Genomic DNA, 72,089 nt, shown 5'->3' with positions numbered 1-72,089 from the left:
GGGCTAACGTTCCCAGAATATCCTGTTTACAGTTTTAAGTCTTAGCATGATTGGAACTTAACTAATAATAATGTTTAATTTCTGATGAGTGGCGTGATAGAGATGCTTATATTTGTGTTATGCATGATTAGTGTTGTACAAATGTGTGATTTTAAAATCTGTATGGAATGGAAATTATTTTGAGATTGTTTATGCTTGTATGAGGTAAATCAATGGAAAATATTTTGAGATTGTTTATGCTTGTATGAGGTACATTTTTGATACACTGTTGAATTAATGTTGCTGCAAGTCTTTAGATCATGGGGGTGATCATTTTATGATGTAGGCTTGTTGGCATATTATTTGGTTGCATTGCTATGTTAAAATACTGTTTAGCTTGTTTTAGATTGTTAAATCTTTAAGGCCATTGGATTACATAGGCTGATGTTTTATATTAAGATTGATTGCAGGTCCTTGGGTCACAATAGGATAATTTAGTGATGGGGGATTTGTTTAGATGCTGCTTTGATGTAAGATTGTGTTTTTGCAGTTATTATAAATGATTTGTGTGTGATGGTTAACCCTTTGTTGAATTACAGGAGGGTCATGGGGTAAAGCAATTTAGGAAAGGTCACAGGGCTCACAGGAGAGACCCAGGCTATCTTTACTAAGCAATTTAGGAACGGCCCAAGGGGGGTCAAGAAGGGGCAGCAGATTAGATGCAACAGGAGAGAGGTCACAGCTGGTGGAGATAGGGAGCGAGGGTCAGAGAGTGATAACAGATGCAGCTATTTTTACAATAGGAAGACAGGTCAGAGGTGAAGATTGCAGAAAACAGTTGCAAAGTGAGATAACAGTTGACAGTTATATTTACAACAGGAGGTGACTGGAAGGTGAGACAGGAAGCGGCTAATTTAGGAAGAGAAGGTAGGAGTAGGTTGAATAGGGGCCAAGTCAGATGCGGTTATTTACATTGATTAGGGCGGCCTATTTGATTGGAGGAATAACCTGGTGTTATCACGGTTCTAGCAGGCTGGGGTGACTTCAGGTTGAAAAAGGGGTTCTGCTAGACCCTTTGAGTGCAGATGTAAGTGTAGATTGTGTTAGCCTGAAATGAGTGTAGACTGAGTTAGAGGTAGGAGAGGGAGAAACAACTAACCATGGTTTGTCTGTATGTTGGGTGATTAACAAGTGTGGGAGCAGGTTGAGAGTGTTTGTTTATAATAAGAGTGATGTATGTTGGAGAGGACAAGGTTGGAATGATCAGAGTGGCTGTGAATGATTGAGAGAGTGTTGGTTATTTTGTGTGTTTGAGAGATTATGTTGTATGAAAGGGGTTTGATGCAGGAGTGAAGCAGAGCGTGAATGTTTTTTTCTTTGTGAGGATTTCAATGAAGTAGAACAGTGGATGATTGTGATGCTGTTGGGTTTGGCTGTGTCATTTTGATTTCAGTTCATATCATTTGAATGAAAGAGTTCTTTTTTTTTTAGGTTAACAGACACTGTGGTATGCTCAGAATGTATGGATGATGTTGAATTGTGATGTTTAATTGGGTTTTGTTTTTCTTTCTTTTCTGAGGACTCTGATGTTCAGGATTGAATGTGTTGTGAAACTGTGAGATATTGGATGAAAGGAGTTTTATTTTATTACCTTCATTTGATATTGTTTTTTTTAAGAATGGTTTGTCAGTACAGATGTCTATTTTAATTTTTGATTGCGTGGACTGAATGGGTTTGAATGGAGCCTGTAGGGGAGACTGTGCTAACATAGACGTGTCAAGGCACATGTGCTAACATAGATGTGTCAAGGCACAAAGACGTGTTTGAATGGAAGAGTTGTGTGAGGAGGGAGTGTTTGGTGTATTTTTGGTTTTTCTTTCCTTTCTAATAACCGTTGATGTGAAGTTTGGAGCTTGTTGTTTTTATTGATTTACTGTTTTAGGTATGAATGGTAATTTCACGTGTAGGAGGTGCAGAATGTGGTCTATTGAGATATTTTTTTTTATTATTTGCCTTTTGTTTTTATTTCTCATCTGCTTTTTATGGTCTGGGTGTGAGTGGAGAGAGCTGGTGGCTGTAGGAAGTGGCGCAGGGCAGAATGTCAACAAAAGCTAAGTGGCCTATCACGTTTGCATATGATTAACAGTGGCTTCTCTTGAAAGTATTTGACATATTATGTGATAAGGATTTGATTTGTGTTTTTTCCCTCACAGATTCAGTCGAGGGGGGGAAGCGGACCGTCACGTGTAGAGGAGTCATAGATGATGGGTATGAATACATTTCATTAGATTACGACACAGAGGAGTGAACCTGTTCAGTTGTCTCCTGTGGGAAATTATTAGGTTGTGAAAAGAGGTCGCTCGTGGACGCTAGCCCCTCCTTCATCATAGCCCCGAGGACAGAGGCCAAAACAGACGCAGGTTTGGGAAAACGTCCAGACTGAGAGAGCCGTCTGTAAATCCAAGGAAGGGCGGTCATAGGTCAGAATATGACTGGATCACAGGCCTACAAACAGTGGCTACAGCTGAAGCTGGCTAGCATGCATGGGGGGAAGGGGGAGGCTAGGCCGGTCGGGAACTGTGCAGGATAAGTGAGCAAGGGCCTCTGTGGAATGTGGAATTTGATTGGTGTGGAGGACGGGAGGTAACTGAACGGTAGCAACTGATATAGATTATGACACAACGCAGGGTATAGACGCATTCACATAGGTAGAATATTAGATATAGGTTATGGCCAAAGTGAGGTGGTGACATTTTGTTCTCCTTGAGTGATTCTCCGCCTTCCCTGCCCGACTGTGCTGTGACGACGAGGTGGTGGATAGATGAGAAGACCAATTGAAGGATTATGCAGATGTGATTGTGCTGTCTTAGAAAAGGAATTAACAGGAGAAAAAACAATTTAATGTAAAAATGAATACTAATGCATGTTGTCTCCCCCAGATCTTATAAAAGAATGTGGAACCAAACGTTCTGTAACTTAAGAAAATTGTGTTTTTAAAAATTGTGTTTTATTTTAAGGTATAATGTTTAGATTGAATTGTTTTATTGTTTTCAACAAACCCAAAAGTTGTTGTTTAAAAGGTGGGCCTCTGGCTAATGAGCCTTAAGAAGAAAAAACTCATTGATGATATGTACCAAAGAATAATGGAAAAAGAAATGTGAGAAAAAAGAAAAAATTTAGAAATTTGAAAAAATGATTTTTATTATTATATTATATTAGTATGTATAGAAAATCAAGTCAATATACAGTATATGACAATGTGAATTGTCAAAGTGGGGAAATGTGGTAAATATTGACCTTGAATTCCATAACTAATATGTGTGAATAAAAGAAATGAATCCATAATGTAAAAACAGGGCTTAGCCAAAAGTGCAGTCCAAACAACCCCCCGATCAGGGGGAAGACTGGAGTGGAGAGAACGACAGTTGCCGGTCATAAAAGGCCACAGGGGAAGTCACACCCCACAGTAAACAGGCTCACTTTAAATAGCAGAGGAACAAGTGGTATTACACTCTTCCCAGATAGCAAAAGACATTAATTAAATGTTGGATTTTGGTCAGATTGGTTATTTTTGGTTGAGGTTGAAAAAGCTATGTTTATTCAATATCTAAATTACAGACACCATTTCAACATTTGAAAAACTGTTGTTAAATCGATTTAGTATAGATGCTTGTTTTTCAATGTTGAAATGCCCAACAATGAAATTACATGGTTACAACGTAGTGCTGATAATCCCCCCTCCCCTCCCCCCTCCCCTTCGAGGGGGTAGGTCGTAAGCAACTCGCGAGGCCAGCTAGAAGATCTCACGGGACTTGAGGCATTAAAAGAAAAACTTGGCGCCATGGTGTCTTCATTCAGCGTGACTAGTCAAGTGCGCACACGTCTTTGGTAAGTCCTTGACAATATAATGTATTATGCTATTCACATTAGGCATGTGCCGGTAACCGGTTTCACGGTTTGAAAATGTCAAAACCCCCGGCCTGGAAAGTAGCGTTAACTTATAACAGCGCAAGCTAACGTACGTCAGCTATACGTCAGCTCAACCATGCGAGTCTGCTAGCTTAGCCAGCTAACGTCAGCTCGACCATGCGAGTCTGCTAGCTTTAGCCTACACAGACCATGCGAATCTGATAGCTTAGCAAGCTAACGTCAGCTCGACCATGCAAGTCTGCTAGCTTTAGCCTACACAGACCATGCGAATCTGATAGCTTAGCAAGCTAACGTCAGCTCGACCATGCGAATCTGCTAGCTTTAGCCAGCTACACAGACCATGCGAATCTGATAGCTTAGCAAGCTAACGTTAGCTCGACCATGCGAGTCTGCTAGCTTTAACCAGCTACACGGACCATGCGAATCTGATAGCTTAGCAAGCTAATGTCAGCTCGACCATGCGAGTCTGCTAGCTTTAGCCAGCTACACAGACCATGCGAATCTGATAGCTTAGCAAGCTAACGTCAGCTCGACCATGCGAGTCTGCTAGCTTTAGCCAGCTATACAGACCATGCGAATCTGATAGCTTAGCAAGCTAACGTCAGCTACACTCTGACGTCACGAGAACGGCGCCATCTTTGTATGGGGGAAACAAATGGATTTCTACTGATCAAATGTCTGCGTTGAGCTCTGTTTTTATTACATATTTTACCACATTCTTGTTGATTTCATAACCTTTTCATATAATTTGTTTTGAAAATATTGAGGCCAACATGGCATTTCACTATTTCGAAAGCCTTTCTGGTGATTCTAAAGTGTATGTTTCCCCCCCAAGCCATAGACATGCACTTAGACAGAAAGTTAAACAGAAAGGAAGTTGACTTTGAGAATGATTCCAATAACTGCTATTATTCGAGATCATTCTACCACAAAAGGTAACTTTTATGACAAATATTGAAACATAGTTAGTTTATCTTCCCTATTGTTAGCATTCAGCAACAATTAGATTTGAAAAGTTTCAAAATGGTGCCACCTTGATAAAATAAAAAAGCTACTGTACATTACAGTAGATTTCATTATCTGTTCTCATGCACGCTGGTGATACTAAATCCAAATTGAACTCGGGCATTTGAAAGATAATATATGTATATATATAAATGTGCGAATTGGCTATAATAAGGTAATTTATGAGCCTGCTATTGTATATTCTATGATAATATTTCAAATTACATTGGTCCGGATGGGAGAATTCAGTACAGTATCTACAGAACCTTCTGTTTAATAATCTTCCCTTTATTTATTTTACACTCAAGAAGGTATTGAACAAGATCAGTGGCAGTTTTTAATGTTTGGTCATTATTAGCATGGTGTTATTCACTGTCAAAGATGCAAAGAAAAATCATAATTAATATTCTCCTTTGTTTCATCACAATTTAAGCAAGCCTAGTAATAGACACAATATTTCTGACACTGTGAATATACATTAGATAGATAGATGACGCTATACAAGAATATGCAAATGGCCCTTGTAGAAGTGGAGCAATATTCCATTTACCTAGGTATATATTTTAGGCGGATTTTCAGAAAATAGGCTCCGGGTGGAAGAGGTTAAATATTTTAAAATATGTTGGAAGGACCTGATAAATTAATAATTTGGCTGATATATATATTTGTTTTATGCATATATTATTTTAATAATTTTTTCCCCTCTATTTTCAGGGTTGTGCTACAAGAGAAGAGGACTGGAGGGTTCACTGCAAAAAAAAGGCCAAGTAATAACAAAAAAATTATAATCAGCACCACCTCTTTTCTATTTAGACCTGTTGTAACCTATACGTTATTATATACCTTTCAATCCGGGAGTTAATGGGTTAAGATGGCTTCTTATGAATCGTATTGGGCTAAAAGACGTAGAGTCATTCGAACTGTAAGGGGCATAGAGAAAGATATCCTTAAGGAATATGAGGAATCTCTGCATAATCAAAGAGAAAATATTTACCCCTGTGTGAATAGGGAACCTGCCTTCACAAGCTCACACTTTTCCCAACTAGATGCACTACCAGCTTCACATGTAGACATAGAAAATTGTCATATAGATGGCAGTGTAGCTGGCAATGATGAAGTTGAGTCCGATGTGCAAATGAAAAATGATCATTCTGATGGTAGTGCAGTAGCTCGAAATGAAGTTGATCATGTGCAAATGGAAAATGATGATATAGACGATGAACCTGGCAATGATGAAGATGAATCAGATTCTCACTATGAGAGCGATGAGGAGCAGCCGCCTAGTCAGGATCTGCTTATAAGGAGCCTAAGATATTGGGCAACATCCTACTCCATTAGTCTTGTTGCTTTGTCTGCTCTGCTGTCCATCTTAAAGCTATTTCACCCTAAGCTCCCTAAAGATGGAAGGACTCTGCTTGGAACACAATCTCATGTTGCAACCACTCAAATGCAAGGTGGCGAGTACTATCATTTTGGATTGGTGCGAGGAATACTTTCACGATTAAAATGTTTAAGTTTACCAGTGAACCTCACAACTCTTACTTTACAGTTCAATATAGATGGTCTCCCCCTCTTTAGGAGTTCAAGACTTCAATTCTGGCCTATACTTGCAATCCTGAATTGTGATTACACTAAGTCCCCATTTATTGTCGGTATATTTAGTGGTTTAAGCAAGCCAAAGTGTGTTGTTGAGTATCTGCAGAAATTTGTTAGCAACCTTAAAAATGTGCTGGCTAATGGCATTGTTCATAATGGTAAGAAATTGAATGTACAGGTTTCCTCATTTGTGTGTGATGCTCCTGCTAGGGCCTACGTTAAGAATATTAAGTCACATAATGGTTATTCAGGGTGTGACAAGTGTGACCAAGAGGGTGTGTGGAGGAACAAAATGACGTATCCAGAAACAAATGTCAGGCTCAGGACGGATTCGAGTTATTGTGATATGATTGATGAGGAACACCACTTGAAACAGAAACTCAGTCCTTTAACAGGGATAGTAAAGATGGTTTCTTCATTCCCAATAGATTATATGCACCTCTGTTGTCTTGGGTTGATGAGAAAACTGTTGCATATGTGGTTAAAGGGCAATCTAGCCACTAGGCTTCCTTCACAAACAGTTAACAGTATATCAAGCAAACTGCTGGTGTTACATTCCCACACCCCTGTTGAATTCAATCGCAAGCCAAGAGGTTTGAATGAGCTTGATCGTTGGAAAGCTACTGAGCTCCGATCCTTCATGTTATACTGGGGTCCTGTAGTTCTGAAGGATTGCCTTCCCAGTGAGTTTTATGACAACTTCATGTTGTTTTCAGTGGCCATGTATTTGTTTTTGTCTCCTGGAACTTCTGGCCAAATGGTTGAATTTGCACATAGATTAATGATATCCTTTGTGGGCCACTTTGGACAGTTGTATGGTACGGGTGAGATTGTGTTCAGTGTCCACCAGCTTATACATTTAGCAGATGAATACAAACAATTTGGACCTTTAGATAATGTTTCAGGGTTCCCTTTTGAGAATTATCTTGGCCAAATAAAGTATCTTTTACGCAAGCCACACCAACCTCTACAACAGGTAGTCAAAAGGCTGTCAGAAATGCCACATGTTGAGGTTCCATTAGCAACAGATCAACCAGTTTTAAAGCACATTCATACTGATGGTCCACTTCCTCAACATTTCAGTGTTGCTCTACAGTACACAAAGGTCTCCAGTTGTCGTTTTACCTTGTCTACAAAGCAGGGGGATAATTGTATTCAGGTGGGAGATACAATTGCAGTAGTGCAGAATATAGTCCAGGAAGAAGGTGAGGTCTATGTGATCTACAGAAAGTTCAGACACCAAGAATTATATTACACTTATCCCTGCGAGTCCTCCCTCATAGGTACATACAAGGTTAGAGAGTTGTGTGATGAGATCGGGGTTGGTAAAATTAGCTTTATTAAACGTAAATGTGTTCTGTATCCAGAGGGAAATAGCCTCATAGCTATTCCAATAGCTCATCTGCAGTAGACATCTTATGATTCATGTTTTTGTCATTATAATTTTTTTATCATTAATATTCTAATTTAATTTATTGTACACAGAATGGAAAGTGAGGTGGTGCTCTGGGGCATTGTACTGTTTCCAAATGGCGGAACTGCAACAGTTCTTTCCAGCTGGTTCAATCCAACGGAAGGTACATTATTATGGCCCCCAAAAAACACAAATTATTCAAAGGCCCTTAAAGAAAACATGATGCCCTGTGAAGGATGGACCACATATGACAAAATTCGGCTCTTAATTACTTGTGGTAAGTATAGTCACTGCTATTGTCTGATGTGAATTGTTCCTCATACTTCTTATTAATGTCATGCTGTATTTTCTGCTTGTTCTTTTACAGACTCATTTCTAAAGGCCAAGCAACATGAAGACAAGTACGTGACTACTGGATGTCTAACCACTGATTTGGAATCTGAAGAGGAAGCAGATGTACGTCGGAAAAGAAGAGCAAGGTACAGTTGAATTCCTCGTGATAGTTTTTGGTTAAACAGAAATGGGCCATGGGCTGGCTCCTGAACAGTGTCTCAAGGATTGCTCAATTAATTGAATTATCCTGGTAGCCTGGGAATGTTAAATGTTTTTTTTTTTAGGACAAATCATATGCACGCAGTGGAGTCAGATGAAGAGCCAGACAGCAGGGTGACGCGACGATATGCCAAGCCACCTGATGTTCATTTCCCAGGTATAGTGGTGACACTTGTCAGTTATGACACTAACTGCTACACCTACTTTAAGTATTGCCATGTATAATTCCATTTATTTATTAATACAGTGCAGCCAGAATCCAGCCAGTACCCCTCGGTGCCAACATCAAATGCAAGCAGTGGTATGTCATTATTTACTAACATAGCAGAACAAAATGTAGTTGCATGAGAGCTTTACAAGCATTTAGTTCCTCTGTCAATACATCCAAACATATCAGTCAGGTTATGTGTTCAAAAGTTACAGTGTCCACTATTCATGTCTTGTGTTCCCTTCTTTTAGTCTCTGGAGGAAGCTGCTCGGTCTCTGGAGGAAGCTGCTCGGAGAATAACCAGCCTAATAATGGTAAGTGAATCACTTCACACTACTAAGTCAGGGTGGAGCCGGTGGACAGATTGTAAATGTGCTTTTGATAGCATTCATTGTTCATGTTTTGTTGTGTTCTCTCATTTTAGGCTTTGGTGGAAGCTTCTTGGCACAGTTGGAGTCAATGGACCACTGCAATGATGGTAAGTAGATTAATAAACTAGATATAGCTATGTGATTCTCTCAGCCACTCTTGTGTCTCCAGTCTGTTTCAATAGGTGGCGGTTGGATTACTAGTCCTGCCTTACTGGATACCTTACTGACTGGAAATGTTAGTTAAATGGGTGGAAATGTAAAGTTGAGTGCATATATGAGTAGCTTATTCAGTGTCTCACTATTTTGCAATGAGCTGTTAATGTTGGCATGATATTATATGAGAACTTGTATTTTACAGTGACTAATTACGGTTATTTTAATCCATTTCAGGAGGGAACCACACTGGACAAGTAAGGAATGGTATGTCTTTTGCTTGCTACTGTATATGGTGCTCATTGATACTTTGATGGTGCTTACCTTATTTTGTTAATTCTGTCGCTCTTTCTCTAGGAAAGCCAATGTATAACTCCAGCCCCTACCACACTGTGCCATCAGAGCGAGCAAGGAATGGTATGCATTTCTCATCTTAAATGTTGTTTTTTTGGGTAAAATTCCATAATTCGTGTTCAATGTAAACAATGATGTGTGTCCTTTATTCTCTTTCTATTAGACTTCAATGCCAACTATAGCCGTGGCTCCAGATCAGCTGACTTCAACTCACGTCGCCTGGGTAAAGATGCCTATATTCCACTTTACCCCCCGCCTCCCCCATACACAATTACCTAATGTGCAATGCTGATGCCATGTTGATTTCTTCAGCTTCAGCTCCTGAAACGCCGCGGGGAAGATTCCATGGAGAGCCCAGTCAAATGTTACAAGGCAAGTATCATTTTCTGATGCATTGAGAAACATATGTCCCTTGTGACTTTACAGTCTTTGTCACTTTTTTTTTTCATGTAATTTGTCATGGTGTTTATAGGCTTAATATTTAAGCACTTAATGGTTACTATAAGTTAGGGGTGCAAAGACTTAAGCGTCACATTTAAATGTAAATAGTAACGTTGTTGTCATGTGATGATCCCTTTAATTAGACGTGATTTGAATGTGCTGAAGGCCCTTATTGCTTAGTGTCATTCTAAATGATTGAAATGGTGAATCTATCCTTGAAATTTAATGTAAAACCAATTGTTTTTCTTCAAGACCTTGCTGCCAACAAAAACACCAGGATGCTTGCAGAGCTACTCGTGGAGGTGAAGCAAATTTCACATGACGTTCAGTTTCTGAAGACTGAAATGGCTAAATCCACCTTTAACGATCACAGAGCTGGACCTGAATCACAGAGAGAAGAGAACTTCCCCATCGTGCTGCCACTCACCAATGAGGAGCAGTTTGATGAGGCTGAAGCTGCACTGAAGGACGAAACAGTCCGTCGAAAGATGGTGAAAATTTTTGTATTTTGTTAAAAATTTATTGTTTGAAATCTAAGTGTTTATAATGTCTGAATTGTAGGAGTGGAGGCATTTATTTAGTTTTTTGCTTGGATGTGTGCTTGGCATAGAAATATTGTGAAAATAGCCTTGCAATGATATGCGGGATGATATTTTTTTCTTAGTCAATATTTGACAATTCATTTAGCTAATTTGTTTGATGGTATTGTTTGTTGAGTTTTGACACAGTAATGGTCTTTCTTTAGAGTTAATAAAAAAAAGTCTTAAAATGTGTACTTAAAACATCATATTCTGTCCATTTGACATAGTACAATGTACACTTTAGCACACTCACTTTTTTTCCTCTCCAATCTGTTAAGACAACCCGCCTGGCATTAATCGGAGGGACCAACTCAGAAAATATGATCCGGCGAATGCTATCCGCTACCATGACAAACTGTCTAGCATGCATCTTCAACTGGGCGGGAAAGGGACCGAAGAGGGCCTTCAATGACACACTGATGCAGGACTGCATGTTTGGTGAATGGTGAATGGTCAATCTGCACCTCAAAATACTAGGTTTACTACAGTGGATTTAGCTATTTTGATGATGGATATTTCATTTAATTAAGTATTTTCACTTTTATCTCAAGTAAATACGAATGGATGCATTTTTATCACCATGGAATGAGCCTGATGGAACATGCAACCACTCTTAAAGAAACACCTCACCCATTTCCAACCTTAACGTCATATAAGTGGTCCTCTGTAATGCTCACAATAAGATTTTTTACGAGCATTAATGTGGATCAATTATATGACTATGGGGTTGAAAATGCACCTAAGGCCACCTGAAAATCTAGTACACTAAAAAGGACACTGTTCACTTTGGAATGGAACGTGCCCACTGCAGCTTTCTTGTTTATCTTTAAGTATTCTTTTTTTCTTTTTTCCCAGCGTCTGCTCGTCAATTTGACCGCAAGTTGACTGACTTGATATACAGAGATGCACTGCAGAAGTGGCTGCGTTATGCACCTGAGAGGAATGGCGGGATACGAAGAAAGACAAAGACTTAAAAGGACAAATGGTTTGGAGGACAGTGGGTTTCATGGGAGTTGGATCATTGGAAGCTGATCCAGGGGCAACATTTATCTCCAGCATCTCTGGTTGCAGCTGTCGCGTGCATGCGTGCGTGCATATGTTTAGCCCCTAGTTTAGCCTCCAGGACCACCCCCTAATTTAGCCTCCAGGACCACCCCCTAGTTGAGACTCAGCCCCCCTCAGGACCACCCCCTAGTTTAGACTGAGCCCCCCTCAGGACCACCCCCTAGTTTAGACTCAGCCCCCCTCCAGACCACCCCTAGTTTAGACTCAGCCCCCCTCCAGACCACCCCTAGTTGAGACTCAGCCCCCCTCAGGACCACCCCCTAGTTTAAGTTAATAATAGTCTATTGTGTATGGTGCATCGTGCGGTTAGAGTTCTAAAGTGACCAGCATCTCCAACGCTTCCTCGTGTTATCTAGAGTCTTATCCAGGCTGGGCCGACCACATGGCGCTTTCATCCGAGGAGATCTAGGCGAGGACCGAATGGACATGTACACTGGATTACCTACCCGACGACTGCATAGCCCTGTGCGGCTGGAATATATATTTGCTTTGGTACTGTGATTTGTGGAGCGGATAATCGCCGACGCCTGTGAGTGTTGGATTTACCCCCGAGAGGAGTCAAGTCGAGTCGGCGCTCAGAGAGCCTGAGGCCCCCTAGTTTAGACTCAGCCCCCCTCCAGACCACCCCTAGTTGAGACTCAGCCCCCCTCAGGACCACCCCCTAGTTTAGACTCAGCCCCCCTCAGGACCACCCCCTAGTTTAGACTCAGCCCCCCTCCAGACCACCCCTAGTTGAGACTCAGCCCCCCTCAGGACCACCCCCTAGTTTAGACTCAGCCCCCCTCAGGACCACCCCCTAGTTTAGACTCAGCCCCCCTCAGGACCACCCCCTAGTTTAGACTCAGCCCCCCTCAGGACCACCCCCTAGTTTAGACTCAGCCCCCCTCAGGACCACCCCCTAGTTTAGACTCAGCCCCCCTCCAGACCACCCCTAGTTGAGACTCAGCCCCCCTCAGGACCACCCCCTAGTTTAGACTCAGCCCCCCTCAGGACCACCCCCTAGTTTAGACTCAGCCCCCCTCAGGACCACCCCCTAGTTTAGACTCAGCCCCCCTCCAGACCACCCCTAGTTGAGACTCAGCCCCCCTCAGGACCACCCCCTAGTTTAGACTCAGCCCCCCTCAGGACCACCCCCTAGTTTAGACTCAGCCCCCCTCCAGACCTTAGTGTGACGATGTACCTTGGCACGCTGGCACGCCACACAGGAGGCCGCCCATACTTTGACGTCCTTCCTAAGGCCCGGCCAGACGAACTTGGCCCCTACCAACTTGACCGACGCCTTTACCCCAGGGTGTGAAAGGGCATGAATGGTGTCAAATACCCGGCGGCGCCAGTCAGTTGGAACCATGGGGCGGGGCTGGCCAGTGGAGACGTCACAGAGGAGCGTGGCGCCGCTGTCGTGAAACACCACATCCTCAAGTCGAAGTCCTGTCACAGCCGTCCTGAACGCCTGAAGGTCTGAGTCGGTGAGCTGGTCAGCAGCCATGGCAGCATAGTCGATGCCCGGGTGCACAGGGCTGACGTGCGCCCGGGAGAGGCAGTCTGCCACCTGAAATGCTAATTGTTGGTTTTGCATGCTTATTCAAGTTCAGAAGGTTGTCAGTAGTCGGTAGTCTGAATGGAGTGATGATTAATGATGGATTAATGGATGCTATTTATAGTGTGGATGTGAATATATTATATAGATGTACATCTCTAATGTGTCTCTATAATACTCTGAAGTATTATACTTAGTTTAGCAATAGGTAAAAGTGTTTTTAGATAGATTTAACTTTTAGATTTGATTCTGCGTTGGAATTTTGGAAAACAACACTTCCTGGAAGATTCTATAGGGGTTCAAGGTTCAGAGTTCTGTATGAATATTTTCAATAACTGTTATTATTCTGTCATTTTTGTATGGGAGAGTCAGCTGAATGTCAGCTGATCTGGAGCCACGTGCGTAGTTGGCATCGAAGTCTAATAGAAAGAGAAGGGACACGCATCATTAAATAGTTTCAATGGTGCCACCCTGATAAAATAAAAAAGCTACTGTACATTACAGTAGATTTCATTATGTTCTCATGCACGCCTGGTGATACTAAATCCAAATTGAACTCAGGCATTTCAAAGAGAATATGTATGTGCGAAGGTTCAGAGTTCTGTATGAATATTTTCAATAACTTATTATTCTGTCATTTTTGTATGGGAGAGTCAGCTGAATGTCAGCTGATCTGGAGCCACGTGCATAGTTGGCATCGAAGTCTAATAGAAAGAGAGGCATTTCAAAGAATATGTATGTGCGAATTAATTGGCTTTAATAAATGGTTAAAGCAATAAATTGTCTGTTTCTTTGTTCATAGAGCATGTCGTAAAGCAGCTGTTCTCAACCTTGGTTTCTTGAAGAAGAAAAAAATTCGAAATAGCCGATCTACAAGCTTGCAACATATTTTCGAATATTCACATAGAATGGCATAATTATAATCAAGTTTGGAGTCCCCAAATATTTTTCCTGTGAGGTCTTTGTATAAAAAGGTTGAGAACCACTGCAGTAAAGCATATGGACCATTTCAGCATGTTTCAACCTTCCTCTGTATGTTTTTAACACTTTGGGTGCCGGGAAACGCTTTACAGCGTCTTTCCCGGCCATGCTCAAGGTGCCGAGGACGCTGTACAGCGTCTTTGATCTGTTTACATCTTTTTTCGATTTTCCCCGTCTGAACTTCACCGCCGAGCTTTTGGAAGAAAATTTTTACCGGAAACTGCATTTCCTCTCAAATTTCACTAGGTGGCAGTGTCCCCCTATTTTCTAACACTATCACAATAGGGGGAATATTGTACCCCACAATGAATCTGGCATTTGATTGGCCAGCATACCTGGCCAATGTAACCACAGGTATAAAACGTTAGCGCGATCCCAGAATATACGAGGTTTTGGAGGAGAGAGAGAGAGAGAGATAGATAGAGCGATAGAGAGAGAGAGAGAGAGATTGAGAGAGATATTTGAATTGAGATCAGCCTATAGTCTATATTTATAGTGTTATACAGTATAGTGGTAGTATCAGACTAATTGTAAGGTTTCAGCTGTGCTTTAGAAAGTACTTAGTCGTGCTAAGTAGTAGTACTATTCGAGGGATTCGTGTGTAGTCTAGGTAGTATATTTCAGTAGTAGTAATAGTAGTTTGATCAGTTAGTAGTTTCATTTAGATTATTAGATCAGTATGAAGAGACGTAGTGTAGGAAAGCGAGGGGACAATCCGGCGGCGGGTCGCTTTGTTCAGACGAAGCTGGCGTTTGGACCCGCGGTTGTTCAAGCAGCAGCAGCACCAACAGCACCAACGTCTTTGGTAGCTCCGATCGGAGAGAGCCGTGAGACCGTTGCTGGGCCCAGTAACGCGTCTCGCCCCGGGACCGGGAGCGGCTCTACCCGACGCAGTTCGAGGAAGAGGAAGGCTGCCGCTGTGGTCATAGCTTCTTCATGCGAGTCAGGGGACAGCGATTCGACCGCCCACGAATCTGATGGGAGCGCCGATTGGGAACCACCAGGTAATTACACGGTCTTATATATATATATATGTGTGTGTGTGAAACGTGTATTTGATGATTTACATACTGTGACTATGTAACGTTAGTTCGACAAACCAACGGCGATATGCATGTGATTGTGTGTGTGTGTGAAACGTGTATTTGATGATTTACATACTGTGACTATGTAACGTTAGTTCGACAAACCAACGCCGGCGATATGCATGTGATTGTGTGTGTGTGAAACGTGTATTTGATGATTTACCTACCGCTTATTCTGTGACTATGTAACGTTAGTTTGCCAAACCTAACGCTGATATGCATTTATTATATTCTAGCTCCGGAATCATCTGACGATGATCTCGGCTTGGGTCGGAGGTATGAGTCTGATTCATCGCACGATTCAGACGTGGGAGTCGGACACGGTGGTGGTTGACGGGGCAACGGTACGTCATGTTTACTAATGCAATGTGAATATTGTTTTGTGCATGTTCAAATCGATAGTTGAATGATATAGGATATAGTAGGCATGTAGTACAGGCCACGCGACCATGTGCTACAGTTAGGTTGTCTTGTGTGCGTGTGTGTGTGTGTGCATGTGCACGCCCTTTGAAGTGGCTCTTTGAAGTGTGTAGCTATCATGTAAGTGATAATAGTTGCATGCTGGGCATGATACGACGTGGTGGTGGTGGTCGACGTGGTAATTGGTATGTTGCAATGTGAATATTGTTTTGTGCATGTTCAAATCGATAGTTGAATGATATAGGATATAGTAGGCATGTAGTACAGGCCACGCTACGATGTGCTACAGTTAGGTTGTCTTGTGTGCATGTGTGTGTGTGTGTGCATGTGCACGCCCTTTGAAGTGGCTCTTTGAAGTGTGTAGCTATCATGTAAGTGATAATAGTTGCATGCTGGGCATGATACGACGTGGTGGTGGTGGTCGACGTGGTAATTGGTATGTTGCAATGTGAATATTGTTTTGTGCATGTTCAAATCGATAGTTGAATGATATAGGATATAGTAGGCATGTACAGGCCACTACATTTAGTTACATGGATGTGTGTGTGTGTGTGTGTGTAGATGCCTCACCCCATGCCATTTGATGTGTGTGTGTATGTGTGTGTGTGTGTGTGTGCAGTGTGTGTACACACACACACACAAGATCAAAAGACATGCATCCTCTCCAACACCTTTGAACTTCGCAGTACATGGTGAGGCCTCTATATGCAAATTCCATTGATTACAGCACACACATACACAATGGCATGGGCACATGGCGAGGCCTATATTTAAATGCATGGTTGTGTAGCATATGTAAAATTCCATTGATTACAACACACACACATGTACATGCTTTGATGGCCGCTGATTTATTTTGTGTTCACACAGCAGAACACTCCGAAACCGAATCCGGGGCCAATACACCAACATGCTTGGGTATGTACTAACTACATTTATGTATGTGTAAATGTATTACTATTGTGTTTTGTGAGACTTACTTACTGAATGAATTTAATCCAATTCAGATTCTGGCGCAGACCCTGCAGATAGTGACGCTGAGACTGGCAACGACATAGGATCACATTCTACTCCTGCAGGTAATTGTACATGGTGGTGACTGGCTGCTGCTAGAGCCTGGGCCTGGTGGTAGCTGGCTGCTGCTAGAGCCTGGGCCTGGTGGTGACTGGCTGCTGCTAGAGCCTGGGCCTGGTGGTGACTGGCTGCTGCAGGGCCTGGGCCTGGTGGTGACTGGCTGCTGCAGGGCCTGGGCCTGGTGGTGACTGGCTGCTGCAGGGCCTGGTCTGGTGGTGATGGTGGTAAATACAATGACAATGCGTTGCCCTAGTGTAATGTATTACATCATGTGATTCTAGAACTGGATGCTAGTCTGGACATGCCGGAACCCGTTGCAGGGCGGAAACGCACATCTAAGAGCGGTAAGTTGGCCTCACTCTGCACACCACTTCCAGCTCTGACCTCTGACCCCCACACCACGTCCAGCTCTGACATCTGAACCCCACACACACTCACTCATTCACTCACACAGTTTGTAACTACGTGGCATATGAATGTCTACAGTAGGGGTGTTATAGTATATTTGTATAATTGACAGGTCGTGGAGGAGCGAAGAGCAGGGCTGCGATCCGCCAGGAAGAGGAGAATGCCTGGTCTCATGAGGGCTGGGTGCCTCAAAGGATCCCCTTCACAGCCCAACCGGGGTTGCTCCAGGACGCCAAGGCACTCAGATCTTACCGGCCTGCGAAATGGATGGATCTGTTCCTGACAGATGCTTTTCTGAACTCTATTGTTGCCCAGTCCAACCTCTACGCTGAGCAGTCCATTGCCCGGCTGGACCCCACGCTAACCAGTAGCAGGGCACTGCTTTGGAAGCCCCTCACATTGAAGGAGCTGAAGAAGTTCCTCGGACTCCATTTCCTTAGCAGTGTCCTGCGGAAGCCTCGCGTGGACCAGATGTGGACCACTGACGACATGATGTACACACCGTACTACTCTGATACCATGCCACGCAACAGGTTCCAATTGATCTGGCGATTCCTCCACTTTGCGGACAATACTTCCCTGGAGGTTAGAGACAAATTGTGCAAAGTACGCCCTGTAGTCGACCATGTAAACGCGAGGTGCAAGGAGCTGTACCAGCCTGAACGCGAGCTCGCCATTGACGAGGGGGTGATGGCATGGCGAGGCCGCCTGACCTTCCGGGTCTACAACCCCAACAAGCCCACCCGCTATGGCATCAAGTCCTACTTCCTGTGCGAATCACGCACAGGATATTGCTTTTCATTTAAGCCATATTGTCGGGAAGGCTCGCTCCTGGGGGACACGGTCGTCGGTCTGCTTGGACGTCTGTCTGGGGCCGGCTATACGCTCTTCATGGACAACTTCTACAACTCGGTACGTATGTCCGCCAGGCTCCGACAGTTGAGGACCGACGTCTGTGGTACCCTCAGGAAGCACCGGGGCGAGCCAGCCATCATCAAGAACATTACCAAACGTGACATCGGTGTGGGGGAGCGCATTGCGGTCAACAACAAGGAGGTCCTGATCGTGGCATGGCGCGATAAGAGAATCGTGAAGACCATCAGCAGCTTCCACGAGGACACCATGGAAAAGGCGATGGTGTGGAAGAAGCAGAAGAAGGGCAAAGCGCTGAGGGTGGAGATGCTCAAGCCATCATCAATCCTGGAGTACAATAAATTCATGAACGGCGTCGAACAGCTGGATCAGAATATATCGTACTATCCGGTTACACGTAAGACTGGAAAGTGGACCAAAAAGTTTGTGATGTATCTGATCCAAATATGTATCTTCAACGCTTTTGTCTTGTACAAAAAAAAGCACCCACAAGGGCATTACTCCAACCTCTTCCGGTTCACCAGGGCTGTGGCGCGGACCTACACAGACGGTAAGGAGAAGAAGATTCCTGGGGTGACAGCGGAGATGGAGGCGGAGGCGGAGGCAGGGGAGGAGGCAGGGGAGGAGGCAGGGGGTGGGGATGAGGAGGAGGCAGGGGCTGAGCAGGTGGGGCGTGTCAACCCTAGGGCCCCACTGGGGGACCCGCAGAGCAGATTAGTGGGTGGCTTTGTGAAGCATGTAATGGTTGCATACAAAGCCACCCCGAAGAGAAAACTACCGTGTAGGAAATGTCGTGTCTGCAGTAGGCGTGGCATCAGGAGTGAGACCAGATATTTTTGCACATCGTGCAAAGTCCCCCTGCATCGTGACAAATGCTTCGCTCTGTACCACACAAAGAGGGATTTCTCTAAATAGTTTCTTTATTAGTTGTCATACAGAAGTACAGACTACTTCTAAATAATCCGGCACACAGAAGTACAGATTACTTCTAAATAATCCATCATTGTGTGATACAGACAGAACCATGTGTACCGGTACATAGTATAGCTAGCTGAGTGTAGTATAGTATAGTGTAGTATAGTATAGTATAGTATATTGTAGTATAGTATAGTATAGTATAGTGTATGGGTAGTTGCACTGTTTTCTGTACAAGACAAATGCGTTGAACACATGTATTTGGGCCACGGTTGTCGATATTGCATAGGCATGTTTGGACCACTTGCAGATGAGACGTTATGTTAGCGATCTAGCTGTATCGACTCCATTCATAATTTGCATTGTGTGTGTATATAGTTTTTTTTTATTTATCTTTTTCCCCCCTCATTTTTACCGTTTGCACAGAACCAATGGTTGCTGACAGTCACCCAGTTTAAAAAAGTATATACTGTAGGTAACATACCACACTTTTCTAATGCAGTCCATTGGCCTATTATTTATATACTTTGGAAGCATGTATTGGATATTTTTTGGTCCACAGATCATCTGGCGCTTCATCCATTTATCAATGGACAATGCAGTCATCGATGCGAGAGACCAAGTAAGATATGCCCTGTAGTTCATGTGACGTGAATGTTACCAGCAAACTTCTAAATGCACTGAAACAATGGTTGGTTATCCTCCAGTGTTCACTTTTTATAAGGTATTGTCTTTGTAAATTACCATAATCCTATACTGTGAATGTTACCAACAAACTCCTAAATGCACTGACACAATGGTTGGTTATCATCAGCCAGTGTTCACTTTTTATAAGGTATTGTCTTGGTAAATTACCATAATCCTATACTGTGAATGTTACCAACAAACTCCTAAATGCACTGAAACAATGGTTGATTATCCTCCAGTGTTCACTTTTTATAAAGTATTGTATTGGTAAATTACCATAATCCTATACTGTGAATGTTACCAACAAACTCCTAAATGCACTGAAACAATGGTTGATTATCCTCCAGTGTTCACTTTTTATAAGGTATTGTCTTGGTAAATTACCATAATCCTATACTGTGAATGTTACCAACAAACTCCTAAATGCACTGAAACAATGGTTGATTATCCTCCAGTGTTCACTTTTTATAAGGTATTGTCTTGGTAAATTACCATAATCCTATACTGTGAATGTTACCAACAAACTCCTAAATGCACTGAAACAATGGTTGGTTATCATCACAGTGTTCACTTTTTATAAGGTATTGTCTTGGTAAATTACCATAATCCTATACTGTGAATGTTACCAACAAACTCCTAAATGCACTGAAACAATGGTTGATTATCCTCCAGTGTTCACTTTTTATAAGGTATTGTATTGGTAAATTACCATAATCCTATACTGTGAATGTTACCAACAAACTCCTAAATGCACTGAAACAATGGTTGATTATCCTCCAGTGTTCACTTTTTATAAGGTATTGTCTTGGTAAATTACCATAATCCTATACTGTGAATGTTACCAACAAACTCCTAAATGCACTGAAACAATGGTTGATTATCCTCCAGTGTTCACTTTTTATAAGGTATTGTCTTGGTAAATTACCATAATCCTATACTGTGAATGTTACCAACAAACTCCTAAATGCACTGACACAATGGTTGGTTATCATCAGCCAGTGTTCACTTTTTATAAGGTATTGTCTTGGTAAATTACCATAATCCTATACTGTGAATGTTACCAACAAACTCCTAAATGCACTGAAACAATGGTTGATTATCCTCCAGTGTTCACTTTTTATAAGGTATTGTCTTGGTAAATTACCATAATCCTATACTGTGAATGTTACCAACAAACTCCTAAATGCACTGAAACAATGGTTGATTATCCTCCAGTGTTCACTTTTTATAAGGTATTGTCTTGGTAAATTACCATAATCCTATACTGTGAATGTTACCAACAAACTCCTAAATGCACTGAAACAATGGTTGGTTATCATCACAGTGTTCACTTTTTATAAGGTATTGTCTTGGTAAATTACCATAATCCTATACTGTGAATGTTACCAACAAACTCCTAAATGCACTGAAACAATGGTTGATTATCCTCCAGTGTTCACTTTTTATAAGGTATTGTATTGGTAAATTACCATAATCCTATACTGTGAATGTTACCAACAAACTCCTAAATGCACTGAAACAATGGTTGATTATCCTCCAGTGTTCACTTTTTATAAGGTATTGTCTTGGTAAATTACCATAATCCTATACTGTGAATGTTACCAACAAACTCCTAAATGCACTGAAACAATGGTTGATTATCCTCCAGTGTTCACTTTTTATAAGGTATTGTCTTGGTAAATTACCATAATCCTATACTGTGAATGTTACCAACAAACTCCTAAATGCACTGACACAATGGTTGGTTATCATCAGCCAGTGTTCACTTTTTATAAGGTATTGTCTTGGTAAATTACCATAATCCTATACTGTGAATGTTACCAACAAACTCCTAAATGCACTGAAACAATGGTTGATTATCCTCCAGTGTTCACTTTTTATAAGGTATTGTCTTGGTAAATTACCATAATCCTATACTGTGAATGTTACCAACAAACTCCTAAATGCACTGAAACAATGGTTGATTATCCTCCAGTGTTCACTTTTTATAAGGTATTGTCTTGGTAAATTACCATAATCCTATACTGTGAATGTTACCAACAAACTCCTAAATGCACTGAAACAATGGTTGGTTATCATCACAGTGTTCACTTTTTATAAGGTATTGTCTTGGTAAATTACCATAATCCTATACTGTGAATGTTACCAACAAACTCCTAAATGCACTGAAACAATGGTTGATTATCCTCCAGTGTTCACTTTTTATAAGGTATTGTATTGGTAAATTACCATAATCCTATACTGTGAATGTTACCAACAAACTCCTAAATGCACTGAAACAATGGTTGATTATCCTCCAGTGTTCACTTTTTATAAGGTATTGTCTTGGTAAATTACCATAATCCTATACTGTGAATGTTACCAGCATATAATGCACAGCAACAATGGTTGGTACTGATGACTTGTCACCCAGTTTATTGAACATATTTTACAATAAAAATGTTCATGGCATCAAAGTTTCAAGTTTTTTGCATTGTAAAGTATTCTGTATTTTATAATAATGTTGTCTGGACCTACACCAGTAGTTATAAAACTTACTTGTTCATTAGCGCCAGGCATATCAATCAAATGACCAACAAAGTATTCAATCAATCAAACAAATCAATCTATGAATCAAACTATCAACAAAACAATCAAACATTCTATCAATCAAATGACCAACAAAGTAATCAATCAATCAAACCAATCAATCTATGAATCAAACTATCAACAAAACAATAAAACATTCTATCAAGCAAATTACCAACAAAACAATCAAACATTATATCAATCAAATGACCAACAAAGTAATCAATCAATCAAACAAATCAATCTATGAATCAAACTATCAACAAAACAATCAAACATTATATCAATCAAATGACCAACAAAGTAATCAATCAATCAAACCAATCAATCTATGAATCAAACTATCAACAAAACAATCAAACATTCTATCAGGCAAACTATCAACAAAACAATCAAACATTCTATCAATCAAATGACCAACAAAGTAATCAATCAATCAAACAAATCAATCTATGAATCAAACTATCAACAAAACAATCAAACATTCTATCAATCAAATGACCAACAAAGTAATCAATCAATCAAACCAATCAATCTATGAATCAAACTATCAACAAAACAATCAAACATTCTATCAATCAAATGACCAACAAAGTAATCAATCAATCAAACCAATCAATCTATGAATCAAACTATCAACAAAACAATCAAACATTCTATCAAGCAAACTATCAACAAAACAATCAAACATTCTATCAATCAAATGACCAACAAAGTAATCAATCAATCAAACAAATCAATCTATGAATCAAACTATCAACAAAACAATCAAACATTCTATCAATCAAATGACCAACAAAGTAATCAATCAATCAAACCAATCAATCTATGAATCAAACTATCAACAAAACAATAAAACATTCTATCAAGCAAATTACCAACAAAACAATCAAACATTCTATCAATCAAATGACCAACAAAGTAATCAATCAATCAAACCAATCAATCTATGAATCAAACTATCAACAAAACAATCAAACATTCTATCAATCAAATGACCAACAAAGTAATCAATCAATCAAACAAATCAATCTATGAATCAAACTATCAACAAAACAATCAAACATTCTATCAAGCAAACTATCAACAAAACAATCAAACATTCTATCAAGCAAACTATCAACAAAACAATCAAACATTCTATCAATCAAATGACCAACAAAGTAATCAATCAATCAAACAAATCAATCTATGAATCAAACTATCAACAAAACAATAAAACATTCTATCAATCAAACCAATAAAACAATCTGTCAAACAATCAATCAATCAAACCATCCATCCATCCATCCCAGTCTAAATTGCTTTATAACACGTTCAGTACCTATTATCACCCCGCCGGCACACCTTTCATAAAAGTGCCTGTAACTTCTGTTCTAAATAATTTACCTCCACTTTTATCTTTTGTTGACGTTTTTTAACTTGTAATTGTGAACGAACGAAGACATGCAGAAACAAACGGTTTTTTGCATTGTGTACATCAACTTGTCGTCTTCAAATGAGCCCAACCATTTCCCCATAGTTATAATATAAAATATAGAAATAGCTCCGCTAAGATCATGAGATATGCTAGAATCGTCCAGGAATCCTGGCAACCCACAGTCATTTTCCGGATTTTTGGCCGGCACCCAAAGTGTTAATATGTCTCATTTAAGCCAAAAATAATCACTTTACTCTATTTGGTGTTTTAAAGTTCTGCAGGGGTTGCTCCAAGCCTGTCTATCAGTGACATCACTGCCATTCAGGCATATGGCAGTAATGTCACTAGTAGACACCTTTTAGCATGCTCCCGGTGGAACTACAACTAATAATATAATTTAGATGTAAAGTGATTATTTTTCTTTATTAATGAGGCATATTAAAAGCATACAGAGTTGAAAAAGTGCTGAAATGGTCATTCAATAATATCATTATTTCAATGTATAATGCAATATATATATATATATATAGTTGAATCAATGTTGATGCAATGCTACATTATTTCAATGTTGATCATATCATAGTTGAATCAACGTTGATTCATTGTCGGCTTTCAAATTGAAATTTCTAAATTTTGGTTGAAAATCCAATGTTCTTTCCATGTTGATCATAGCAAGCACTTTCAATGCCATTTTCTATGTCTGATATCAATGTTGATTCCAATCTTCAGCCTGACAAAAACACAATGTTGATTCAACGATTTTTTGCTATCTGGGTTGTTATGGAAGCCTGGTATATCTATCACAGATAGACAGAGTGTCAGTCTGGTGAATAAAGGTTGTGTGGTTTCATAGGATGTCTTGTATCAGTCTGAGAAAGCACTGACTGTACTTGGATGATATTAGACATCTATAGCCATATAGATTCATTTAGAGGAGATTTGGCCACACCAAGGAGGGGGGTCATCAAGACCCCCTTCTGTTCACTGAATGAAGACGACCTCAACCCCCACCCGAGGATGACGGGGGCCATCAGCAGAACCCCTCTGTACTCAGCGAAATACCACACTAACGGGGGCCACAGATAAGCCCCCTCTCTCTCTGTCCCATCACGTCGCCACAGAGGACCGCCCACAGAAGGCCACCTGATTGGACCAACTGTATTAGTAAAATGTGCTATTATTGGCCAGAAATGATAGTATATAAGAGCGAACATATTGGTAGTTCAGGAGCCCAGACCACCCAACCCAGGTATGCGGCTCCACCCCTCCCGTAAGTAAGCCGGATGGAACCATTATGTTTGGTTAGAATAGAATGTAACTTAGCTTAGAAACCAGGCTTACTTATATACAAAAAGGGCTTACAGTATTGTCAATGTATGTTCAAATTATGAAACAAATGACTGTTTTATGTACCTGTTGGGGTTTGAGATGCAAACTGTTACAAAGGGTCAGATTAAACTGAATATATATATTTATTGATTGATATATATTGCATAATATTTGTATATCGTTTGATATCCCTTGTGTATTCTTTGTACATATACACGGAATATCCCTTTAACCTAGTACAGACCATAATATTTCGTTCTCCTATTGGACAGCGCCATCCAGGCGCCAGCGACCATGCCCCCAGAGTCGAGTTCAAAGCCACCGTCAAGACATGTCTGTACATGCCCGGCTCTGCCCAAGACTACGAGACAGGAATAAGGCTGGTACTAGTTTATTCGCCAAACGTATAAATACGTCGCAGGTGAATACAGAAGTAGTTCAGTTCAGTCTTAGTAACAAGTTGAAGCCTCACACTACGATACAACGTGCTGTGAAGTGGGCCCGTTTTGCCCCAAAATAGAGTCTTGTCTTATCCTAATACGTTTGTTCAACGTATCGTTCGCTCCTTACAAGTAAAGCCTTCATCACGAGTCAACGACCAAGTGAAGTGAACAACCGTGCGTCTAAATAGAGCACTTATAGCCGCGTGCGAATAGGATAGTAAAGTGTCAGAGCCTAGTTGAATAACGTCAAGTTCAACTTAGTTAATGTGAAGTACCGCGCACCGGAGTATCTACAACGGTGAATGCAGAGCCCCTTTCCGGCTGGATTATTATTCTTATTGCTTTGGACCAGGCTGTTGGAGCGGAGAAGAATCGTCAACACCCACTGCTGTGGGATCCACCCGTGAGGAACATCATTCGAACCCGTCTCTATTGGAGAGGCTGGCCGGCTTCCACCTATGCTGCACGCATACTGGGATTACAGCTGCTGCTTTTCGTCGGCCGATCAGGGAGTAATATACCGCCTCCCATCGCAGGAGCTTATTGAGTCTCCGCTGATCCAGACTTTGCATTCGAACATTTCCTCCCCCTGCTGGCTTACAACCGGTGGGAACCCCCTACCAGTATCCCCGCTGCCTCCTCAGAGTACCATAGATATAAGTGCATTCAAAGTAAATAGAGAAGTATATTATGTACCTTTTGCTGCAATAAATACTTAATTACAACTTTGTGTGGAACCGATTTCATTGTGGGGAAGTGTTCTCATCATATACTCGTGTACGGTATGGCCAGTATAATGTACATAAGACGGTAGTGGTTTAATGATACCAATACTTATTAATACAGTCAGGGAATTGTACCCCTCAGTTACAATTGGTCCTTCGAGCCGGAGAATAATTAGCGTAATATTAATATAATATTAATATTAACATGGCCGATGATGAACACTCCACAAACGGTTCTCCTAAGCTAGATCGCCCAGAGCGCAGACGGCAGCCACCTCTTCACCTAGAGGACTACGTTGTCAGTCCAATACCTAGCTTTAAAAGGAAGTTAAATACGGATAGTAAAATTATGTCCAACCCTACCGACCAGGCTACCCCGCCAGTAGAGACCCTAGTGGGTTCTAACGTAACTGACCAAGCTCACGGGGGGGACCAGGAGGGACATGACATGACTTTACCCCCAGACAACGTCGACGAGGTAGTCCCCGGAGAGCTCCAGGATAAAGAAAGCCCTCCCGGGACGGAACCCGACCCACCACAAGAAGAGACGCGCACCCACGAGATGGATCTCCTCGGTACGCGACAAGAGAACGGATCTCCAACGAGTACTGCCGGGAGCCGATCGCCTCGACCGGCGTCTTCCCCCAGCGAGGCGGACAAGATGCTGGCACAGGCACTCATCGCCACCCTGGCAGCCTCTACCGAACGCGATCGACTTCAGGGTGAACGCGATCGACTCCAAGCGCAACAGACGAGCGAGCGCGAACAAGCTGCAGACGAATGAGAGCGCCTTCACGCGCAACTCCAAGCGCAAGCCCTCCGTGAACGCGAACATTCTGCAACCGAGCGAGAGCGCTTCCAGGCGCAACAAAGGAGTGAAGACGACCGCATAAGACTGGAGACCAGATGCCTTCAGACGGAAGAGAACATTGAGAGAAGCCGCGCCGATGCACAGTGCGCCGCCGCCAATGCACAGCGCGAAGCCGGCCATGCCAGCGCCAATGCGCAGCGCGACGCCGCCAATGCCCAGCGCGAAGCAGTGCGCGAAGCCGCCCATACCCAGCGCGAGGCAGAGCGCGACCGGCTGCAGGTGCAGCTGATGGACAAATTGATCACCATGGCGACACCCCCTCTCTCCGCACGGAGCTCCCGGAGATCGTCACGACAAGGGTCTAGGACACATTCCCCTACCCGACCAAGCGACCCGGGACCCCGCCAACAGGAGGATCCTGTCCACGTCTCCGAACCCCCTCCCCGGCCGGTCCATACGAGACCCAGCAACCGGGAAGAACCGGACCACGCCGGGAGACTGAACAGAAGACTCCAGGTCCTAGCAGAGGAAGAGGAGGAGGAAGAGGAGGAATGTCAAGCCGACCAGCAGCAACGTACCACGGACCACGGACCAGGAGGCCCAGTACAGCCCCGACCAGCAGCAACGTACTCTGGACCAGGAGGCCCAGTACAGCCCAGAAGTCAGCCCAGAGGCACTGCGCTACAAACCCCCGACTCAACTCACGGGTGAGTTTGACGCACCGCCAGCCCCGAGGAACAGCACCTGGGTACCTGACCTTCGGTACCCACCAAGTACCAGCCCAAGACGACACGCAAGAGGAGACTCGCCTAGGAGGCCTCTCCCCCAACGCTCACCGATGTGCCAGTCATCCATGGCATCGTACCTTGGCACACCGACGTTCCCGGACTTCACACACGAGAACAGAGCACAGTACACAGAGCTACGAATGTGCTTAGAGACTATGCTGTCCGACGTACCAGATGAACCGTACAAGTATGCTATCCTACTCAAGCACCTGAAGGTGCCCAGAGCGCACAATATAGCGCTGGCATATTCCAGCTCTACTACCCCATACACCGTGGCTCTAGTAGCCCTCGACCAACGTTATGGACGCATATGGGACTATGTGATACAGGAGATAAGAGACATTGACCGTCTCCCCCCAGCCAGAGACAACAGAGCATTAGATGACCTCTCTATCAAGGTACAGTCCCTGGTAGGGATGCTGGGGTCCCAAAAGGAAAAAGGGATCTATGAACTGTACGCTAACTCTAATGTAGAGAGGATACTAGAGAAGCTCCCTCCCGCCCGACAAGAGCGCTTCAGGCGGCAGAGAGACCACTGCGACCCCAACGGTCCAGAGGCATCCCTCCTAGACCTATCTGAGTTCCTCGCCAGGGAGGTCAGTAGCCTACGACTCGACACGTTCGTATGGAGTGGACCAAGCCCAAGACTCGGACCTCGGGGATCAACAGATAACCGTCGGTTGGTGACCGTTATGCACCAAGCCGAATCAGTACCGCAGCACAGGAACCACAACACCCCCTCGACGAAAGAGGACCAGTGGAAGATTGAGTGCCAGTACTGTGAGGGAGAACATCGGCTGTACCAATGCGACACTTTCGGGAAGCTGACCACGGACGAGGTGAGTCAGTGGATCAAGGACCACCGCCGCTGCTTCCGCTGTGCGCGCAGCCACCTAGCAGCTGAGTGCCGCTTGAAGAAGAAGTGCAGCAGGTGCGGTGGCACCCACTTGGAGGTCCTGCATGACATCAACAGGCGTCAGCCAGGACAACAGAGTGGGCCCGTCGCGGTAATGTACCATGCCGAGGCGGTGGCACCAGTACCGAAGAGCCACCAGACCGCTCCCTACTGTACCTACTGCGACGGCGGACACTGGCTGGCACAGTGCGCCGAATATAAGACACTGAACCCCGTCCAAGTTGACCAGTGGCGTGAGGCGGCCCAGGCGGGCGCCGCTTACCGCGCAGGGGCGGCCCAGGCGGGCGCCGCTTACCGCGCAGCACGGTGCGGAGCCCACCAGAAGATCCAAGGCAACCGACCAACAGGAGTGCTCCACATTGACCAGCATAGCGGGACCCCCCGAGTGCTCCTCAAAGTGGTCAGAGTGCTCCTGAGCTACGAGGACAAGGTCCTGGACACTTACGCCGTCCTGGACGATGGGTCTGAGAAGACTCTCCTCCTCGCTTCCGCAGCAGCCCAGTTGGGCCTGCGGGGTGTCAAAGATACCATGACCATACGCACCATCAGAAGGGACCAGAAGACCATAAAAGGTGAAAGGGTCTCCTTCAAGATGGCAGCGGTGGACCAGCCCGAGAAGCAGTATAGTATAACCAACGTCTTCACCAGCCACGACATAGGCCTGTCTCAGTACACCTACCCCATCCCACAGCTGATGGCCAAGTATGTGCACCTACGTCAACTACCTATACCGCTTATCGACGGCGCCACACCGACCCTGCTCATCGGCTCCGACCACGCGGACCTCATTCTCCCAATTGAGGCGGCCCACATCGGACCCAAAGGATGCCCAGTCAACCCACGTCTACACGCTGCCTACACACAAAGGCGAGCGACACCGGCCACTCCCTCGTACAGCAGAGGCTATTGACATTAAGCGAGAGGCCCGTGAGGGAACTCCACCCCCCTCAGCTGCGCTCCAGACGTAGCTGACCTCGAACCCAGCACCCCAAGCGACTCCTTGACGGGGCGGCCGGCACCGGCCCCTCCTCAGACGGGGTACAGAGCAAACAAGAGAAACAATCGGAGGAGGAGGAGGCACAGCCAAGCACAGATCAAAGCAGTCTCAGGCCCGCTTCCTCCTAAGCCCCCCTTCATCCCGTCCAGTCGTCATGACCATAGACCAGTCACTACCACGAGCTGCGTGGCCGGCCCGCGTAAACAAAGTGATCACTGGTGCCGACGGAAAGGTCAGAGCGGCAGAATTGCTCGTCCAAGGGCGGACCTACAACCGACCCGTGGCGAGGCTGATAGAGTCGCCAAGGCTCCCCGACTCGCTTAATGACGACCATGACCCCTGACTTTGTGAACTGCCTACCCTCACAACGGACATTGAGTAGTGGACAGTGCGGTTAATCTGTCTCTGCTTATCTAATTAGGTGGGACTAATTAGGAGGCGGCTGTTACAAAGGGTCAGATTAAACCGAATATATATATTTATTGATTGATATATATTGCATAATATTTGTATATCGTTTGATATCCCTTGTGTATTCTTTGTACATATACACGGAATATCCCTTTAACCTAGTACAGACCATAATATTTCGTTCTCCTATTGGACAGCGCCCTCCAGGCGCCAGCGACCATGCCCCCAGAGTCGAGTTCAAAGCCACCGTCAAGACATGTCTGTACATGCCCGGCTCTGCCCAAGACTACGAGACAGGAATAAGGCTGGTACTAGTTTATTCGCCAAACGTATAAATACGTCACAGGTGAATACAGAAGTAGTTCAGTTCAGTCTTAGTAACAAGTTGAAGCCTCACACTACGATACAACGTGCTGTGAAGTGGGCCCGTTTTGCCCCAAAATAGAGTCTTGTCTTATCCTAATACGTTTGTTCAACGTATCGTTCGCTCCTTACAAGTAAAGCCTTCATCACGAGTCAACGACCAAGTGAAGTGAACAACCGTGCGTCTAAATAGAGCACTTATAGCCGCGTGCGAATAGGATAGTAAAGTGTCAGAGCCTAGTTGAATAACGTCAAGTTCAACTTAGTTAATGTGAAGTACCGCGCACCGGAGTATCTACAACGGTGAATGCAGAGCCCCTTTCCGGCTGGATTATTATTCTTATTGCTTTGGACCAGGCTGTTGGAGCGGAGAAGAATCGTCAACACCCACTGCTGTGGGATCCACCCGTGAGGAACATCATTCGAACCCGTCTCTATTGGAGAGGCTGGCCGGCTTCCACCTATGCTGCACGCATACTGGGATTACAGCTGCTGCTTTTCGTCGGCCGATCAGGGAGTAATATACCGCCTCCCATCGCAGGAGCTTATTGAGTCTCCGCTGATCCAGACTTTGCATTCGAACATTTCCTCCCCCTGCTGGCTTACAACCGGTGGGAACCCCCTACCAGTATCCCCGCTGCCTCCTCAGAGTACCATAGATATAATTCCTAATAATCAGGTTGTATTCTTATTTCCTGCGAAACCAGAGAATGGACATTCATTGTTGATTTGCCTACGCACATTCCTTTGCCTTACAAGTGCATTCAAAGTAAATAGAGAAGTATATTATGTACCTTTTGCTGCAATAAATACTTAATTACAACTTTGTGTGGAACCGATTTCATTGTGGGGAAGTGTTCTCATCATATACTCGTGTACGGTATGGCCAGTATAATGTACATAAGACGGTAGTGGTTTAATGATACCAATACTTATTAATACAGTCAGGGAATTGTACCCCTCAGTTACAATTGGTCCTTCGAGCCGGAGAATAATTAGCGTAATATTAATATAATATTAATATTAACATGGCCGATGATGAACACTCCACAAACGGTTCTCCTAAGCTAGATCGCCCAGAGCGCAGACGGCAGCCACCTCTTCACCTAGAGGACTACGTTGTCAGTCCAATACCTAGCTTTAAAAGGAAGTTAAATACGGATAGTAAAATTATGTCCAACCCTACCGACCAGGCTACCCCGCCAGTAGAGACCCTAGTGGGTTCTAACGTAACTGACCAAGCTCACGGGGGGGACCAGGAGGGACATGACATGACTTTACCCCCAGACAACGTCGACGAGGTAGTCCCCGGAGAGCTCCAGGATAAAGAAAGCCCTCCCGGGACGGAACCCGACCCACCACAAGAAGAGACGCGCACCCACGAGATGGATCTCCTCGGTACGCGACAAGAGAACGGATCTCCAACGAGTACTGCCGGGAGCCGATCGCCTCGACCGGCGTCTTCCCCCAGCGAGGCGGACAAGATGCTGGCACAGGCACTCATCGCCACCCTGGCAGCCTCTACCGAACGCGATCGACTTCAGGGTGAACGCGATCGACTCCAAGCGCAACAGACGAGCGAGCGCGAACAAGCTGCAGACGAACGAGAGCGCCTTCACGCGCAACTCCAAGCGCAAGCCCTCCGTGAACGCGAACATTCTGCAACCGAGCGAGAGCGCTTCCAGGCGCAACAAAGGAGTGAAGACGACCGCATAAGACTGGAGACCAGATGCCTTCAGACGGAAGAGAACATTGAGAGAAGCCGCGCCGATGCACAGTGCGCCGCCGCCAATGCACAGCGCGAAGCCGGCCATGCCAGCGCCAATGCGCAGCGCGACGCCGCCAATGCCCAGCGCGAAGCAGTGCGCGAAGCCGCCCATACCCAGCGCGAGGCAGAGCGCGACCGGCTGCAGGTGCAGCTGATGGACAAATTGATCACCATGGCGACACCCCCTCTCTCCGCACGGAGCTCCCGGAGATCGTCACGACAAGGGTCTAGGACACATTCCCCTACCCGACCAAGCGACCCGGGACCCCGCCAACAGGAGGATCCTGTCCACGTCTCCGAACCCCCTCCCCGGCCGGTCCATACGAGACCCAGCAACCGGGAAGAACCAGACCACGCCGGGAGACTGAACAGAAGACTCCAGGTCCTAGCAGAGGAAGAGGAGGAGGAAGAGGAGGAATGTCAAGCCGACCAGCAGCAACGTACCACGGACCACGGACCAGGAGGCCCAGTACAGCCCCGACCAGCAGCAACGTACTCTGGACCAGGAGGCCCAGTACAGCCCAGAAGTCAGCCCAGAGGCACTGCGCTACAAACCCCCGACTCAACTCACGGGTGAGTTTGACGCACCGCCAGCCCCGAGGAACAGCACCTGGGTACCTGACCTTCGGTACCCACCAAGTACCAGCCCAAGACGACACGCAAGAGGAGACTCGCCTAGGAGGCCTCTCCCCCAACGCTCACCGATGTGCCAGTCATCCATGGCATCGTACCTTGGCACACCGACGTTCCCGGACTTCACACACGAGAACAGAGCACAGTACACAGAGCTACGAATGTGCTTAGAGACTATGCTGTCCGACGTACCAGATGAACCGTACAAGTATGCTATCCTACTCAAGCACCTGAAGGTGCCCAGAGCGCACAATATAGCGCTGGCATATTCCAGCTCTACTACCCCATACACCGTGGCTCTAGTAGCCCTCGACCAACGTTATGGACGCATATGGGACTATGTGATACAGGAGATAAGAGACATTGACCGTCTCCCCCCAGCCAGAGACAACAGAGCATTAGATGACCTCTCTATCAAGGTACAGTCCCTGGTAGGGATGCTGGGGTCCCAAAAGGAAAAAGGGATCTATGAACTGTACGCTAACTCTAATGTAGAGAGGATACTAGAGAAGCTCCCTCCCGCCCGACAAGAGCGCTTCAGGCGGCAGAGAGACCACTGCGACCCCAACGGTCCAGAGGCATCCCTCCTAGACCTATCTGAGTTCCTCGCCAGGGAGGTCAGTAGCCTACGACTCGACACGTTCGTATGGAGTGGACCAAGCCCAAGACTCGGACCTCGGGGATCAACAGATAACCGTCGGTTGGTGACCGTTATGCACCAAGCCGAATCAGTACCGCAGCACAGGAACCACAACACCCCCTCGACGAAAGAGGACCAGTGGAAGATTGAGTGCCAGTACTGTGAGGGAGAACATCGGCTGTACCAATGCGACACTTTCGGGAAGCTGACCACGGACGAGGTGAGTCAGTGGATCAAGGACCACCGCCGCTGCTTCCGCTGTGCGCGCAGCCACCTAGCAGCTGAGTGCCGCTTGAAGAAGAAGTGCAGCAGGTGCGGTGGCACCCACTTGGAGGTCCTGCATGACATCAACAGGCGTCAGCCAGGACAACAGAGTGGGCCCGTCGCGGTAATGTACCATGCCGAGGCGGTGGCACCAGTACCGAAGAGCCACCAGACCGCTCCCTACTGTACCTACTGCGACGGCGGACACTGGCTGGCACAGTGCGCCGAATATAAGACACTGAACCCCGTCCAAGTTGACCAGTGGCGTGAGGCGGCCCAGGCGGGCGCCGCTTACCGCGCAGGGGCGGCCCAGGCGGGTGCCGCTTACCGCGCAGCACGGTGCGGAGCCCACCAGAAGATCCAAGGCAACCGACCAACAGGAGTGCTCCACATTGACCAGCATAGCGGGACCCCCCGAGTGCTCCTCAAAGTGGTCAGAGTGCTCCTGAGCTACGAGGACAAGGTCCTGGACACTTACGCCGTCCTGGACGATGGGTCTGAGAAGACTCTCCTCCTCGCTTCCGCAGCAGCCCAGTTGGGCCTGCGGGGTGTCAAAGATACCATGACCATACGCACCATCAGAAGGGACCAGAAGACCATAAAAGGTGAAAGGGTCTCCTTCAAGATGGCAGCGGTGGACCAGCCCGAGAAGCAGTATAGTATAACCAACGTCTTCACCAGCCACGACATAGGCCTGTCTCAGTACACCTACCCCATCCCACAGCTGATGGCCAAGTATGTGCACCTACGTCAACTACCTATACCGCTTATCGACGGCGCCACACCGACCCTGCTCATCGGCTCCGACCACGCGGACCTCATTCTCCCAATTGAGGCGGCCCACATCGGACCCAAAGGATGCCCAGTCAACCCACGTCTACACGCTGCCTACACACAAAGGCGAGCGACACCGGCCACTCCCTCGTACAGCAGAGGCTATTGACATTAAGCGAGAGGCCCGTGAGGGAACTCCACCCCCCTCAGCTGCGCTCCAGACGTAGCTGACCTCGAACCCAGCACCCCAAGCGACTCCTTGACGGGGCGGCCGGCACCGGCCCCTCCTCAGACGGGGTACAGAGCAAACAAGAGAAACAATCGGAGGAGGAGGAGGCACAGCCAAGCACAGATCAAAGCAGTCTCAGGCCCGCTTCCTCCTAAGCCCCCCTTCATCCCGTCCAGTCGTCATGACCATAGACCAGTCACTACCCCGAGCTGCGTGGCCGGCCCGCGTAAACAAAGTGATCACTGGTGCCGACGGAAAGGTCAGAGCGGCAGAATTGCTCGTCCAAGGGCGGACCTACAACCGACCCGTGGCGAGGCTGATAGAGTCGCCAAGGCTCCCCGACTCGCTTAATGACGACCATGACCCCTGACTTTGTGAACTGCCTACCCTCACAACGGACATTGAGTAGTGGACAGTGCGGTTAATCTGTCTCTGCTTATCTAATTAGGTGGGACTAATTAGGAGGCGGCTGTTACAAAGGGTCAGATTAAACCGAATATATATATTTATTGATTGATATATATTGCATAATATTTGTATATCGTTTGATATCCCTTGTGTATTCTTTGTACATATACACGGAATATCCCTTTAACCTAGTACAGACCATAATATTTCGTTCTCCTATTGGACAGCGCCCTCCAGGCGCCAGCGACCATGCCCCCAGAGTCGAGTTCAAAGCCACCGTCAAGACATGTCTGTACATGCCCGGCTCTGCCCAAGACTACGAGACAGGAATAAGGCTGGTACTAGTTTATTCGCCAAACGTATAAATACGTCACAGGTGAATACAGAAGTAGTTCAGTTCAGTCTTAGTAACAAGTTGAAGCCTCACACTACGATACAACGTGCTGTGAAGTGGGCCCGTTTTGCCCCAAAATAGAGTCTTGTCTTATCCTAATACGTTTGTTCAACGTATCGTTCGCTCCTTACAAGTAAAGCCTTCATCACGAGTCAACGACCAAGTGAAGTGAACAACCGTGCGTCTAAATAGAGCACTTATAGCCGCGTGCGAATAGGATAGTAAAGTGTCAGAGCCTAGTTGAATAACGTCAAGTTCAACTTAGTTAATGTGAAGTACCGCGCACCGGAGTATCTACAACGGTGAATGCAGAGCCCCTTTCCGGCTGGATTATTATTCTTATTGCTTTGGACCAGGCTGTTGGAGCGGAGAAGAATCGTCAACACCCACTGCTGTGGGATCCACCCGTGAGGAACATCATTCGAACCCGTCTCTATTGGAGAGGCTGGCCGGCTTCCACCTATGCTGCACGCATACTGGGATTACAGCTGCTGCTTTTCGTCTGCCGATCAGGGAGTAATATACCGCCTCCCATCGCAGGAGCTTATTGAGTCTCCGCTGATCCAGACTTTGCATTCGAACATTTCCTCCCCCTGCTGGCTTACAACCGGTGGGAACCCCCTACCAGTATCCCTGCTGCCTCCTCAGAGTACCATAGATATAATTCCTAATAATCAGGTTGTATTCTTATTTCCTGCGAAACCAGAGAATGGACATTCATTGTTGATTTGCCTACGCACATTCCTTTGCCTTACAAGTGCATTCAAAGTAAATAGAGAAGTATATTATGTACCTTTTGCTGCAATAAATACTTAATTACAACTTTGTGTGGAACCGATTTCATTGTGGGGAAGTGTTCTCATCATATACTCGTGTACGGTATGGCCAGTATAATGTACATAAGACGGTAGTGGTTTAATGATACCAATACTTATTAATACAGTCAGGGAATTGTACCCCTCAGTTACACAAACCTTGTTGATTCCTGTACACAGCAGACATGTTAATGTTTTCCGATAAATCCTTGTATGTGAAAGGCAACCTTTTATTCACTCTTGGCCCTGGCTCAAATAAATCAGCTGAGTTGAACTACAGTTCTGGTTGTCTGGCTTACACGTTTATTCCTCATCTGCTTAAGTCAGATGAGGAGACCAACAATTCTATCATGTATGAATCCCCTCTCCTCCTTCCAGATAGCAATCGCATTGTGCTGTACAATAACCTTAGATTATTGTAGGATTTTATAGGAATATACTACAACGCCACTATGAAACAAAACACAGTTATTTTGATGCAGCCTTTCCTCAGAATTCAGTGCTAAGAACCACAAAAATAAATGGAATGAAATCATATCAATCTGCAAGCAGAATTATTGTTAAAAAAATGCACATGCATTTCCATAGCTGTGGATGAGTCCACTGACACCACTGAGAATACTCATTTGCTGGTGTTTGTGAGGTTTTAGTGAGTTTGTTTGTGAGAAGATTGGATCAGTTGTACTTTTTTTTGGAATACTTTAAACCCTTTTTTTGTGGAATATTTGATGCGACCCAGCCTCACCCAGACTCTACCTCCAGCGGCCCCCAGGTAAATTGAGTTTGAGACCCCTGGTTTAGAATGATTCGATTAGATTCTTATATCTGTATGTTGTGTATGTCATAAATGTCATGAATTGAAAATGGGGGACCCTGATGTAAACAAGACGAAAGTCTTTCTCTGATCTGCATCCCCTTAACAATTGTGTGTATTGAGCCGTACTGCTGTACCCATTCTGCAATCTGTTAATTAAAATGTTCAATCAATCAGTATATATTTGTTATTTATTTTTGGTATAGTGCTTAACAATCATAATTTAATGTTGCCCAGTTGTGGCCTGTTGAGGGGCAATACATATAAAAAGTTCCAAAACATCTATTGTATTTGTATGATCCACTATATAAACATAGTAATTATAATATCTACATACATGACATTTGATTGGAGGCTAGTCTCACTTTGTCCCACAGCAACATTAAAATAGTTTAGATTTGTGTATGTTGTTTATGTAAAAAAAAAATATTGAAAGTAACACAATAGTTACTTTCTGAAGTAACTAGTTACTTTTATAATTTGTAACTGAGTAAGTAATTTAGTTACTTTTTGGAAGAAGTAACTAGTAACTGTAACTAGTTACTTTTTAAAAGTAACTTGCCCAACACTGGTCATATGTGGGGTTATATGTGAGCTGTTGCTGAATCTGATAATATGTCCATCTTTGCTCCTCCTCAGTGGCCTGTGGCCGGAGGCCGATATAGCCAAGCATTAGGTCACACAGGTCACACAGGTCAATGTATTTCTATTCCTAAGTGCCTGCCTGGCTGCGTCTAGTTTTCTGCCAACACACTTGCAGTTTTCCGCAATCTGATTGGCCACTGACGTTTCTGGACATGTGACATCTGCGCCAATCGCGTGACGCCTGTTTCTGCGCCTATTTCCGCATCTAACAACCTGCAAACTACCTAAATACAGAAGTGGATTCCATGTTTAAATACAGAAGTGGATTCAGTGTTTAAATCCAGAGCAGGCTCTATTGGTCCGTTCTGTTCTTGAAGCAGGAAGCACAACACAACACGGTTTGACACAAGTATCCATTTATTAAACACAATAACGGGCTTTAAAACAGGAAAAAAATTATCATAATATCAGATTAACATTTATTTTGGAGTAAAAACGCTGACATTCCAGTGTGAGAACAGTTAACCTGCTAATAGTGGCTGAATGTTATCTATAGCACCATATAGTGGCTAGTAGCACCTTTAAGCGGGATGGTGTTATTTTTCAATATTACACTGAAAGGTTCTTCCGGCCAGAAGACGTAGAGAAGAGAGAAGCCATCGGAGCTCTTGTCCCGTTAGTGAAACTTTCAAATGAAGCATCTGCCCTTTCAGGTGTCGTCACACATTCTAATTATGATGTCACCATGACTACTGGCCACTGGGAGCCACAGGAGAGAAGATGTCACCATGACTACTGGCCACTGGGAGCTGCAGGAGCGATGATGTCACCATGACTACTGGATGATGTCACCATGACTACTGGGAGCCACAGGAGAGATGGATGCATCAGTGAAGGAATATCTCATCTTAAAAAGCTGCACCTGACGGGGTTAACACTGGGTGGTGGTGGTGATGAAGAGGATGTGGTATCTTCTGGGGATGATGAAGAGGCATGCTGTACAACACACTCTGCTCAGAGCCTCAAGCTACATAATGCTAACAACATCCATACTAGGAAAAATATCTTTCACTGTAAAATCCATGTTTCAATAAAAAAAATATCCCGTCCTCAGAGACGTTCTGGAGACAGAGAAGAACTTTAGTATTATTCCCGAATGATGTTTTAACCACCGAGTGTCTCGTTTATACTGAAGATCAAACAAAACAAAAACACACATCAATATGGCCACAAGGTGGCGCCAAAAGACTGAACAAGCTGTAGTTTGGTGCCACCAGTGAACCTCTGCACTGCATCAGAAACATGCCTGACGCTCTGTTTCCACTACATGTATCTAACCACAGTACCCCCCCCCCCCCATGTGGGGGTCAAGTGGTGCGTCTCAACTCTGACCTCTGACCACAACGGCATCGATATCGCTCAGCCGTGGGGGGAAAAAGGGCACATTTATGAACTCTTTCCGTAAAATCACAAGACAATCGCCTCCTCTGTCCTAAAACAAATAAAATACATCCTTGTTGGTAATGGGACAGTTACTGCTTAAAGGGACATTCCACTTTAGTAGAACCTCAAGTCGTCTTCTGTCAACAGCACCCTTCCTGAAGGTGTAGAGGTAAGACCGATGAAACTAGTGAAACTAAAGTGAAATATCTCTTTAAGGTAAGTAATACCTTACTTCATCTCTTTAAGGTAATACCTGCCAAGCGGTAGAGCCAGAGGAAGGGAAGTGAAGTGGGATCGGCCACACAGACACACACACACACACACACATATATATAGACACACACACACGCACACCTCACTGTCATGACTATATCACAGTGAGATACACCTCTGATGGGCAGATGTTTATATCAGGGTGTTTGGCATCACCAGCCCGTTCTATATAGAAGAATGGGTAGAGTTTCTCAGTGAAGGTGTGTTGTTGAGTGCAGATGTGAGTCATGTCTTCAGGGTCGTAGAAGGACAGCTTCCCCCTGTTATAGTCCAGCTGTACTCTGACCCTCTGGGGGCTCCTCTTCACTGTGAGGATCTCATCCAGAACATTACAGTACTCACCACTATAATAACTCATAGCCCAGATACCATGTTGTGGTGATGCCACTAGCTCATCACTCTTGTTGTCAAATGACTCTTTAGCTACACCTATATCCCAGTGAGGATGGTCTCCCACCTCCACCTCCCAGCTGTGTTCTCCTGAGCTGAAGCTCTCAGAACCCAGAACAATGGGATACACCATGCTCCTCTCTGGGTTGTCAGGGAGCTGCTGCCACGTGTCTGTGTGTCTCACACTGGTCAGATCATCAGATATAGAGAACCAGGGTGATGCAGTGTTTGGGTCCACAGTGACAGGAGTGAACTTGACCCTCTCCTTCATCTTCTCCCAGACTCTGAAGGTCAGGTTGCCCAGGTGTTTGGCCTCGTCTATCAGCGCTCCTGAGACCAGCTGTGGACGAGGCAGGTTGCACTGAGCTCTGGAAGAACATTCAAGAGTCAGTCCTGCTGTGGGCTTCAGAGCCGCAGAGAAGAGAGAGATATTGATATTGAGCGCGTGGGTTTAGTGCGAGAACTGCTTGCGTTGCCGTCCACACCGAGTCCGACTTCAGAGCGGGAGCGCACGGATTTACATTGGAACAGCTGTAAATGCCTATATTCTACATGCGAAGTCAGTCCCCGTTTGAAGATTATTTTTTAAAGATTTCCAGTTCCAGTGTTCTATTCTGTAATTGTCCATTTTGCATGTATAACCCGTTATTATCTCATTAATTAGAATGTTAGAATGAATTTTAGAATGATGAAATCAGTGTGATGTACTCCTGAAAAAGTAGAGTATGGTTTATTTGCACCGATTTCATAAGCGGTTGCACGCTTTTTTTTTTTTTTTTTTTTTTTTTTTACAAATCTTTTTCCCCCTCCATTTTTCCTCTGATTTTCTCCCATCCCAATGTTAGTCGTTATGCCAATTCCCAATCCCCTTCCTGGTCGCTACGCACTTACCCCCCACAGTCGGTCTGGGAGAGTGGAGGCTACCACGTGCCCAATGTTTTAAATGTAATTGTAGATACAATATTGTAGTTACAATTTCTTTAATTGAATTAACTTAAACTAGAAAAGTAAACACAAACTAAATTAACAATGTAACTTACAGTTTACAGAAGGACAGTTTTCCTTCTGAAGCACAACTTAAGAAATGTCTCTTCCTTCCAGTCGGGACCACAGCTCAAGCAAACCCCCACCAATTGGTACAGGGCTTGTATTTTGGTTTTGCTCTTCTCGTTATTTCATGCTATTGTTATGCAAAGACACGTAGCTATGTGAGTACCGGTAGGCTACTTGGCGCACGGCACGACGAGTCGAGGGAAAGTTGTGAACGCATTTTTGTGTGCTTGTGCGTGCTTCTGCTCAGAAAAGTGGTGGAACGGCGTGGTACCGCGTGGCATGAGCACTGCACCTCTGTTTATTTGTATTGGGAAAGATACAGACACATTAGCTGGTTGAACAACATCTATATGTGTGGTAATAATTCAGATATTGAGTGTATTTCTGTGAAAATGCGTGTGGCGCACGCCTCAAATTCCAACCGAAGCAGAAAAAAGAACTTTGCTTCCCGCCCGCGAGTCGCCCGCCCACCCGCGGCCGGCAGGCAGACCAGACGCGATTCAAGGCAGGCGGACGGACGGGCGACCGCCGCTTCACTTCCGCTCCCATGTTAACGGACGTAGCTGTGCCCACTGGCCGCAAGCGGGCGGGCGCGCGACTCGCGGGGCGGAAGCGATCGTTTTCGCTTCAATTGGATTCAGAGGCGTGCGCCACGTGCATTTTTACAGAAATACACTCAATATCTGCATTATTACCACACATATAGATGTTGTTCAAACAGCTAATGTGTGTATCTTTCCCAATACAAATAAACCATATTACTATACTTTTTCAAGAGTAGGCTACAGTCACACTGATCATCATTCTAAAATGAATTCTAATTAATTATATAATAACGGGTTGTATGCAAAATGGACAATAGAACACTGGAACTGGAAGTCTTAAAAAAACTTACTTTGCATATAGACTAGGCATTTACAGCTGTTCCAATGTAAATGTGCTCCCGTGCGCTCTGAAGTCGAACTCTGCCAGGCCACGCTCGCGATCTCACACGGAACCCACGCGTGACTTTGTGGGCGTCTGGTCTGCCTGCGGCGTGTCGACCGTTGTCTATTCGAAGACTAACCGGTTCATGCTTCCGCGTTCGCGTTTTGCGCTCTGATTGGCCACTGATGTTTCTGGTGATGTTTCACTACCACACTACAGAAGGTTAACTCTTTCACTACAGACTACAGAAGGTTAACTCTTTCACTACCACATTACAGAAGGTTAACTCTTTCACTACCACACTACATAAGGTTAACTCTTTCACTACCACACTACAGAAGGCTTATGTGAGGCTTCCAACAAATTGACATAACAAAAGAGCCTGACGCAAGGTGTTAATGTCCCCAGAGAGAGAGGGGGGCCATGGAATACAATGCATTCTGGGTAGGGTTGTAGTTGTTTAACACACAGGTGTGAAACTCTCCACAAAGTTCGAAGGCCATTAATTTCTGAATGCGTTTTGTGATATCACCATGATTCATAGGAAGTAGCTTGAAAAGTATCCCACCAAAAATTTCAAGTGATGGCTTATTTTGAAGGTTGATAGTTTTAATTCATTGATCTGTTGTCAATATCTTCTTCAGGCTGTACACTGACGTCAGATGTCTCTGTGTAGACACAGGCCGCCCCATGAAACGGTCTCTGTGTAAACATAGGCCCCCCTTTGAAACAGTCTGGACACAGGTGCATGATGATATCAGGAGCATGCACAAGCCTACACACACACCAGCACACACACTTTAACACACTCTGCGGACACATCACGCAGACACCAATGCACACACATAGAGAGATACACACCCCCCCCCCCCTTTTTTGTTCGAGAGTGTGACCTAGACATGCAAACTCATGTCTCTCACTTTAGCACACACTCACACACCGACACACACACACTCACACACACACACACCAACACACATGCACACACACAAATTATATGCACTCATCTGATAAGGAGAGCGGAGGAATCAGCCCCTCCTTTTCCCCATCTAAGCAAACACCAGCACACACACACACACACGGATTGTGATCTACTTGTGCTGTGACGGTTCAGTAAAACTCTGCAGACTGCCATCTGACTCTGTCTCACTCTCTGTTCACCTCGCCGACATTCAATAAAAGAACTATGAGGGAATTCCTTTCAAGGTATGAATCTGTACTTTCATAATATGTATTAAAAAAAATGTGACGTTGCCTCAACAAGTCCATCCTCCCCACGGCCAGTCAGGTGCATGTAGACTAGTTACAGTGTGTTGTTGTAGCCACCTGTTAATTCGCGATTTTTTATTGGTTTGTCATGACAAACCAATTACATAATCCAACATATGTGTAAAGGCACAACATATTCCAGTTAAGGGTATATTTTTTTAATGATTCGTTACGGCGTAATCAATACTTCCATTTGTATAAATTGCCTTAAGCGGAGCCTGGCTGCGTGTATACTTTCCGCAACCGAGTTCGGTTTCCGGGTTCGCCTGATTGGCCGCGACGGCCACTTGACACGCGTGGCACGCCCCCGCGGCAGCGGCAGAGGCGCCGCTACACGCTGCTGTGTTTCACTGCCGCTTTCCCACTTCAACGCCAGAGCAATATTGTCGCGCCATCTTCTGAGTGCAGAAACGCTGCTGTTTAATCACTTTTAACTGAATACACTAAGAAGCATTTGCACTGCAACTCATACACCTTACTGTAAATTGTACCTCATCCCATTTCTGCTTTGCACTATAGCGTATTGTATATTAGTACATTGCATAGTATATTGTATATTGTATGGTAACAGTCTCTGGAGCGCGCCAGTAAGAAGCATTTGCACTGCAACTCGTACACCTTACTGTAAATTGTACCTCATCCCATTTCTGCTTTGCACTATAGCGTATTGTATATTAGTACATTGCATAGTATATTGTATACTGTATGGTAACAGTTTCTGGAGCGGAACAGTAAGAAGCATTTGCACTGCAACTCGTACACCTTACTGTAAATTGTACCTCATCCCATTTCTGCTTTGCACTATAGCGTATTGTATATTAGTACATTGCATAGTATATTGTATATTGTATGGTAACTCAGTTACTTCTATTCTGCATCGAACATTGTACATATGTCTATACTGAACACTGTGACCTCTATTTTTACATGCTATACTATTTTATTTCATACTTATCTTGTCTAGCACAGTCTCTAACAGTAACAGTAAGAAGCATTTTGGATAAAAGTATTCTGTACTTCTGTATGACAACAATATATGCCTTTCAAATGTTAAATGATAAATGATTAAATGATACACACTGAAATCTACACTATCTCATCCTGCTTTCCACAACGTGACAATATTATTAAACAAGCGAGCTCTGTCATTAAAGTGGGAAAAGTGATTCTTGACTCAAGATGACTATGTGAAAAGCAACAATAGCATTAAACAGCAGCTCTGTCATTGAAGTGGGAAAAGTGAGCATTAAACAGCAGCTCTGTCATTGAAGTGGGAAAAGTGAGCATTACACAGCAGCTCTGTCATTGAAGTGGGAAAAGTGAGCATTAAACAGCAGCTCTGTCATTGAAGTGGGAAAAGTGAGCATTAAACAGCAGCTCTGTCATTGAAGTGGGAAAAGTGATTAAACAGCAGCGTTTCTGCACTCAGAAGATGGCGCGACAATATTGCTCTGGCGTTGAAGTGGGAAAGCGGCAGTGAAACACAGCAGCGTGTAGCGGCGCATCTGCCGCTGCCGCGGGGGCATGCCACGTGTGTCACGTGGGCGTCGCGGCCAATCAGGCGAACCCGGAAACCGAACTCCGTTGCGGAAAGTATACACGCAGCCTGGCTGAGGAGCTGCTGAGGAGCATTTCTACCAAAGGTAGCCGCATTTCTGGCAGACGATCTCTGATTTGCCGACGTCAGTTTCTACACTGGTTAAGCTTAGGCAATCTTCGAAGTTGGTTAAGGTTAGGCAAGTTCTTTCGACGGTTAAGCTTAGGCACTTAAGGTTAGAGTTTGTCTTAGAGCATGGCGATAGAACGGCAGGTAGTTTGCAGGCTGTTTGACGTGGAAATGGGCAAAGACACAGCTCGTCACGCGATTGGGCGCACATGTCACATGACCAGAAACGTCTGCCAGAAATGCGGCTACGGAAAGTATAGACGCGGCTGAGGAGCACGCGCTCCTCAGCCGCGGCTCATGCGCTCGCTCGGCCAATCAGAGCAATGCGGAAGGACAAGTGGGCTGCCGAAAGTATATACGCTGCCAGGCCGCACGAGCGATCTCGCACGGAATCCGCGCGAGACTTCATGCGCGTCTGGTCTGCCCGGGGCGCGTGTATGCCTTCTACAACGGAACTGCATTTCCGCGTTAGAGTTTTGCGCTCTGATTGGCCAGGTCATGTGACATGTGCGCCAATCGTGGGACAGCAAGTTCTGCGCCTATTTCCGGGTCTAACAGCCTGCAAACTACCTGCCGTTCTATCGCCATGCTCTAAGACAAACTCTAACCTTAACCAACTTCGAACGAGCGCCTAAGCTTAACCAGTGTAGAAACTTGCGGTCCCACGATTGGGCATACATGTCACATGACCAGAAATCAGGCGTTCAGGCGCCCGGCGTGTTAACTTGGGAGCGAAAGTGAAGCGCTGATCGCTCACCTGCGTCAGAGGGAGATAGAGAGAGGGAGATAGAGAGAGAGAGGGAGTCAGAGAGAGAGAGAGAGAGAGAGAGCAAAAGAGAGTCAGAGAGAGAGAGAGAGAGAGAGAGAGAGAGAGAGAGAGAGAGAGAGAGAGAGAGAGAGAGAGAGAGAGAGAGAGAGAGAGAGAGAGAGAGAGAGAGAGAGAGAGAGAGAGAGAGAGAGAGAGAAAGATAGAGAAAGAGAGCAAAATACCGTCAGGGAAAGAGAGTCAGAGAGAAAGGAGAGAGAGAAAGGAGAGAAAGATAGAAAAAGAGAAATTGAGAAAAAGAGAGATAGAAAGAGATAGAGATGAGAGAAAGAAAGAGAGCGACAAAAAGAGAGATAAATCACTTACCTTTTCAGTGTGGTCTTGTAGTTCTATGGAGGTAAAGACATCAAATTAAACACTGTAAAAACTGAGCGTCATCTGGTCACTTTTAAACTATCAGCTAATTGTATTTAACTAAAACTGTGTAAAATGCAATTCATAAATGGTTCAAATTCATTGAATGCAGCTCAATTCTATTTCAAATGGCACATAGTATTTTTTATTATGTATAGGTTACTAATAATTATTTAATAAATATGAATTAACCCAAATCCCAGTTTTTAGTGTTACTAAACATCCTCAGCATCATTCCCTATGAACTGAAGAGACCAGTCCTGACCTGCAAGGAGACGTGTTCAGCGTTCAGCTCCTGCTCTATGGCTCTGATTGTGTCTGAAAGGGTTGACATCTCTCTGTCCAGCCCCTCAATCTTCTCCTTCATCGTCTGGCACTTCTGCTCCTCTTCCTCCTTCAGTGCAGCTACCCTGGCCTCCTTTTCCTCATGGAGAAACTGGAGAAGCTTCTTAAACTCCTTCTCAATCTGCTTCTCTGTGTGCAGGGCCTGGACCTGGAGATGATGCTGTTAAAAATCATGTCTCTCCCACAATGGACTACAAATGTACAATAGGTCACTTATTTCTACAATGTGCAGGTTGAGTGCAGCTACAACCTTACAGTAAATTATTTATCATTAACACTGAATATTTGTACCTTTAAGTGTTCTGCTGTGCGGACGCATGTTTGTTTGATTTCTTTAAAGGCCTGTAGCTTGTCGCGTAGGGTCTTCAGTGGAGCCTGGAGCTGCTTCTGCAATGGAATTCATTCATTCATGATGCATTTCACTTGAAAGATGCCAGTCTTCCCCCTGAGGACTCTGTGCTGCACAACCGGTTTCAACACACGAACTGGAGTATGTTTGCCACCCAGGCCACCCTGGACTCCCACACTGACATTGACTCCCACACTGACATGGACTCCCACACTGACATGGACTCTCACACTGACATGGACTCCCACACTGACATGGACTCCCACACTGACATTGACTCCCACACTGACATTGACTCACACACTGACATTGACTCCCACACTGACATTGACTCCCACACTGACATTGACTCCCATGCTGACATTGACTCACACACTGACATTGACTCCCACACTGACATTGACTCCCACACTGACATTGACTCCCACACTGACATTGACTCCCACACTGACTGACTCCCACGCTGACATTGACTCCCACACTGACATTGAATCCACCACTGACATTGACTCCCACGCTGACATTGACTCCCACACCTCCTACGTTGTGGACAAATATAAATCAACTCCAACTTCAGTGTCTGAATCTAATCCCATCTAATTGTTCAGATTGTCTAATGTTTCTGTATTCATTAACAACGTGACAACACTGTAAATTAGTATAATTACTCTGTGTATTTATTGAGTATAATTAAAGATTGAATACATTAATATAATAATGATTTTGCCATACCTTGTGATCCTCCGAAGCAGAACCTGCTGGAGCTCCCTGGCTTCTCTCCCTGAAGGCCTCACACAGGTTCTTCAAAGCCAAGTTACGAGGAGGATCTGAAATTGAAGACACTTCCCTACAAAGTGGACAGTTCTTGTCTTCTCCGTCTCTCCAGTATTGTTGCAGACAGGCTTTACAGAAGCTGTGGCCACACGACACGAGGACAGGATCTGTGTAGATGTCACGGCACACAGGACAAGACAGATCCTCTTCACAATGAGACGAAGCCATTTTGTCACTCAGTAACACTCCCTCCTGTTTAGGGATGGGAATCGAAAACACAATTGTTAAGGGGATGCAGACCAGAGAAAGACTTTCGTCTCGTTTACATCAGGGTCCCCCATTTTCAATTAATCATAACATATGACATACATGACATACAGGTAGACAGTCCTGCTACATCTATACATTTATGACATACCAGATTTACAAATACAGTACAGTACAAATACAGTACATTTATGAAATACCAGATTAACAAATACAGTACTGTTTTTATTATTTTTTTTAATCCTCTTTCTCAGATTTTTCTCTTTTTCTCCCCATCCCAATTTAGTCGTTATGCCAATTCCACCCCTCCCCTACCTGGTCGTTGTGCGCATGTTCCCCCTACCGGTCGGTACAAGGGAACCCTGAAGTCTACCGCCTGCTTCCTCCGACACATGCGGAGACAGCCAGTGGCTCTCTTTTCACCTGGCAGCGAGGACTCTCATTGGTGAAGTGTAACGCGTGGGAGGTCATGCTGCCTTCACCACTTCCTGTCTTTCGCTGAGCAGGCACCCACACCTGACCTGTGGGCGTCGCTGTCCACAACGGCAGATTACCACCCACGACTTCCCTCCCGCTAACTCAGCCAAATGAGTTAGTATGGCGATCGGCCCAAGCCGCAGGCAATGCTGACACCGGGAGTCGAGACTGCAGCCTCTTGCATTGGTGACGAGCGCAATCTCCGCTACGCCACCCGACCGCCCTAAATACAGTACTGTTTGTGATACAAAAGAGAGTCTAAAAAAGAGAGTATATACATTTGACGAAGAAACAGTACATTGGAGGAGGTTGGGTAGGTGGGGTGGAGGGGGGTTGGGTAGGTGGGGTGGGGGGGGAACTGTACATTGGAGGTGGTTGGGTGGGTGGGGTGGGTGGGGGGTTAGGGTAGGCGGGGTGGGGTAACTGTACATTGGATTATCGACGAAACCTTACTTGGTCCTAAGAAGAGGGTCTCGTGTATTATTGGGTTAGGACATTTACTGTACATTGGAGGGGGTTGGGTTAGGACATTTACAGGGGCCAGTTTCGAATTGCAGTCTCTCGTAGGTGCTCTTTGAGAGTGGTTTTAAAAGTGGGTAGTGATTCACATTCCTTTACAGCTGTGGGTAGGGTGTTCCACATTGATGTGGCATAATTGCGAAACATGTTTAGTCCCTTGTTTGAGCCGAATATGGGTTTAACATGATTTGTGGAACTCGCTCTGGTGTTGTGGTCGTGGTATTCACTGACCTTTGGGAAGTATTTAGACATGTACATGGGTACCTTAGTCGTGTAGTGTATCTTGTAGACCAGGCCCATTGCATGTTGCTGTACTCTGTCGTCTACTCTAAGCCATCCTAGGTTGTCAAAGTGGGCAGGGGTGAGGTGGTTTCTTAGAGTAAGTTTTGTTTGTTTGTTTATTAACAGTTAAACAGAAGTAAAAACAATACATAATAAGTTCTAACGATTGTGAAGGAGAAGTTAGAAGCCTAGAGGCTTATCAAGAACTTCCCGTTTTATAAAATCAAACATACAAAAATATGCATATTATAAAATACCAGAATACATTCAAAAGATACGTGTTAATACAAACATACATACACACAGTACATACATGCATATACTGTATACTGCGTACATAATAATATATAACAACCCACCCACCTGCCTACAAACCTACCCACCCACATAACCAAATGCATACCTACATGTATGACCTATTTATCTATCTACTACTTTTGGATATGATAATGTTTTTGTAGTTTGCTTTAAAAATAAGCAGAGATGGAGATTTCCTCAGCATAGGATCAGCTGCATTCCAAAGATTGGACCCTCTATGCCTCACTGAGAACTGCCTAAGAGAAGTACCACAATAAGGTATATGCAGGTCCCTGGACTGACGTGTAACATATGAATGAACATCTGAATTAAAAGAAAAAAAACTATTAAAACCATTTGGTAGATTGTGATCATGAATGCATTTGTACACAAATATACATATCTGTAAAGAATTTACCTCAGACAGTCAGAATGTTTAGTTTCTTGAAAAGAGGAGCAGATGGTTCAAATCGATCTGAGAGGGTTGCCAGTCTAACAAATCTTTTTTGAAGTAAAATTTTTTTTTGAAGATGAGATGAATGAGTGCTAGCCCATATTATGTTACAATAAGATATGTAAGGAAAGATAAGACTATAATACAGGATTAAAAAACAACTTCTATTTATCAATGAACACACCTTCCTAATTATACCTACTGACTTCATTGCTTTTTTACAAACATGATCAATGTGTTTTTTTCCAATTGAGTTTATCATCAACTAAGATCCCTAAAAACGTTGTTGAAGTTACTTGTTTGATTTCGGTGTTACTGATTAATAGCTTTGCCTCCTTTTTTGAATAACTTTTACCTTTATTACAAAATACAATAAAATTCAATTCAAGGTCAAGCAGTAGTCTGACCAGTTTGTTTTGTGATGTTTGTAATCTTGTTTTTAGCGCCTTTGAGGTGCTTTGGTACCATGAGGTGCAAGCATAGTCGTAGTACCCTTGAATGAGTGCTCCTGCCAGAGTCTTCAGGGTATTCTTGTTTACCAGAGAGGAGATCCGGTACAAGAATCAAGTTCGTTGGTTGACTTTTTTTATTACATTGGATGCCATTTTGTCACAGGAAAGATTTGCCTCTAGGATGGAACCTAGGTATGTAATTTCATCTTTCCTTGTGACAATATTGTCACCCACTGTAACTGAGAAGCCGTCGGTCTTGCAGAGTTTGTTATTTGAACGAAGAGAATGGACTCTGTTTTACCCAGGTGTAATGATAGTTTGTTATCAGCGAGCCAGATGCAGATTTTGCCTAGTTCCGAGCTGAGGGTTTTTTCAACCTGTAACTTGTTCTTTTCAGAGACCAGCAGGGCTGAGTCGTCCGTGAACAGGAACAAGTTGCAGTCACAAGCTGACGACATGTCATTTGCATAAATTAGGAACAGTAGCGGTCCTAGTATGCTTCCTTGTGGAACACCACAGCTCACTGGGAGGGGAGGGGAGGGGGGGTAGGGTACCGTTTACCTCCACCATCTGTTCTCTCCCCTCCAGGTAGGATTGCATCCAGCTAACTGATAGACTATCAAAACCAATTGCTTTTAGCTTGTCAATCAGAATGGAGTGATTGACAGTGTCGAAGGCCTTTTGTAGGTCCTGCATAACCATGCCGCAGTATTTGCCCACGTCCACCTCTTGTTTGATGTGGTCGTTTAAATAGAAAAGGCATGTGTCAGTGGAGTGGGATGTTCTGAAGCCAGATTGGAATTCGTAGATTCGATTTTTTTTTCGCAAGGTACTTTTCGACCTGTTCGTCGTATACTATTTTTTCCATGACTTTCGAGATGGAGGTAAGGATAGAAACAGGGCGGTAGTTGCCTGGGTCTAATTTGCTACCCTTTTTTTGCAGGCGTGTTACTCTCGCAATTTTTAAGTATTTTGGTACGTGTCCCTGTTTTATGGAGAGGTTTATTATGTGTGTGATGACTGGGGTGATGGCGGCTGCTGAGTCTCTGAGGAATTTGGAGGGGATATTGTCATGGCCAGTGGCCTTGTTAGGTTGGAGGGCGCTCAGTTTTTTGAGTACCTCAGCTGTTGTTACCATTTCTAGTTTGAAATCGTCTTTGCGGACCCCTAGGTTATTGTAGTAGGCTATGATATGTTGTACCCCAAAATGCCCTGAGTGGGAGGGTAGTTTGTTTACCAGTGTTGTGGCTATGTTTGTGAAGAAAATGTTTAAGTAATTGGCTACATCCAGCTTGTCTGTGATGAGCGTTTTGTCCGTCTTTATGTTTACGTTTGAAAATCTGTTTGAGTTTTTAACTGCAGCCCGCAGCTGGTACCGAGCCAGCGCCAGTGCTGACATGCCAATGGAAATACCATATAGCATAGCCAGCTGGCTAGCACTAGCTCAATTAGCAGCACGGACCAAACACAACACAAAGCAGCAAACCCCAAGCCATAATCATTAGTGATGTGACGTTTGAAGCGAGGCTCCGGAGCTTGTGTCGAGCAATCCAGCTTTTTTTAAGTGGAGCCTGTATCGAAGCGCGTATCAGGTGACGTACTGATGACGTCCGAAGCCCCACTCCGGGGGGTACCGCCCCCGAAGCCTCACTCCGCATCACTGATTCAGGAAATGGCTTCGGGGTTGGTGCGCAACGCGTCTCCAACACGGGATCATCCCTATGTTCCCCGGAACATCCCCGCAACACAAGTGTCGACATAGGAATTCATTACGAGTTTCTTTGCGTTGGAGAATCCCGTGGAGTACTGGGAAAGACAAATAAATGTGTATCCTAATAATCCCAACATACATATAACAGATGGTAGCGCGAGGCACTGTCAGTCACGATGGACTTCAAGCGTTGTGAAGTGACTGGCGAGTAGCGGTACTGCGAGTTAAACTCACTCCACTTAAAAAGACACACTTTACACGTCATGAAGAGTGAATTCACCTTGGTGTAGCGGTCTGTGCTGTCACCTGTCGCCCGTGTCACGGCAGACCCGGGTTCTAAACTCCCTCGGGGCATCGAAGAAAGTTAAACACAACGCAAAAAAGGTGACCATATGATATCATCTCCGTTAAATATAAACTTGCTGTAATGTCTAACTTGCTGTGCCTAATCTGATCACATCTGTATGATCCAAATGCAGGATGGCATGTCGATTTTGAGTTGCTTTTTCTGAATAAAAATGAATGAAGCAAGCACTTGTCCCTGCCATCATTCTGTTAGAAAAACACACTATATTAAATTATAGAATGTTGTAGTAACACAAGCACTTTCTCCTCTGTCACTGCCATCATTCTGTTAGAAAAACAGACACATTATTATTTGTTTATTGGCATCATCATCACTCTGCCTGTTCTACATTTATTGTCCACTTGATGGCATAGTAGAGCAAATGCACCATGAAGCTTCGACACATGTGTGGTACTATTGGATGGAAAGCCTCAATGCTTCATGAAGCTTCATCTCGCCATCACTAATAATCATACACATGAATCACAGCGCCCCAACAACACACAATGCAGGCTACATATGACATGCAGGCTACATATGACAAACCACAGGCATTACATTTTGGAAGCTGGTGATAACTTACTTCCTCAAGGACGCACTCTGTCTGCAAATGGAAACACAGGTGCTGGCAATTCACCACCTGTATTTAATCACCAGACTAAGGACCCTTGGGCTGTCTGGAGAGATGCCTGACTAGGAATAAGAGTACCCCCTGGGCTGTCCAAAGTAATGCCTGAATGGCAATAATAATACACAGTATGGAAAATAGTGGGGAATTTACAACACTACTGCTTGACCTTACTCCTAGAACCCACCTCATTCCTGCCCACTTTGACAACCTAGGATGGCTTAGAGTAGACAACAGAGTACAGCAACTTGCAATGGGCCTGGTCTACAAGATACACTACACGACTAAGGTACCCATGTACATGTCAAAATACTTCCCAAAGGTCAGTGAATACCACGATCACAACACCAGAGGGAGCTCCACAAATCATGTTAAACCCAGATTCGGCTCAAACAAGGGACTAAACGAGTTTCGCAATTATGCCACATCAATGTGGAACGCCCTACCCACAGCTGTAAAGGAATGTGAATCATTACCCACTTTCAAAACCACTCTCAAAGAGCACCTACGAGAGACTGCAATTCGAAACTGGCCCCTGTAAAAAAAACACCCCCTCCAATGTACAGTAAATGTCCTATTAAACCCAATAATACACGAGACCCTCTTCTTGGGACCAAGTAAGGTTTAGTCGATAATCCAATGTACAGTTATTTAACCTAAATCAGACACTAAGCACCCCCACAGCCCAAATAGAATGATGGAAAAATAATAATAATAATAATAATAATTTAATAAAAACGTTTTTTTTTTAGAATTATATGTTTGACATATAATAGTATTAATAATAGTAGTAATAATAATCATAATAACAACTACAATAATACAAATAATAATAATAATAACAATAATAATATTACTTTACTACATAACTTTGAAAAGGAAATAAATATATAATTTCCTTTTGTACAAATGCACTCAATAAACTAGAGCAGGGGTCTCAAACTCAATTTACCTGGGGGCCGCTGGAGGTGGAGTCTGGGTGAGGCTGGGCCGCATCAAATATTCCACAAAAAAAGGGTTTCAAGTATTCAAAAAAAAGTACAACTGATCCAATCTTCTCAATCTTATCTTCAGGCTTCTTAGTGGTGTCAGTAGACTTATCCACAGCTATGTCAGTAGACTTATCCACAGCTATGGAAATGCACTGTGCCAGTATTTCAGTTATTCTGGTTGCTGTGCGATCTGAGGGGGATTTGCTTTTGTTTGCCTTCAAACATGGTCTCCATCACTTCAGTCATACATTATTTTCAAATAGCTACCGTTTCTTGGCATATAGTCACATAATTGGTTTGGTGCTGGGAGTGGGACTCAGCATGAACGGATTATTTCCCCGTCCATTCACCTTTGAATGCAGTCGACATTTCTTTTACTTTTACATCTTTGAAAATGCCATATTTTTCTGCTGCCTGCCTGCTGGCGAAAATAGGCTAATAGCTACATTTAGCTCACAGAGATAAAACTGGGAGCGAGTTTACTGTAGAATAGATGCGCTGTCAACTCTGCTCCGATTTGAACTGAAAGAGAGAGACGACATGCAGTCCGTGAAGACCCGCCCTACTCCCCTACTCTGCATCTGATTCGCAGACTGTGGGTGAGGGGGGAAAACGCTGACGGGACGCGTATGTGATTGGACCAGACCCATACACAGACACACAGTGGCAGTGCTGCGGGACATGCAGAGCACTGCTCGCAGAGGAGAGAGAGAGCGAGGATGCATTTGCTTCCACTTTACTTGATATCACTCCGGAATCACGTTTCAACCAAGTCACTAACATAACGTTGCTGTCATGAGCCTGCGCTATGGTAGCCTACAAGTGATAAAATAAATTAAACTTCCAACTCTCGCGCAACGACTCGGCAAACAGTTGCGCGCGGGCCGCACTAACACTAAACGTTGACGTCCAGTAGGGGGCCGCAAAATATCATCCCGCGGGCCGCAATTGGCCCGCGGGCCGCGAGTTTGAGACCCCTGAACTAGAGTCTGCCATACATGTTATCATAACATAACCCATTGTTATATTCCTTTACAGATGTATAGGATAGCAGACAGACACAACAGCAGCAAAACCTGAAGACATGCAGCACTACGAATGAACCGAGACGACACCGGGACCCCCGGGACCCCCCCCCCCGAAACACAGCGGAAGCCACAGCGAGCCCCCCACGCAAGGAATCCCCAAAACGCCTGCGAACCGAGGGAGCCCAAAGATGAGAACCAACCAAAATCCATCAAAGCACACGCAAGAGACCAGCACCCAACTCCAGGAAAGGTCCGGGAAAGGCCCAGCCGAAGCCATACACAGGAAAAACTGGAGAGTAATTTTCCCAGAATAATTATTACGGAGTTATTATTTTCCTCTCAAGTAGTCATATTTACTCCCTTTGGGGCATAATCATTGCCTGTGGCCAATAGAGTGAGAGTAAAGTTCCAGAAGAATTTCTATTGGAGTAATACAGCATGGTCACGCCTACTATGCCTATAATTCCTAAATCTGACTATGAGCCATTTTTCTAGGAGCCATAGGCTGTCAACTGTCAACCTACATTTTAACATTCAGTATTCAATATTGTCTGATTCAATATTAACATTCAGTATTCAATATTGTCTGATTCAATATTAACATTCAGTATTCAAGTAGAACAGCTAGCTAGCCGTTGTGGACACTCACATTTCCACAGCTAAACCAATGTTCTTCTTCTTCTTCTTCTTTAGAATTTCCGGCAGTGTAGACGCATCATGGCGTATTACTGCCCTCCGCTATTATTATTATTATTATTATTATTATTATTATTCTTCTTCTTCTTCTTCTTCTTCTTCTTCTTCTTCTTCTTCTTCTTCTTCTTCTTCTTCTTCTTCTTCTTCTTCTTCTTCTTCTTCTTCTTCTTCTTCTTCTTCTTCTTCTTCTTCTTCTTCTTCTTCTTCTTCTTCTTCTTCTTCTTCTTCTTCTTCTTCTTCTTCTTCTTCTTCTTCTTCTTCTTCTTCTTCTTCTTCTTCTTCTTCTTCTTCTTCTTCTTCTTCTTCTTCTTCTTCTTCTTCTTCTTCTTCTTCTTCTCTTGAATTTCCCTCAGGCGTATTACTGCCCTCCTCAGTTCTTATACTACGTTAGTGGTGTGCCATAGTTAGGCCTCTGGTAAACCACCTTTTGATTGTTTACCCTCTTCTTCTTCTCATCTTCAACACACACTATCTCCTTCTTCTCTGCTCCTCTTGCCTGTCCAATACTAATAAATACATTAACGCTATATCCTCTGGTACAACTCTGAAGCATGCAGAAATGTCAGCACTGCCTCTGTGATCAGCTGGTGGTTCTCATTATCCATGCCAAAGAAAGATTTAAGAGAGAAGGAAGAGACTCCCAACTCTACCAGACTTTTATAAAAGATTTCCCTCTCTTTCCTATACCTTTCACATTTTAGGAAGACATGCCAGACAGTTTCAGTCTCTCCACATTCACACCCCCCATCTGGATGTTTTCCCACAATGCACAAGGTACTGTTCAACCCACAGTGTCCCAGCCTCAATCTACACATCTTCACCCTATCACTCCTCGACCCATATCCATCCACCTTGATTTTGACCCGAGGCTGCAGAGAGAAATAGTGCCTTCCCTTGGTCCCCCTTTCCCACTCAGCCTGCCACTCAGCTTCAACTCCTTTCTTTATCTTCTCTCTGAGTTCTACTCTTCCCATTGAAATGCCTATCTGTGACGTACGTGGGTTGGTCATTATCATTATTACTGTATTTGGAAGACCATGTGAACATTAGATTAGCATCGTTTGTATGTGTGTGTGTGTGTGTGAACATGAGAGCTAATGATATCTCTTCTTCTCTTCCTGTCAGGTGCTGCCCGTCCCTATACTGAAGGGCGCTGATTGCCTAATGAAGGACAGCTGATGGCAATCAATCACATCAGGAGGGGGCAGGTGCACAAGTAGCTGACAGCACACACACGTCGGGAGTCCTGTTGTGTGTCATTTTCCAGTGACCTCAGTGTATGAGGTTGCCTTTGTTTGCCACTGCATGGATATAGATATATGTGCGTATGTTCATATAAAATGGATATGCAGTTAGCCCTAGTCCATAGACCTGATGGACTGATGATGGTGCCAGCCTGTTTCTGCACCTTGTGTATGGAACCGTGTGCTCTCTGATGTTCACACGGCCACATAGTACGGTAGCCTCAAGGTTTGTCTATCTGGGTTGAGTTGCCTTATATGTATGTCTTGTTTGTCCTCTCCTACCTTTTCCCCTGTGCACCATGGAGAAGGTTTAAACCCCTACCTCCATTCAATATATAATTTACGATTTGGAAAACGTCTTGTGTTGTGTCTTTTTTCACCTACACCTGGGACCTTGATTTTGAACATATTTGCTGAGAGGGGCTGCTTTTGCTCATGTGCCGCCCTCCAGTTGTTATTATCAGACCTGCGTACATGACATGGGGGCTCGTTAAGTTTGCGCAATTGTATGGTTCCTTGTTGGTAAAATAACGGGGTGACTTGTCGATTGAAGCATATCAGGTGTAATAAGATAGCGTTTTCTAAATTGGTAAGTTAGTGGGGTCCATTGTCCGTGCACAGTTGATTGATGTAAACCATTCTATTTTTCTGCCACATAGGTAACAGGGGGGGGTCACCTGCTTGGCTAGAGGGTGGGGGGCACGAGTCGTGATTCCGGTGGAGCGCGCAATGAAATCGGTAAGCGATTGAAGATATGTGTAGCCTTTCATCCAGCTAGTGGAGTAGTTTATCTGGGATAGGCTAGAGTGACACAGGTGACTCCTAGTTGAGTGGTTAGGACCATTTGTTATTATTTTCATTTAGTAGATGTGGTCAGTTGGATTGTTTTGGTTAAGAGGTATGAAAGCAGAATGTGTCTATTATTATTGTGCACGGTCATGGTTAATTAAGTGAGGACGTGATATATATGTATATTTTTTTTACGCACGCATAAAAACATAATATGGCTGCGTCGGCATTTGTTTTTGAAGCCTTTATGGCGGATCCGACAGAGGATCAGGTGGAAGGTTGCACTAAGGCGGAATTAGGCCTTATTGCTAGGCATTATGATATTGCGGTGCAAAATTCCCAATCCAAGGCGGATATGAAGGCAGCTGTTATAGCGGGGTTGGTGGAGCAACAGGTGTTTAGCACGGCTCAGGGAGTAGTGAGTCATAGTGATCAGGAGGTTGCACACACTGGCGAATGGGTTGACTCTCCCTTACGTGATCTTAACCCGGATGGTGGTGCTATTAGGAAGGATGGTAGTACGGCCGGAGCTGAAAGTGAGGCCGCGGGCGATTCGGATAAAGACTCCACGTCTTCTGGCCATGCGCGCTCTAGTCTGCGTTTTGCCCGTCTCCAGATGGAGGAGAGAGCGCTGTTGCGCAGAGAGGACAGAGAGGACAAAGCAGCTGTACGAGACAGGGAGGACAGAGCAGCTGACAGAGAGGACAGAGCAGCTGAGAAAGACAGGGAAGAGCGAGGAAGGGAGAAGGAGAGAGATAGAGAGCTCCAGATTACACGTCAGGAGAGAGATAGAGAGCTCCAGATTACACGAGACAGGGAGGACAGAGCAGCTGACAGAGAGGACAGAGCAGCTGAGAGAGACAGGGAAGAGCGAGGAAGGGAGAAGGAGAGAGATAGAGAGCTCCAGATTACACTGAAGAGGATGGAGCTGGGGAGTGTTGGCTCTTCTTCGCCCTCATCTGAAGGTGGCCAGGGCAGTTTTAATGTTGGGCAACATATTGCTATGGTCCCTGTTTTTCGAGAATCTGAGGTGGAGGCATTTTTTGTGAATTTTTAGCGGGTAGCGGGGGCTGCGAATTGGCCGGAGGATCAGTGGGCACTATTAGTGCAATATAAGCTCACGGGTAGGGCTCAGGACGCATGCCAGTTTTTATCAAAGGAGGACAGCATGGTATATGAGAAAGTGAAGGGTGCTGTCTTGCGCGTATATGAACTGGTGCCGGAGGCGTATAGGCAGCGGTTTAGGGGACTAAGTAAAGCTCCCTCGCAAACACATGTGGCATTTTCCCATGAACAACGGATGATGTTCACTCGTTGGTGTGAAGCGTGTAAGGTGGATGGGGTCGAGGCTTTGAGCGAGTTAATCTTCATTGAACAATTTAAAAAATTTGTGCCCGAACACATGATAATACAGTTAGAGGAGCGAAAGGTTTCTACCCTCCAGGAAGCTGCAGTTTTGTGTGACGAGTTAGCAATGATCCACAAAAATGTTTCTGTACGGAATGGTGTGTATGTAGGAGGGGGCGCGTTTTCTCCGTCGGGGCCGCCGTATCGCGGAGGTGACGAGCGACCATTCCGACCTCGCTCACCGCCGTCTCGAAATACCTTGGGTGACGAGCGAGCATTCCGATCACGATCTCCGCCGTCTGAAAGGGTGTGTCATTATTGTAAAAAAGGGCATTTTGTGAAGGACTGTCATGCGCTAAGGGATCGACAGGAGACCAGGGAGTCAGCCCAGGAACCGAAAGGGGTGGGGTTGATTGGTACGGTGTCATGTCCTGACCAGCATAGCTCTTTTGAGCCCTTTGTGTTTGATGGTTGTGTGTCCCTGTCGGGTAAAGTTGGGGACTACCATCGGGTGAGAATACTCCGTGATACAGGAGCCTCTCAATCGTTCATCCTGGCTGATGTATTACCATTGGATGTGGACTCCTGTCGGTCGAGCGGATTGGTGAGAGGTATTGGCATGGGGTGTGTGCGCGTGCCGTTGCATAAGGTGCATGTACAGTCTGCACTGATCACAGGTTGTTTTCCGGTCGCGGTTCGCCCATGTTTTCCCGTAAAGGGCGTGGATTTCGTCATGGGGAATGATATCGCTGGGGGTAAGGTCGTCCCTGTGTTGGCGGTTGGAGGCGCTCCGTTTACTAACTTGTTGTGTGATGCATTGATTAATAATCACCCCAATGTCCCTTCTATTTGTGCTGTCCCTAGGGATTTTGAGGCGGGGATGAGGTGTTTATTGTGCTGCCCACGCCTAGTACGGTGCTCACTGCCCGGTTCTCAGGACCTTATGTGGTAAGAGGAAAGGTATCTGCCACTAAGTATATGTTGCATACGCTCGGGCGGCGGAGGAGGACACGCTGGTGTCATGTGAATAGGCTAATGAAAAGTCCTGCCCGCGTCTCGTCGGAGTTGAGATGTGACAGGACTGTTGTTTCACATGCTGTGTTGTGTTCTAATGTGCCTTACAGGACGCACAGGGTTGATGTTGGGAGTGCGAACACCATTGAGCAATTTGCGTATGGTTGACTATAGGATGCCGTCATGGCCTCGGTATGAGGAAGGTGCCGGCCACGTCCGGCGGCTGATGCGTCTGGTATTGGGTGAGGTGGTGGTTGACCGTGTGGGCCCAAAATGGGGCATGTGGTCTATATGGAGTGTGATTTCTATTTATTTTTGTTCTGTTGGTACTAATCGGATGTTGGTTGATAATAAGTGATAATGTTTTGCTAACCCTGCGGGTTCGCTCTTATGGGGGGAGGTGTGACGTACGTGGGTTGGTCATTATCATTATTACTGTATTTGGAAGACCATGTGAACATTAGATTAGTATCGTTTGTATGTGTGTGTGTGTGTGTGAACATGAGAGCTAATGATATCTCTTCTTCTCTTCCTGTCAGGTGCTGCCCGTCCCTATACTGAAGGGTGCTGATTGCCTAATGAAGGACAGCTGATGGCAATCAATCACATCAGGAGGGGGCGGGTGCACAAGTAGCTGACAGCACACACACGTCGGGAGTCCTGTTGTGTGTCATTTTCCAGTGACCTCAGTGTATGAGGTTGCCTTTGTTTGCCACTGCGTGGATATAGATATATGTGTGTATGTTCATATAAAATGGATATGCAGTTAGCCCTAGTCCATAGACCTGATGGACTGATGATGGTGCCAGCCTGTTTCTGCACCTTGTGTATGGAACCGTGTGCTCTCTGATGTTCACACGGCCACATAGTACGGTAGCCTCAAGGTTTGTCTATCTGGGTTGAGTTGCCTTATATGTATGTCTTGTTTGTCCTCTCCTACCTTTTCCCCTGTGCACCATGGAGAAGGTTTAAACCCCTACCTCCATTCAATATATAATTTACGATTTGGAAAACGTCTTGTGTTGTGTCTTTTTTCACCTACACCTGGGACCTTGATTTTGAACATATTTGCTGAGAGGGGCTGCTTTTGCTCATGTGCCGCCCTCCAGTTGTTATTATCAGACCTGCGTACATGACACTATCTCTTCCTCCCTTCCCAGGCTCTGTTTGGCAAGGGAGTCAGCCATCTCATTTCCCTCAATCCCAGCGTGCCCCGGGACCCAACAAAACTCCACTGAACAGCCTGCCTTCGCAATCCTATATAAAACCAACATTATTTCCTGAATGAGATCAGGGCGAGCTTTAGACCCACCTGCACTCAGAGCCATCAGTGCAGCAGCCGAGTCAGAACATATAATCACCTGGCTTGGTCCCACTTCCTCCATGTTGAATATATATAGAACACAAATGTTCTAGAATGTCCTATTATGACATCATACTGTGACATCACAAATGTTCTAGAATGTTCTATTATGACATCATACTGTGATATCACAAATGTTCTAGAATGTTCTATTATGACCATACTGTGACATCACAAATGTTCTAGAATGTTATATTATGACATCATACTGTGATACACAAATGTTATAGAATGTTCTATTATGACCATACTGTGACATCACAAATGTTCTAGAATGGTCTATTATGACATATTGTGCCATCACGGATGTTCTAGAATGTTCTATTATGACATCATACTGTGACATCACAAGGGAACATGTTTGAGTTCCATTTGAATTATAATATGTATGGGAAGGCTGTCCCCGAAGCCTGTTTTTGGGATTCAAACTTCGTCAGGGTTTTTTGAACGGACGTTCCAACCTTCGTTTTTAATTAAAAAGATTTAATAAAAAATTATACATTTTATTTATTTTTTATATCCTCAAACTAAATCCTCAATTTGAATAGTGATTAAGATTTTTATATATATTTTTTTAATATCCTCAAATAAAGTTCAACCTGAATTTTAACATTCAGTATTCGATATTGTCTGATTCAATATTGACATTCAGTATTCAAGTAGAACAGCTAGCCGTTGTGGACACTCACCTTTCCACAGCTAAATCAAGGCCTCTTGTTTGAGAAATGCAGGTTTCAGTCTATATGTTGTTTAGTCTATCTGTTCAGTCCTGTCTCAAGATGCACAATGAGATCTTCTTCTTCTTCTTATTTGAATTTCCGGCAGTGTAGACGCATCGTGGCGTATGACTGCCCTCCGCAATTCTTTTGATGGGCTCTTCTTCTTCTTCTTCTTTTCCCGCAGTCTACTGGAACCCGTCATCCCCTACATTGTCCATTGGAGTGCAGCTAATGCTGCTACTTCCTGTCTGAGCCCCCCTCCGCGGGACCCTCCTTGCCCCCTGCGATCTTATTCTGGTCTGCTTGGTCCCTCTCAGCCCCCTCACCCAATTCCCTAACCACCTCCTCCCATTTCAGACCTTCCATTCCCAAATGTTGAACCGCTATCCTAACAATCATCTTCACCATCTCTGTTCTACCCTTAGCCTCTGCCATACCCGTAACTACCCCTGCCACGAAGGCCACAATACCTAATTTCTCCTCCCTTACCCTCTCTCTATCCTCCTGCTCTACCCTCTCTGCCAAATGCCCTTCTCCAACCCCCTGCACCCTTTCTTGGCTGCCCTGTCCTACCCTGCTAACCGCCTCAGCATACGACAACTTACCCTCCCTTCTCACTCTCCGAACCGCGACCTCCTTCTTCATCACCTCACACCCCCTAAACGGTACACTATGCTCCCCACCACAACTACAGCACATCGGCTTCACTCCCTCTCCACACTTCCCATAGTCATGTTCCCCGCCACACCTAGCGCACCTCTGCCCCTTCCTACACGTGGTAGCTATATGGCCAAACTCCTGGCACCTATAACACCTAAGAGGATTCTGAACAAATTCCCTAACCCTATACACCATTTGCCCTGCAACCTAGGAACATCCCCACCCTCAAACTCAATCACTACCGTCTCCGTCTCTGTCCTGTCAAGTTTCAAGTTTCAAGTTTCTTTAATAGTTGTCATACAGAAGTACAGAATACTTTTATACAAAATGCTTCTTACTGTTACGCTCCAGAGACTGTGCAAGACAAGATAAGTATGAAATAAAATAACATAGTATAGCATGTAAATTAGAAGTAAAAAAAATTAGGTCACAGTGTTCAGTATAGACATATGTACAATGTTCGATGCAGAGTAGACGTAACTGAGTTACCATATAATATACAATACTATATAGTGCAAGGCAGAAATAGGATGAGGTGCAATTTAGGTACAATTTACAGTAGGTGTACGAGTTGTAGTGCAAATCCTTTATCAATAAATATAAAGTGTGTTTGTGTGATCTAAAGTGTGGAGAGTGGGTGCTGCAGTGTGTTGTTTGTTTAAGTGAGTGTGTGCGTGTGGGTGTGTGTGCTGTGTGCATTTGATGGTTGTTGCATAGTGTTTATTGTTCGTTTAGCAGCCTGATGGCCTGGGGATAGAAGCTTCTTCTGAGTCTTTCTGTGCTCGCCTTAAGACTCCGGTATCGCTTGCCTGACCGCAGCAGTTCAAAGAGGCAGTTGTTCGGGTGGCTCGAGTCCTTAATAATTCTCTTAGCCTTCCCCTTGCACCGCTTGTTGTAAATGTTCTGGAGGGTGGGAAGCCCCCCTCCAATTGTGCGTTCGGCTGAACGTGTCACTCTTTGTAGTCTGCTACGGTCTTGTGCAGTGCTATTCCCAAACCAGGAGGTGATGTTGCCAGTCAGGATGCTCTCTATTGTACATGAGTAGAAGTTCCTAAGGATCTTCTGACTGACTTGGAACTTCCTTAGGCGCCTGAGGAAGTAGAGGCGTTGTCGTGCCTTCTTCACAACACTGTCAATATGTGTGGTCCATGTCAAATCCTCGGATATGTGGGCTCCGAGGTACTTGAAACTGTTCACTCTCTCAACCGGTGCCCCGTCGATGCTGAGGGGGCTGTAGTCCTTGACCCCCGACCTCCTGAAGTCCACAATCATCTCTTTTGTTTTGCTGACGTTCAGGGAGAGGCAGTTCTCCTGACACCACTGTGACAGGTTCTCTACCTCTTCCAGGTAGGCCCTTTTGTCGTTGGCAGAGATCAGGCCCACCACTACTGTGTCATCAGCAAATTTGATGATGGTGTTGTTGTTCCGCTGTGCTACGCAGTCATGTGTGTACAGGGAGTAGAGGAGGGGGCTCAGAACACAGCCCTGGGGGGCCCCTATGTTGAGCGTGATGGATGAGGAGGTGCAGTTGCCTGCTCTTACCACCTGGGGTCTGCCCGTCAGGAAGTCCAAGACCCACTGGCAGAGGTCATAGTTCAAGCCCAGGTCCCTGAGCTTGGCTATGAGTTTGGAGGGGACTATGGTATTGAATGCTGAGCTGTAGTCGATGAACAGCATTCTCACATAGTCCGCTCCCCTCTTCATCCTTTCTACTCTCCTAACTGTGCCATTTCGCCTGTCCTCCCTTAACTCGTCCACCAGCTGCCCTACGTCCATCTCGACCGGCACCCCAGCTATCACCCCCTTACATCTCTTCTCCCCTACTCTCACCACCTCCCGTATACCCACCCCACCAATGCTCCTCAACCCCCCAGCCCTCCCCGCCTGCTCCTCACTACCACACCCTACGGCCATAGAACACAAATGTTCTAGAATGTGCTATTATGACATCATACTGTGACATCACAAATGTTCTAGAATGTTCTATTATGACATCATACTGTGACATCACAAATGTTCTAGAATGTCCTAACAACAATATCGAATACTGAATGTTAAAATTCAGGTTGAACTTTATTTGAGGATATTAAAAAAAATATATACAAATCTTAATCACTTTATTCAAATTATGGATTTAGTTTGAGGATATAAAAAATAAATAAAATGTATAATTTAAAAATGTATTAAATCTTTTTAACCCATTCTCCGCCAATCACGTGTTAAGGCGGTTTTCTCCGGCATGCGTTGTCTGCCAATAACTCCGTAAGGCGTTTTTGAGATCAATATTTCATATTTTCGTCATGGTATTCATATTTCACCCACGGAGTCTTGGGTGATGCTGTCTGAGCCATCACATCTCTGCAACGCTTCAATACCGCCACCTGGTGGCCGATCGGCGAGTTGCCAACCCGGAAGCTGGGTCCGTCCGCTATTTTTGTCTGGCCACTCGCTTATCGTCCCGGGGCTCAATACAGACACCGTCAATATGGATCTTTGCCATAACTCAATAATCGACATGATTTGGACGTGTATTAGTAATATACAAACCGGAAATGGATCGCATCGATCAACATCCCATAATTGGGATCTGTTTGCTCCACTATCATCGCCCAACGCTACGAGGAGACTGGGGTGAGTTTCAGCGTTTTTCTTTACCATTTTCGATACAAACTGCTCTGATCAATATATCACCCATACTACATAAATCGTTTAACGTCGGTCATTGAATTATAAACTACCCCCCCCCCCCTCCGTTCACCCGCAGATGACCAGTCATAAACGTTTAGGACCATGTACAGTTGAAATTTTTAATATAACATTGATTGGTATCAAACTGCATTTGATCATCTAATATATGCATTTATGCCTATATCTCACATTCTATGAAATACTGCAGAAAACGATAAAACATATTTATACTCTAGACGGTATTTTAGTATGAATGTGTGAATGAAAAAGTAAAACGTTCCTACATCCTGAACGATAGATAATTGATGTTGAATGGGCTATAGTAATGTCAATTTAGCAATACAATTTAAAAAGTTATAGCCCTGCAAAGAAGGTGAACATCTCCATAGAGGGGTGGGCAATTATTTTTCCCAGGGGGCTGAATGAGCAACTGAAAATATGTTGGAGGGCCGGGCCAAAATTCCAAACTCAATTATGCATAATATACATTTTATTTCTACATAAAAAGCAGTAAATGGCATTGTTTTGACCCCTGGTAAGAGTGTATGTTATTATTTGGCAATTAAAAGGTGAGGTTAGCTTTCAAAAATATAATTTATTCAAATACAATTTATTTCCAAAATGATAAACAAAATGTGAAACATTAATAACAAAGGGCATTTTGAGTTTCATATACTAAAGACATCACATCATCTTATAGCCAAAATAAACAAGACATGTCACTGAACTGTGTAAAGAAAAGTGTCCCAGTTTTGTAGCCTTTTTTACTTTACATGCCTATATTAAACATTTAATGTTTTCAGAACTGTGCAAAAAAAAGAAAAAAAAAATATCAAGTGTCCCATTTCACTTGTTATATTTCCACATTTTAGTGTTCTTCAGTTCTTTTTTTTTCATTCAGTGTGAGAAATCCAGTCTCTGTTGAGCTTTAACAAGTCCATCAAAGTCAGGTTGCATGTCTGAGGTGGAGATGCGAAGCACAGCTGCCAGATGTTCATCAGTGAGAGAGGATCTGTACCTGGACTTGGTAAACGTCATGACTGAGAATGTCTGTTCACATAGTAGGTGGATCCAAAGAGAACCAACATCTTCTGAGCATATCTCCTCATGTTTGGAAAGTTCTCCTCCTTGAGAGCAGAGTAGAACTCTAGCAGTGATGCTGACTTAAAGTGCTCTTTCAGTAGTGAATCAGACTGCAGGTCAATGAGTTCAAGCTGAACATCAGTGGGTGCACCATCAACACTGCAGGTAAAGGGAGAGGAAACCAGCTGCATTTCATCCTCAACCTTTTTGAAATCTTGAAAACGCCTTGAAAATTAATCATGCAGTGCTCCCAACATGGATGAGTACCTGTGCCGGTGATCAGCTGATGGTTTGACTTCTTTCAGGGTTTTCATGTGTTTGAGATTGTTGCTGCCTAGTTGCCTTGAAATTTATTGCAACTTTGTCATGAAGGCTTTCACATGGCTATGCATTTCATGAGCAAAAATGCCCTTGCCCTGCAGTTGTGTGTTCAGTAGGGATGGGTACCGTTCACATTTGAACCGATACGGTACCAGTACCTGTGAATCGATACCGGTTCTTTTTCTGTACTTTAGTCTCCAAAAATTTAATCTACCTACCTCAGTTGTGAAAAAAGAAATCCAAACTTCAAATGACCACACTTTCGACCGTTTTCGGCTTGCCCCGACTGCTTTGTTGTTGAATCAAGTCAAATCCTAGGTAAGCGTATATTGTGCGTGTGAACGTTGACACGAAAAAAATAAAGTACATTTTTCTTTTTTTCTATTATTTACATTTACATTTACATTTAGTCATTTAGCTGACGCTTTTATCCAAAGCGACTTACAAGTTCTGTACGACAAGCCATCAGGAAGAGCACAACTCTATCAGCTGAGTAACAATGTTCATCAAAGTGTTGAGTGCTACAGTGTAGGTTAGTTTATTAGGACAAGTGCATGACAGTATGGTTAGTTAGGGTTAGATTTTTTTTTTTTTTTTTTTTAATTCAGATAATGGTTGAAGAAGTGAGTCTTTAGTCGACGGCGAAAGATTGGACGTGTTTCGGCTGTCCTAACTATTATCATGTAATCTTTCGCGGGCCGGTCAGAATCACAGCCGTACAATGCCCAGGTTGGGGTTTCACAGAATTCAGAGTGAAAATCCAATACGCTTGCCTCTGTAGGAGAAGTTTTATTATATCACCGCCCCTAAGTGGCAGGGTGACTCTTTCGATTCCAATGAACTTTAGAGAGGCTGTAGATCCATGATCTCTCTCTTTGTAGTGTCTAGCAATGGCATAATCCATATTGTTGTTCCTGATGGCTGCCTTGTGTTCTGCTATTCGCACCTTCAAATAAATCTTTGTTTGCCCAACATAGACCTTACCACAGGGGCATTTCAGCATGTATATAACATGTGTGGTGTTGCAATTAATAAGATCCCTTATTTTATATTCCTGTCCAGACTGTGGATGGTAGAAAACCTTTGTTTTCATGGTGTTTGAACAATGGGTGCATCGACCACATGGATGGCTACCACACAGCTCTGTTCTTAGCCAGTTAGAGTGACTTATACATAGAATTGACGACAAGAGTCCCTTATGTTTTTTCCCCTTTTAAAACAGAATCTTGGTGGTAATGATGAAATGTTTTTTAAATGGGGGTCACATTTAATGTTCCAGTGTTTGTAAATAATGTTTTTAACAACTTGAGATGAAGTACTATATTCTGAAACGAACGTGACTGTTACCTGGGGTGTCTCTTTTGTCAGATTCCAAAATGGTTTCCCTCTGTACATGTTTTGTCTTATTTCTGGCTGTGTGTACCACTGATGCCTTGTATCCCCTCTGTTCAAATCTGTGGCTCATTTCATCTACCTTCTTTTCTAGGTCTGTAGGATCACTACAGATACGTTTAAGGCGCAGGAATTGTCCGTATGGGATATTCTCTGCCATACGTCTTGGGTGATGACTCTGTGCATGTAAAATAGTATTGCGGTCTGTTGGTTTGCGAAAAATAGTAGTGTTCAGGTTTCCCTCATTATCTGTTGATATCCGTAAGTCTAAGAAATCAATATGTTCTCTGCTGTGTACCATCGTGAATTTTAAAGTGTGATGTGTACCATTGATGTACTCCCTGAACAGGAATAACTCATCTTCCGAGCCAACAAACACCATGAGAATGTCATCTATGTACCTTTTCCAAAAAATTACATTTTTCAAGAGGGGATACAAGGCATCAGTGGTACACACAGCCAGAAATAAGACAAAACATGTGGTATGGGGTATGGGCCTGGCCTGCCTGAGTCAAATTCCCGGTAGGAATTATGGTCCCAGTCCGCGAATGCGGATACGTGTACCTTTACCTTTACACCCTTAATATATACCTACAGTGATCAACACGTTGTTTGTTGTACATGTGTGTAACCTGTTTGGGATGTCTCCGTCTCTGGTCTGCCGTAAATGGAATAAAATGATAAAGCTGTGGTCTGGTTGGTAGCTAACCGTCCTAGATGCTGGGGATAGAGCGGCTTCTCAGTGCTCTACTGGTGTTACTTCAAGAGTCAGTCATGTCCTTTTCCGGATCCACCAAGTTCTCTGACCTTGTCATGAAGGTAAAACCCACCCTTTCACTACCACACTACCAAGTGGTTAACCCTTTCACTGCCACACTACATACGATTAACCCTTTCACTACCACACTACAGAGGGTTAACCGTCTAGTGTGTGAAAGGTTTGAGGCTTAACATGCTGGCATATGAAGCTGTGCTCGGAGCAGTCTGTGTGCCTGTGTTCCAGCCATAATTATACTATATTCTATTGTGCTTCTATTTAATTTAGTTTATCACATTTTATTCCACCTTTTTATTTTAGTTGTACAGCCCTGGCATATTTATTTCATAATTATATTCTATTGCTTCCATCTTAATTTAGTTATTATATTTTATTCCACCTTTTTATTTTATTGTCTGTCCGTTAATGTCACACCAACAACTACCAAATCAAATTTCTTGTATGTGTAAACTACTTGGCAATAAAGACCTTTCTGATTTTAAAAGGCCAAACTAATGTTGACTAAACAAATGGGTAGCAACCCCATCACAAAAATAACATTAATGAATGGAAACAAGGAGTTTGTTTGAGCTTTTGATACAAGGACTACAGATGGGCATGGCTTTTCTTCTTGTAGTTTTAAAAGGTTTATTTATGTTGCTCATGTTTGCGAACACTGAAGTAAAACACTTGTATTCTGATTTGACCCCAAACTTATTTTCCATCTACAAATAAAACCTTTGAAGAATGCATGTAACTCCCTCTACTTGCAATGATGACAGCAACACGTTCTTGATATTACTGATTGGATTTATTTCAATCCGAACCGTGAGAACTGTGAAACACATACATGAAATACAATAAATCACAGCTCAAACAATAACAACATACATCCATATTATCTCTACTTGTCTCTTAGTGTCACATGTCTTTGCAATGTTGTTAACCAAATTAACTTAACCTACAAGCACATTAAGTCCTTCAATCATTAATCCTTAGCAAGCCTTTAGTTAGCACCTTAGCTACATGGCATGGGCCTACACATAGCAACATTTACAACACCAAACATACCTTATTGGCTGCATGCAATAAGAGAGGAAATTATGGACTTTAGCATCTTCTTCTTCCTCTTGCTAGGAACTCTACACGAAAAGACTGTCCGTGGCCGAAACTTCCACTTATATAAGGATGTGCGAGATTCTAGAACAGGGCTATTCAACTAAATTGTTCAGGGGGCCACATTGTCAGAAACCCAAGGGGCCAGGGGCCGGACTGCCACGGCGCCTCCCCGTGCTATGAATGTACACTTGACACAACCACACAACTTTTATTTAACTACATTGCAAAAGATGTGCCACATCTGCAACATCTCCTGCAAAAAGTGCTTCGTTTATGACTGTGCACCAACTGCAACATCTCCTCTACAACATTTCAATATAAAAATAAAATAAAAAAACAAACAAGTGCATGATGTGCATCTGAACATTCTAACATCAACACTTGAACAAAAAAACACATTTATAGTGCAGCTGAGCTTATGAAAAAGTGCTTCATGTCTGTGCAACAACAGCAAATCACAGCATCTTATTAGCACTTATTGTCCACTCTTAACCCTCAAACATCAGGGGGGGTGGGGGGCAGACAGGCCTAGCCTACATACACACATCTAATGAGAGAGATTGCACTTATTTGACTGGGAAATGGCAGAGAAAGAGGGTTCATAGGAAGTGAGGGCTAGCCGCAAACAGTGATGCAAATGCTCATTTGTCAAGGAGGCACGGTTGCTTGTTTGAATGGCATTCATGTGAGAGAAACTGGATTCACAGGTGTATGTTGAGCCAAACATTGTTAGCACAGATATTGCCAGCGTTTTTATTTTGGGGAATGTGTTGACATGACTTTATCCAAAATGTTGTGGTGGATTCATTCTCAAGTGCCTGCTTCAGAGCAGATGATGCTTGCATGTCAATTATTTCAAGTTGCAGGAGACCTTCATCAATGTGAAGTGATGCAAGGAACTCTTGTCCTTTTGTGGAAATGCCAGAATGCCAGAATGTTCCTAACAATAGTCCGTGGGTGAATTATGTACCATTACAATCGCTACACTAGCAGCCTTTAGGTAGGAACCAAAACCTGGTAGGAACCAAACTTAAACTGAACACAGAGGTTACAATGCATGTGAAAATACCCCACATTCATATGGTCAAAAAGGAATAGCAGATTGGGCCTTTTTAACCCTTTCACTACCACACTATAGAATGTTAACCATTTCACTACCACACTACAGTTTAAGAAGAGTCAACCCTTTGCAGTGAAAGGGTTAAAGAAATGTTTACATGGTGAGTCTTGTGCTTATCATTTATATATTGAAATTATTTTATTGGGATAACCACATTGAGATACAGTATCTCGTTTTCGAGAGGGTCCCACATTTTGTGCAATGTAATTCAGAATCAGAACACATGGCACACAACAACAAGGAACACATACAAAAACACAACAGAACAAGTACACATTGTAAGAGAATATGTCTCATTATAAGAAGATAAGAGGATATGTCTCAATCTCCATCATAAGAGGCCCACTCCACGGCAGTCACATGACGGTGCCACCGCAGGGCAAACAAATATGCTTACCTCGCGATGACACCGCCAGGCAGCCGCCGCGAGAAAGGCCCAACAAAACATTCAAAGGGTGAGTAGAATACAGGATGTAATAGATATTGAGCTCCAGGACTGGCAGGAGAAGAGGAGCAATCAACCCGCCCAACAAGCGCCCCAAATCACCCAATCGGCCCCCCCTGCCCAAAAATAGGAGTAGAACCAACTAGCTAACCCGTAACACCCGCGTAAAGGACGGCTCTGCGCCACGTCCCCTCACCAGTGCAGGAGCCCCACCACGGAAGCATGTACACTTGACCATAAAATTAGAACAAAGAAAAAAATTATTTTAAAAAATAATAAAAAAATAATAATAAAAAAAATTTAAAATTTAAAAATTAGAACAAAGAGCATTTTTAAAGAGATAAAATGAAGATATGGGTCGAATGTTCACCGGAAGATTGTTCCAGTCCGAAGGGGCTTTGAAAAAAAAAAATGTCAGTGTCTATGGAGAAAGATTAAGTTCCTCCCAGAGACCATAGGTAGCTTGAACCTGGACAAAATACTGCT

The 72,089-nt window shown here is 44.3% G+C and overlaps 1 protein-coding gene across 1 annotated transcript; it reads right to left on the bottom strand.

Annotated features, from left to right (window-relative positions):
* Positions 1–39,534: 39,534 nt before the first annotated feature.
* On the bottom strand, positions 39,535–47,621 carry LOC311226165 (E3 ubiquitin-protein ligase TRIM35-like; the record flags this gene model as incomplete). The annotated part of the gene is made up of 4 exons (XM_084311538.1): positions 39,535–40,198; positions 45,878–45,900; positions 46,191–46,418; positions 47,352–47,621. The coding sequence occupies 4 exons, from the start codon at positions 47,619–47,621 to the stop codon at positions 39,535–39,537; spliced, it is 1,185 nt and encodes a 394-aa protein (XP_084167664.1).
* Between the last annotated feature and the right edge of the window lie 24,468 nt (positions 47,622–72,089).

This window comes from Notolepis coatsorum (genome assembly GCF_963971535.1).
Source record: "Notolepis coatsorum genome assembly, chromosome: 3".
Taxonomy (NCBI): Eukaryota; Metazoa; Chordata; class Actinopteri; order Aulopiformes; family Paralepididae; genus Notolepis; species Notolepis coatsorum.
Note: the sequence above shows the minus strand (reverse complement) of the source record. Positions and strands in the feature narration are given on the sequence as shown.